Below are 72,089 nucleotides of genomic sequence, written 5' to 3' on the forward strand. Positions count from 1 at the left end.
TGACTGCTAATAGATATGTGGTTGCAGGGGGAGTGGCAATGGAAAGTTCTAGAATTAGATAGGGGTGATGGTTATACAACATAGTGACTATACTACAAAGCGCAGAATTGTACATGTTCAAAGAGGTAAATTTAATGATATATGAACTCTATCTCAAAAATTAAAAATATTTAAAAAAGCAACAGAGTCCACTTCTTGATTCTGGTCCTCTGACCTCCAACATCAGAGGCCAAGCTAAGATCTCTGCTCACTACACACTGAGGGAGGAGGCAGAAAGGAGACAGCATTTAGTCAGATTAAGAGAAATAAAATTCAATCACAACATGAAGTGGGGCGATGAAATTCCTTCTCATTCAGAGGGAATGTATCAACTGTAAAAATGAAACTCTTTTCTCTTCTAGGGATAGAAGCAAATGCTGCTTTTCTCAGTCAGAGTGTCAGCTGGTCCCTTCCTAAGGAAAGGAATTCAATCATCTTGTTGTTTGGTCTCCAAGCCAGTCGACAGGATTTTTTTTTTCCTCTCCCCACTGAATGGACTGTTTTCAAACTTCTGTTGGTGATGAATTAGTTCACTGCCATCTGCGAAAAGCCTAGAAGCTGGTGGGGTCAATGAAATGTACTCTGAGACACTCTCGATCGGGTGTTCTGCCAAAGAAGCTGTAATGGGAGAAGGACTGATTTTCTTTTCCTTTTTTGCAAATATGGTAAGTCTCAGTGTTTTTGAAAAGCATTTTGTGATGTCTCAAGTGAGGATGAGGCTTCTCACTTCCTAACACATTTATATTCCTCTTTACCTAGATAACTGCTTCTCATCGTATGTCTCAGCTTCGACATCACCACTTTAATGCAGCTACAGCAGAACACCTGCATCCGGCGAGGGGCCAAGGGGGAGTTTGGTATTTTAGCCTGCTCCAAACAAGAGAAGAAACTTGCATTCATTTTCTATTTTTGCATAACAAATTACTGCACACTTAGCAGCTTAAAACAACACATCTTTATCACCTCACGGTTTTGGGCAGTCAGCAGTCTGAACTGGATCTTCTGCTCAGGGTCCTATAAGGCTGCAGTCACATGTGTCAGCTAGGCTATGTGCTAATCTGGAGTTTGGGGTCCTCTTCCAAACTCATCTAGGTTGTTGAAAGAATTCAAATTCAGTTTCTTGCTGCAGAAGGACAGAGGACCTTGGCTCCTAATGGTTTCCCCTTTACATAGGCAGTTCACAACCTACTAGTTGATTTCTTCAAAGCCAGCAAGACAGCATGTCTGCTGTTTTGAGACTTTGACTTTCAGGAAGGCCTAAGCCCTTTTAAAAAAAAAAACCTGATTAGGTCAGGCCCACCTAGTATGCTCTCTCTTTTTGACCTGTGAAAATCAACAGATTGGGGATTGTACTTACATCTGAAAAGTTCTTTCACATTTTCCATATAATGTAACATAATCACAAGAGTGATATCACATCATATTCACACGCCTTGCCCACACTCAGGGAGAAAGGATTATGCAGAGTATGTACACCAGGGGTAGGAACTTGGGGACCATTTTCGAATTCAGTGTATTACAGATCCCTTGGTCTTACTTTGGGGACCACTCTTCCTCAGTCCATGAGACTTGGGTGAGGGTGACCCCAATGACCACAATTCTCTAACTGATTTTTATAGAGAATCCATTCATGAGCTATTTTTTGTTGAGTACAAGGTAGATCGTGTCTGGGTGCCCTATAGGGAACCCAAGAGACCACCTGGTACAGGCAAAAGTACACTGATCTTTATGTCAGACAAACCTGGATTGGAGAGCCCTGCTTTACCATTTCTTCTCTGTGTGACCTTAGGTAAGTCTTATAATCTCTTTGACCCCAGCTCCCTGTGTGTGCAAGTGTTGTTGTGAGGCATTAAAACAATGATTGAGAAAATAAATATTGAGCAGCAGAATCCCAGCCCTTGTTATGTTTGCAATACAACTAAAATTAAAGAATTGTAATAAATGTATGTATCTTACTAGAGCTTTGTTTTTACAAATTTTCTGGTGGACTTCTGAAACAGAGCCACAGTGCATTATGCTGGCCAACATGTTTATGAGTGACTTTCATAAGAGCCAGAGGGCCCATGGAAAAAGTACCTCTAAATGCATAAACCTTTGAAGAAGAAAAGCCCATTTGCTCTGGAATTCTAACACCTCCAGAATTCCAGGCCTCCAGACCATACAAAGTGGTTGTGTTTTTGCCTGAGGTCCTAAGTTAGCTGCTGCCTGGATTTAGCTCACTGGACCAAAGACTCAGGCACCCTCTGTTATTAGACCTACAGATCTCAATGATCAGTGTCTGATACAGAAATCTCCTAACTTTCCAGAAGCATCACTTGCATACTTGCCTGGGCAAAGGCCACATCTAATGATTGTGTACTGCACGTGCACAGGCGCGCACACACACACATACACACGCAGCAGCAACACTCTTACTTCAACAAAATAGATGCTACTATCATTAATTTTACTAATAGTATAAGTTAACTGCTATTAACATGACCACAAAAGATTCCTCCTCTCAAAGACCGAGAAACAGAGAGAGATAATGAGGCAAAACCTCTTTTTCTTCTAACCTTCCTTATCTTAGTAAATGGCACCACTTAGTTACCTAATTTGCACAAGCCCAGTACTTGAGAGCTACTTCATCCTCGCCTCCATACCCCATGCACTAGCAAGTCTTGTTGGCTCTGCCACTAATACACATATTCCACATCACTTCTCTCCATCTGCACTGCTACCAGTCTAGCCCAAGCCACCATCGTCTCTTGTCTAAGTAATTATAATAGTCACCTAACTGGTCCTTTGACTTTTACTCTAGCTGGTTGCACTACAGCCCAATTTCCATGTAGCAGTCAAAATTATTTTTTTAAGGTTTAACCATATCATGCCACCCCTCCCTGCTTAAAATCTTAAACTGTCTTACATCTTAGTCCAAAATACTTGATGTGACCAGAAAATCTCAGCATCATCTGGCTCCCGGCTCAGTCTCCAACCTCATCGAATCCTACATTCACCAACCAGTCTAGCTACATTGGCCTGTTTGTTAACATGCTGAATATTATTATCTCCTCAGAGCCTATGCCCTGGTTGTTCCCTCTACCCGGGGCATTCTTCTCCTTGAACTTGGCACCTACATCTGGTTTCCTTATGCCATCCGGGTCTTAGTTCAAATGCCACCTGCTCAGTAATAACTTTTCAAGTCACCCAATCTAAATGAGACCTAATTCTCAGACCGTCACTATCAAGTCACCTTGATTACATTCTTCAGAACAATTTGCATTATTTTCTTCTTTATAATATTCACCTTTATGTTTATAACTTCACTCCCCACTAGAATGTAAGCACCATGAAAGCAAGGACCTTATGGATCTTATTCAATTTTATATCTTCTGAACTTAGATGACTCTTTGGTATATATCAGCGGTATTTGTATCCAAATATATATGTATTTGACATAAATTAGGGGAAATTTGTTAAATGGGTTTCATGCATTTTCAGATGAGGAAAGAAGCTTGAAGAAATTATAGAATTGTCCTGGAGTTATACAGCTAGTAAACATCTTTGCAGCTTGGACTACCTCTGCAAAACAAAGAATAATAATAGTAACCACTTCTGTAACATTGTGCCAGGCACTGGCCTCACTGAATCTTCCTAACCTCTCTAAGGCGTAGAGTATTTAGTGGGGTGGTGGGGGGAGGGTCAGCAAATAATGATCGATTTATGCACATTTCACAATTCAATGCAGTCAGTCAGACATGTCTCCTCTATCAAATGGCTCGGCCAGCTTCTTGGGCCTTAGAATCTGGGTTCTTTGCAACTGGATTGCAAAGGGAGAGAAAATGTTAAATAACACCTCCTGATGTGTAAGGGCCAGATGGTCCCCTTCATGTTTACCAACATGAAAAAACAGGTAGAACATGTTCCCTAAATTTGAAACAAAGTATGCCCAGTCGCCCAGATCGCAAACGTGGTGGGAGGGGGGAAGAGGCGCTGCGCACGGAAGTGGTTCCTATTCCTCCACATTTCATTGGCCAGGACTCCGCCACGTGACCCACCCTACGCCAGAAGAGGGCGGGGCCATGTAGAGCTTCCTGCAAGCGCCGGAGCGAGAGAACACGGTCGCTCCGCTGGACGGTGGGTGCGCCTGAGGAGACCGTTACTCCTCCTGACGAGACCGTTGGTTCTGGAAAGTCCCGGCCACGAAGGGGAAGAAGTTTGTCGCGGGTAAGTCAAAAAACTGAGGAGGAAGGAGGCTTTTTTCTTCACAAGCATAACTATTTTACAAGTAAATGTTCTTCTTTTTGTCTTTACCTTTTTTGTTTGTTTGTTTGTTTTTTGAACTCCTTCTTGCCCTTCGGAATAGAGCTCTGCAGCCTTCTGGAACTCAGCACCTGATTTCTCCAGCAACTGTGGTGATTCTCTTTTTCCCTATTTGCTTTAGTCCCGTTTCTTTCCATCTCTCAAAATTCAGCTTTTCAAGGACGCGCGCGGGCTTTGTTGTTAGAAATGTGAACCATGTAATTTCTAAATCACAAAGGTTTTCTTAAAATATATTGTATTAAAATGTGTATTCTTATTGTGGATTATTAGCTTAAATAACAAAAATTCGATCTCATAGAAAATGGAGAATTTGAAAGTAATGGAATAGAATTCTTTATAAATACTTAGACAAAGTCTAAAAACAGGCATTTTCACCATGTATGCGACACTGTAAGGGAAAAGAAAACGCAGCCGGGGAAGATTCAAGTAGATTGAACCATATAGAGGTAAATTGAAAAACTGAAAATCTTGAGATATTTTTCTCTAATATCACAGGTAATTAATTTTAAAGGAGGAAATATCTTGCTATAGACGTAACTTTTTATTTTTCACTCTTAAACTTTTTCTTTGGGAATTATTTCAGACTTTAAAAACTCTGCGGGGGTGGGGAAGGGGTATAGCTCAGTGGTGGAGCGTGTGCGTAGCATGCACGAGGTCCTGGGTTCAATCCGCAGTACCTCCATTAAAAAATAAAATAAGTAAATAAATCTAACCCCCCCATTTTTTAGAAGAACATTGAAAGATGTGGATAGTATGAGCAAACCATAGTCCGTTTACCCAGATTTCACTTTTTGTATTTTCTAGTTTACTCTGTTTGCTTCATCATTTACTCTCAAGCTTTCTGAACCTCTTGAGAGGTAGTTGTGTGCACCATGGCTCCTTTCTGTTAAATATAAACTGTGTATTTCTGCAAAATAGAGGGATTTTGGGAGGTATATATGGAGATTGTATTTACATAGTACCATGGCATCGTGAAAAGCAACGAGCCTCAGCATTTAACACCTGTTGTCGCAAGCCTCGTATTTTATGGTGATTGTTTCTCTTTCTTTTCTTTCTGCTAGACTTACTGCTATTGAGGGCAAGTACCATAGCTGATTACCTCCGAATCCCTGTGCCTGGCGCATGGTAAGTGCCTGTGATTTTTTTTTATCATATTGGCTAATGGTGGAAGGATTGCAAATATCAATTTACTTTGCATGACAAAAATGAAGAAATTTTGTTTTTCTTAGTAATTTCTAGTTGAACTGCTTTGATCAGAGAGGATTGTAATATTTCTCCTTTGTGAAATTCATCAGTGTTTTCTTGTAATTTAATATATGGTCAGTTTTTGTGAGTATGTTATGGGCTATTGAAAAGGAGGTATGTTCTCTATGGTCAGGGTAAAAAGTTGTACATATATTCATAAATTCTGCCTTGTTAATTATGCTGTTTAGGTCTCCTCTCTCCTTATTGATTTTTTTTTACTTGATCTGTCTTCTCCTGAGAGTGGATTACTAAATCTGCTGTTCTTACGGTATTGCTGTTTCTGTCTCTTTGTAGTTTCCATAGTTTTTACTTCATTAGAATTATGGCTTATTATTTGGTAATATTCTTAAATGTTTTATCATTTTCTGCATTGTGGCCTTTAATATAAAAATCGTCTCTCTTTTGTCATGTCTTTTTGCTTTGGGACTTGAATTTTACCTTGCCTCTTCCTGGATAGCTTGCTCTTTTTCTGTTTCTATTTCCATACTTCCTATTTTCATTTGTCTTGTATACCTTTGTACCTCTCTTCATATATAGCCTTTTTTTGGTGGGGGACGTGATTAGGTTTATTTTATTTATTTGTTTCATTTTAATGGAGGTATTGAACCCAGGACCTCATGCATGCTAAGGTAATACACTCTACCGCTGAGCTACACCCTCCCCCTGTGTATAGCCTTTTTGAATCAGTTTGAGGTGTCTCTTGTGTACAAGAGAGGTGGGTTTTGCTCTGTGAGTGCAATTGAAAATTGTTTTCCTTTACTGATTAGGTTAAGCCCATTTCCTTTTAATCTTAACGAATTATCTGTTTATTCTCAGTTTTCTCACCATCTTTTATAATTATGTGTATTTTATTATATTTGCTATGTTTCTTTATAAGATATGTATCTTTTGCTCTTTAATTTAACACACACATATTTTAGGTATTTAGAAAAGTTTGCATTTTTGTTCTGGTGGTTATCTTTGTATTTATACCTTTTTAAATATACATAGTTTCTTGTTTTCTTGTATAACCTATTGATGTCTGGTTTATCATTTTTGTTGGTATCGTATCTTCTGCCTATTGCTTATTCTGCTTTCCTTTATCCCATTTATTGGTTGCATTGTTTTTACTTTGTCAAAGCATATAAAATTTATATGAGTCTTTCACTCTCATTTCTTCCAGTTTTATTTTGTTCTTTAGATCTGTATCATCCATCCATCCCTCAGTGCACTTACCTGCCGACCTACCAAAATGCTTTACTGTCAGTCTTTTGTTGAAGTTTTCCATGTATCTTTTGGTTGAGAAAAGCTTATCTTCTAGTGCAGAAGTTGACAACCTTTTTCTCTAACAGGCCAGATAGTAAATGTGTTAGGCTTTGCAAGCCATGCAGTCTCCGTCACAACCGCTTAGCTCTGCTATTGTAGCACAAAAGCTGCTATAGACAGTAAGCAAATGAGTGTAGCTGTATTCCCATAAACGTTTATCTTTGCACACTGAAATTTAACTTGCACAGCATTTTCACAAGTCACAAAATGTTATTTTAAAATTTTTCTTTCAGCCATTTAAAAATGTAAAAAACATTCTCAGCTCAGTCCCCATACGAAAACAGAACAGGCTAGATGTAATCGATGGATGTAGTTTGCCAATATTTATTCTAGTAGATTTCTCAAAAAGGACTTTAGGTATAGAATTCCCTAAGCTTTTGTATGTTGAGAAACTGTGTGTGTGTGTTTAAAAGCCTTGGTACTTGTTGGGCAATTTTGTTGGATATAAAATCCCTGGTTTCTACTTAATTTCATTGGGTATTTTTAAAATGCTGGTCCATTTTTGCTTTGCTTTATATTTTGTTTTGAATGCCTGATGCCAGTCCAATTCTTTTGCCTTGATCTTTTCACCTAGAGGCCTTGAAGATTATATCTTTATCTTTGAAATCTTGTAGTTGAAGTAGACTATATCTTGAAGTTGACTTGGGCATTTTCAATGTGTAGGTAGACATAGGTTATTTTTTTATTTCTGGAAAGTTTTCTTGGATTATAATTTTAAGTAATAGTTTGTCCTATTGATTGTATTTTTATTCAGACTGCAATAATGTTATTCCTTTGTTTATCTTCTATTTACTTTACTTCCTGTGCTGCCCTTTTTACTTTCTTAATCTCGCTTTCATTCTATTGGTTTGTCTTCCTGCTCCTTACTATTCTTCGATACCCTCTGTTGTTAAATTTGATGAAGGTGTATTCTCCCTTGAGAACCTTGTATTTTATTCTTCATTTATAACTATTTTAGTCTTTTTCTTCCATTTTTCGTCCTGAGTTCAATCAACTCTTAATTTCTCCCTGTATTTTGTGTTTGTTTTTAGCTTTTAAATTTCTGATTCAAGGTAACTTTTTTAATCACCAATTTTCATTTGTGTCTAATTCCATTTGGATTATTAGACTACATTAATATTTTTTCGTTCATGATTGTTTTTCTGGGGTTGGATTACCTCAGTTGATGTATATTAAATTTAATTTTCTAGTTTTTTCCAGAACTCTGTAAGAACAAGTTAATTTTCTTCTTGTTCACTTTTGTAGTATCACGTGTTTTACAGGATTCCTAGTTTAATGACACACCCTTCTGTCGGTATGGCAAAGTCCAGATACTTGAGTGGATTTGTTTGTTTTGGTTGGTGGGGAGAGATTGTGTGTCCTCTGATTTTATGGCTCTCTAGTCTGGCATGGCCCCTAAAATTTTCCTTTGCCCCTTTTCTGCTTTACCAACTAGTTGCTAGTGGATGCTTTTCCCTTCTTACACTTTTCTCTCTGAGAAGCTGTGAGTTTTGGACTGTACCTTCAAATTGCATCTGCTTTTAAAGTCCTCTATCATCTTTATTCAGGTACTTACTTACTTACTTATTTATTTATTAATTAGTATTTTTAGACCGATGATGGATTTATGGTTTCTCACAGTGTTTTTAGATCCACTTTTCACTCTTTTGCTATTTCCTCTCTTTTGTCTTTGCTTGGTTTTTGTGTAGGCTTATTTTTTCCTTCTTGTCTTTCTTTCTTTCTTTTGTTTTCAGAGGAAACATTGGGAGGTGGAGACCTAAGTGGCCTTAGTTATCTTCAGATACCTTAGAAGTCCCTAAAAATGGATACACTTTGAAAAGAAGGCTTCTTTTATGCTATTAAGAGAAGGAAAATTGTTAAAACACAATTTGTATTTTTTGCAAAGACCACCACTAAAATATAGTCAAGGTCAAAGAGACCTTAATTATTTCAATTTATGGTAAGTCACACCACTCTATCTGAGAAACCTTGAGAAGCTCATAATAGATATTTGATGACTTCATGGAATCTTTTGAAACTCAAGCTATTTGTCCACATTTGCTTCAGTCTTTTGGATACTGCCAGAAACTTTACTTTGGGGTAATGACAGTATGAGTAATTCATGCTGTTGAGTCATGTTCAATTAATGTAATTATAAAAGTTAGACTGAGGTTTTTTTTAAACTTCTGGTAATGTCAAATGATAAACAACTCACCTGAATTGTCAATCATTTGAGAAAAGTTCCTTCAACCATTTTAGTCATACTGGGAATGTTAAAGATAAAAATGCCTGTGCTTTATATAGGTGGAATAAAATATTATCAATTAAAATGTTTACTATTCTTATATGTAGCAAATGACGTTACTATCATCAAATACCAAACCAAATAAATAATAATGCCCTACTGACTGTGACTTTAATGGTTCAGTGATGATGTTTATTAAATGATCTTAAACTCTTATGGCTCATTGGGAGCAGATTAAACCTTCACTAAATCTATTAGATTAGAAATTCCAAGAAAGCAATACAGTTAATGTGCAATCTGTAATTTATATTCCATTATATTTTAAAGGAATATTCTGAGCTACCATTTGCAAAAGTAAAACATAGCTGAGTTATATGTCTTTGAAAGTTCTATATTTGATAAATCCCTAAAATAGGAATAAAGAAATTAAGTCAAAATTTGCTGCTGCACAAATTATTTAGTAAGAGTTTGCCCTTTGGGAAATTATTCACTCTTTCTCATCCTATTGATGATTTATGCAACACTTTTGTCTCTTATTATTTGTTTCTTCCAGTTTTATTGAGATATGATTGGCATAGAGCAGTGTATAAGTTTGACGTGTACAGCATAATGATTTGACTTATGTGCATAATGAAATGATTACCACAATAAGTTAGTGAACACCCATCGTCTCATATAGATACAAAATTTTAAAGAAGAAAATTATTTTTCCTTGTGATGAGAACTCTTAGGTTTTTCTTAACAATTTTCATATGTAACATACAGCAATGTTAATTACATTAATTATGTTGTACATTATATCCCTAGTACTTATTTATTTTATAATTAGAATTATGTACCTTTTGACCACCTTCATGCAATTCCCTCTCCCACCACTCCCCTTCTCTGATGACTACAAAACTGATCTTTTTTTCTATGAGTTTCTTTGTTTGAAGTATAATTGATCTATAACACTATGTTAGTTCCTGATGCAAATGTAGTGGCTCTGTATTTCCATGCATATATTTCATTTTATAATAAATGTTCACTGTGATAATTAAGGCTAGTTATCATCTGTCACCATACAAAGACATTACAGCATCATTGACTATATTCCCCATGCTGTACATTTCATCCCAGTGACTCATTTATTTTTTAACTGGAAGTTTGTACCTCTTAATCTCCCACACCTCCTTCATTTATCCCCTCACTCCCCTCCCCTCTGGCAACCACCTGTTTTCTTTGTGATACCATACAGTATTTCTCTTTTGTCTTTCTCTGACTTATTTCACCTGGCGTAATACTCTCTAGGTCCATCCATGTTGTTGCAAATAGCAAGACTTAATTCTTTTCTATGGTGAGCAATACTGCATTTTATATATATATATATATATATATATATATATATATATATATATATATATATATATTTTTTTTTTTTTACACACACACACACACAGCACATCTTTTTTATCTATTCTTCTATCAGTGGGCACTTAGGTTGCTTCTCTATTTTGGCTATTATAAATAATGCTGCAATGAATATAAGGGTGCATATATCTTTTCAAATTAGTGTCTTTGTTTTCTTTGGGAAAATACTCAGAAGTGGAATTGCTTGATTGTATGATAGTTTTATTTTTAAATTTTTGAGGAACTGTTCTCCATAGTGACTGGACCAGTTTACATTCCCACCAACAATGCATGAGGGTTCCCTTATCTCTACATCCTTGCCCACACTTTTTATTTGTTCTCTTTTTGATAAATAGCCATTCTGACACATGTGAGGTGATAGCTCATTGTGGATTTGATTTGCATTTCCCTGATGACTAGTGATGTTGAGTACCTTTACATATGCCTGTGGGCCATCTGTATGTCTTCTTTGGAAAAATGTCTATTCAGCTGTCCACAGGTGGGCAGGGCCATGTCCCAGGTTGGCTGGCTGTAGGATCTGAGGGTCCTGGGACTGGCATGGGCCCACTGGGGAGCAGGGCCAGTGAGCAGGGCCAGTGACCAGGGCCACTGATTGTGGGGCCGGGGCTGGGTCCCAGGTTGGCTGGCTGTAGGGCCTGGGAGTCCTGGGGGTGGTGACTGCCTGCTGTTGAGTGGGGCCGGTTCCCAGGGCAGATGGGTGCAGGGTCTGTGGGATCCCAGGGCTGCCCCCAGCCCACTGGTGGGCAGTGCCATGTCCCGGGGCACCTTGGATGAGCTGGGGGCTGGTGTTGGCCTTTTGGTGGGTGGGACTGGGTCCCTGTGCAGCTGGGTGCTCTGCCTGGGAGGAGTCCTGGGGCTGGTGCAGATTGGCTGGTGGGTCGTTAAGCTCCCAACACTAACAGGCTAGAGAGAGGACTCTAAAATGGTCCTTGCCAGCACTAGTGTCATGGTCAAATGAGTTCTCCGAAAACAGCTTGGTCCAGTGTCTGTGTCCCCAGGGGGAGTCGCAGTTGCCTCCTGCCTCTGGGGAGGCTCTCCAAGTAGGTCTGACCCAGTATTCTTTCAAATTACAGCCTCCGTGCTGGATCTCAGAGGGTGTGAGATTCTGCGTGCACCCTTTAAGAGCAAAGTCTCTCTTCAGCCCTCCTGTATGCATGTCTCACTGGCCTTCAAAGCCAGACATTCAGGGATCTTGTATTCCTGGTGCAGCACCTCCAGGCTGGGGGGCCTGATGTGGCTCACTCCTTGGGGAGAACCTCTGCAGGTGTGATTATTCTCCCCTTTGAGAGTCATCTGCCTGGCGGTGTGGGTCTTGACTACACCACATCTCCACCCCTCCTACCCGCCTCATTGTGGTTCCTTCTTTATAGCTTTCGTTGTGAAAAATCTTTTCTGCTAGTCTTCAGGTTGTTCTCAGCGATGGTTGCTCTGTAAATAGTTGTAATGTTGGTGTGCCCGCGTGAGAAGGTGAGTTCAGGGTCCTCCTACTCCACCATCTTAAACACTCTTGTCTTTTAAAAATTTGTCCAATGTAGTCAAATTACAACACCTTCAACTTCAAGAAGTTTGATCTCTATCTACTACACTTAAGTTATGCATAGCAATCCTACACCTGAAATATCCTTATCACTTAGAGATGCTCCATTTTCCAGTTCTTGAACTCTGAAATCCAGAGAGTCTGTTTCCTCAGATCCCCTGCTGTCTCACTTTCACTGAATATCTGCAAGGCCTTCTCAGTGATAGCCACTCTCTTTCCTGTTCTCTCAAACCACTATTTATTTCAGATTCATTTGCCACCTAAAGTAGCCTGGACCCCCGCGTAGACCCTTTCAGTAGTGTCCCTGCTATGATTTCAGGAACCCTCGCCTCTTTGACCTGTAATTCTAGCCATACCATTTTCCACTGTGGTTAACCCCAGAGAGAGTCCAGCCTGACACCCAGAGCCCTGCACTGGCTTCTCTCTTGACTCAATTGTCTAACATCAACTGAGCTCTCTTTTGTGTCTTTATCTGTTGGCTCCCTCTCTTGTTCCACCATTTTCTCTTCTACACCTCCACTCTTTTCAAGCCCACTAACCTCCTTTTACAGCCTCGCATCTCACTATTCTTTTGTTATACTCTGCTTCTGTCAAACCGTGCTGTTCGCCAGTTCTGAGTCAGTCCACTGGCTTTCCCATCTCCATGCTTTTCCTCTTGCTCTTCCCTCATTCTGTGTGTCACCCTTATCATCGCTGTCAAAAGACTATAAATCCTTCAATGTCCAGCTGAAGTGTTTCCTTATTCATAATGCCTTCCTGGACTCCTCACTCAAAAAAACTTTGCATTTCTATGAGACTTTGTTTATATTTCTCTTGTGGTATTTCTGTTAATTGGGCCTCATAGCCGATAATTTTGTTTGCCAGAGGTACAGTATCTTTCAACACCACAATGAGCCTCTTGAGGGCAAGGATAATAATCTGGTTTTTCCTTGTATCCTTAGCACATAATTTAAGGCATGACACATGCCAGATATTTATTAATAAAGAGAAAAAACAGCAAATCGTGATCATTTTAAAGGCTAGTGCATTAGTCCAGCTAGCAAATAATTGTGACGTGGACAAGGGAAGTGGTGGTGGGTACCTACTCCATTTTGATAATTCTGAAAATGTATCTATATGTTGATAAGCACATATTTCCAGCAAAATTAAAGAACAGTACCACTTAACATGACCTACAAAGCCCCACGTGTGCTAAACCTTTCATATCTCATCCTCTATCATGCTTTCCCTTGTTGTCTTTCATATGGTGATACTGGCTTGCTTGTAGGCCTTCATTCATGCATGCACTCATTCATTTATTCATTCAGTATTTATTGAACACCTACTCTACCCCAAGCATTTTAAGTATTGGGGCTATATTTGTCAAATAGGACATAGAAAGAACTTTGCTCTAATGGCATCTTCTGTTTAGTTGGGAGAGACAGAAAATAAAATAAAATAGTAATAAATTATTAATAAGTAAATAAATCAATAAATAATTTCCAGGTATTAGTAATACGATGAAAATGAAGCTGTGGCATGTATTAGAAAGTGGTGGTATGGGAAGTCCACGTTAGATAGGGTTGTCAGGAAAGATACCTTTGTGGAGATGACATTGCACCTGAGACCTGAGTGACAGAAAGGAACCAACTCGGAGGAGATGAGAGGAAATATTTTTCAGACAAAGGAATGAATATGTGCAAAGGTCCTGAGGCTAAAACAAGCTTGAAGTGGTCAGGTGACTTCTTTGTGCTAAATACTGTTCTAGAACGTAAGGACATTGTGATAAAGAAGGCAGGCCTGGGCTCTGCTCTCAGAAGGTGTGAAGATTGGGCAGTGGGCAGATAGTGGGAGCACATATAAGTGAACAAGTTTATTTCAGGTAATGGCAAATGCCACAAATAAAACGAGAAGAGGTGAAATAAATAGGATGCAGATGATGGATATTAGTATGCACTTTCCACAAATGAAAAACCTGAGTCTCAGAAAGGTTAAAATTGCATGGGTCATGTTTTAGAGGTGACAGAATCTTTAGAGCTGGTCTGTTTGACCTAATGCTCTATGCACTTGCCATGGCTGCCCTGGCCTCTTTGATCTTTCAGTCTTCTCTTGAGAACTCCCGTCACATTGATTTATATTCCTCCTGTAGCTCTTTCCATTTTTTTCCAATTATCTTTTAATTCCATAAGTAATACAATCTCCTTGTTAAAAAAAAATATGTATATATATATCCACTACTATCAATCCCCTTCCAAAGAAGGAGTAGTCATTATTAAAAGTTCAGTGTTAATCTTTCTAGAATATTTTCTGTGTACTGAGATACTCAGAAGATGTGGTATTGTTTTGTGTGCATTATTTTCACATAAATGGTATCTTATTCATCATATGTTATGAAACCTGTTTTTTCACTCAGTATGTTTGGGGGATATATGCATATTTATCCAGTCTTCACTTGGTGAGTATTTAAGTTATTGACAATTTTTAGCTAATATACAGATGTTACATATTTCTTTCATGCAGATGTGGTAGAATTTCTCTAGGTTAGAAACAAAGAAGCACAGTTGATGGGGCCCTTATTCTTACTATATATTAGGGCTTGGCTTACCTCTTTATCCTGGGCTATAAGCTGCATGGTAATAGCAGCTGTCTTTGTATACCCAGGACCTAGCACAGAGCCTGGGACAAGTTCCTATGAGACTGAGATGAATGAAAGTGCAGACAAAAAATGTTGCCTGCCATTCCCATGAACAGGGAACATTACCAGCCATCAAGCCATCAGCCACTACAACTTCCCCAGATGGTGCACCCTGAGGGGATTCAGAATGGAGGAGAACAGGATACTGGCCCTACATAGTTAAGATGCGTATCTAAGGAATAATTTCAGTGATCCCAGACTCTTGCATTTTCCCATACAAAGAAAAGCACTAAAATCATTAACTTGAGATGTCTTTTTTTTTTGTGATTAGCAATAATCTTTTGATGTTCAACTACATTCTGTTTTCAGCAAAAAACTTCTATATCCTGGCTCCTCCCTTACCTATTTGGAACAGTTCCTCAGAGCTATCTGACAGGCTGTCTCCTAGGCTCTACTAAGGTCCCCAAATAGAACATAACTTTCAACTTTTAGGTTGTGAAATTTTCTGAAGAAAAATTCTAGAATCGTATGTATTCAGATCAGTCCCTTTGAAAGCTTTCTTTTATGAGCAAGCTTTCCTTCTGTGTACATGGATCTGCTCACAGCTTTGAGTAAAGCTAGAAACGAGCCCTCCTTTCTCTCTCTCTCTCTCTCTTCCACTAGTCTCTCTTCCTTTTATCCCCTTTATCTTCCTTTCTTCCTTATTCTCTCTCTTCCTGTTTTTTATCCTACACCTAATCCTTAGCTCTTCTAACCTATCTCTGCATTCCCCACTTGCTTTTTCCCTGAACTGGGAGTTGCTGAAACTGAACAACTGAACATTAGTCAAAATATCCATGCATTTGACAGATACTCCTTTAGAAATTTGCCTGATGTCACAGTAATACAGGTGGCCCTATTTTTGTATTGCCCTAAGATTCTTCAAGATAGACTTGGATAATTTCCATCACACATGCCAAGTTGTCCCCCCTCTATTATGCTCACATTCTGTGAAGATCATTCATTCCATTTATTGCCTCCATCACAGGGACATGAATCATAAAAATAATGAGACAGATGACTCCTGAACAATACATTAGCAATAATAATGGCAGTAATTCCACTCCAGAGAAGAACAATCCAAGAAAGAATTTTCCCTTCCTACATATGTTGTTTATAGTCTGAGGAGTTTAACTGTCTAAGTAGACAGGAAAACAGGCAACTAGAATTATGTAGTAGTGCTTTTCATCCAAGTTGTCCAACAGCTTCTTAAACCTGGAGTTACCAAATGTCCTGGAGCAGGTGTGAGCAGACTATGGCCCACAAACCAAATCTACCCCACTGCCTAATACTGTAAATAAAATTCTATTGGAAGACCAAACACCCATTTGATTTTGGTATTAACTGTGGCTGCTTTCTTGCTACAATGGCAGGGTCAAATCATTGGAACAGAGATTGCTATATGGCTCCCCAAAACATAATATATACTCTTTAGGCTTATATAAACTGTATATGAACTTATATGAACTATATATAAACTATCTGGCCCTTTACAGATGCAGTTTGCTGACCCCTGTCTGCCCTATAGAAAGAGCAGAATGCAATGATAACTCAGTAACTATTCCAAGAAGGCATGGATCAGCAGACTCCTTTCTGTCTAGTGTAATTGAGCCACACAGCTCTTCATCTGGCTAGTCCCCCTTTCTTTTCCCTATCTCTTGCCTCTTAACCTTCATCCATATCACATTGCCAGAATAATCTCTGGAAAATACTGGTTTTGTTATTTCATTTTTACCAGAACTTCTCTGTATAGCTTTAAGACCCTCTGTTACCGCATTTATATTCAAACTGACTCACTCTGATTCTCCAACACAGTCTCCTTGTTCAGGTAGGTTATTAAACTGAAGGTACCCTACAGAGACTGTGATGAGGTCCTGCTTCTAAGCATCTGCCCAAGCTGCTTTCCCTCTTGGAATGTCCTTCTTACTCTCTAGATGATACATCTAAATCTTACCCATTCTCTAAGATCCAACTCCAGAATCCCACTTCTGTATGACTCTTAGCAACCCACCCTATAGAGATTGATCAGTTCAGAGGACCATTCTTGCAACATATGGCTTCTTGTAGCCTTATAGATGGCAATCAGTAGTGTTAGTTGTTAGAGTCTTTTCCGTTCTCCTTTACATCTATGTGTTTTAACTTGATTTAAAAAAAAAACCATCATCCTGTCTACTTGGTCATCATTGCTCTTAACAAATTATAGTTAAATTCTGTTTTCACTGGGAGATATTTTAGTGACAATAACTAGGTAGTACTTTTCTAGAAAAGCAGAACATATTGTGAGAAAAAAAGTCTTTCTTGTCAGCCTAGCAACTTCCTTCTGCCTCTATAAAAATTCATTTCCCCGGTCCATACTTAAGTCAGAATTGCTAAGAAGAAAAATGCCACTTTAATGAGAAGGAAATTGAATGAACCATGAAGATTAACATTTTCAGAATTAGATGGATAGTAAAGAACATCAATCCAATTGAGCGCATTTTTAGGAAATCATGATTTCCTAGGTCTAAATATGACCACAATATCTTGAAAAACAAATTGGTACATAAATGTGCTGTCAGTAAGATTCTATTTTTTCCTCACTTCCACAGTACTGTTTCTTAAGCCCAAGTTGAGTATTTCACTATGGCAACATGAAGTAAATTACCCAGCATCAGACTGAAATGGAAAATTCTAACATATATATGGTACAGTAAGCGAAGATATCACTGTAAGTGCTCAATAGCAAGATCTTTTGTTGAATGTTTGCTGTTTCTGGTTCCTGTGAAAAAATAATCTCTCAGCCCAAGGCTTGATCTGCCTTTTCATCTTCTTTGCTGTCATTAACTACAGGCCACCTCTACTCCGACATTTCTTTAGTTTAAATATATCCCACATATTGACTACTAAAATTTTATTTATTGTTTATCTGAAATTCAGATTTAACTGAGGGTCTCATATTTTATTCAGCAACACTACCCTAAACTGTTCACTTCACCAGGTTCCTGTGGCTGGGAGTGGGTAACACAGTGCACAGCTCCTCCCTCCAGCCAGGCACCCACGTCAGAAACCTGGAAGACATACTAAATATTAGACTCTTCCCTCTCGGCATCCTCCCCATCACTCAGTCACATCCGTACTATGATATCACTAAATACTAGTCCCTCTCCATTCTTAATGCCAATGCACTAGATTCAGCCCTCATCATCTTCTGCCTCGATCTTTGTAGTAACTTCCTGAGTGGTCTTCACACTTCTCTTTTTGTCTTCTTTATATTCATCTCCATCTGTTCCCTGCCTGCTTCACTAACCTTTTCTCTTACCATACTTCTCCCACCTCCCTTGCATGTTGTTTTCCATCCATGCTTGTTGTTTGAACATGTCATCTTATTTCTCATCTCTGCCTTGAGTCCAGTGATCGAAAATTAATGCCCTCCCCCATGCCCACCTGAAACTGCGTTCCCACTCTGCTCCACTCGCTGAGCACTTATCTTTTAAGACACAGCTTAAAGATCCCTACAACTAAAAGCTGTTTCTTATCACTGTGCACTTCTTCAGTTAATGGATCAGGCTTCACCCCACGCATCTTCTCGCCTACACTGAGCCTTTTCTAAGAACACAGTGAAGTGCGTTAGTGTTAATTTGTCAGGGGAAACCACAGTGGTAGAGGGCTTTATAGGGCACATGCTGCTTTCGTCCGTGTAACAAAGTCATCATTGCCGAAGGCAGAGAGCCTTCTTGCCAGGGCTTAGTTCAGGAGCCAGGAAATCAGCTTAGGGTCCAAGGGCCAGACTAGGCTAATTCAGCTGGAAGGATGGGATGGAAGATTGGGGGAAAATCTCTTTCGTTCACATTTACTTTGGTTTTTGTCATGTCTTGTTTTATATTGAGTAGTTAATTCATTAATTATGGCATTTATTTATTTACTTGCTTGAAACTGGGAGTCTAGACGACTGTTTGAGGAAAGCTGAAAAATCATGACAAATTGAGGTAGATACCCAATCCTGTGTTAACAAAATAACTGCCAGTGTGAATAGCATGGAAGAGAAATCCATCGTTTTTTTAGGGTGTATGGTAACAAAATTCTATAGACAGTTATATAAGGAAGAAGTAGGACAATTTACAGAGGTCAAAGGAAAGTCACCCCTAAGATTTTAAAAGCAACTTCCTTTAGTTGGAAACATGGCTTACTTCAGAAAAAGACAACCGTTAAAAAAAACTTACTGCTTTTTTGTATGTCCTCTACTAAGCACCTTTAAATGTTGGTATCCCCAGACAAACTTTTAAGAATTAGATCATAGGTGTATGCTCTATTCGCCTAATAAGACTTTTGGATAACACTTATTTCTTTATTTTTTTGTAATTGAAGTACAGTTACAATGTGTCAATTTCTGGTGTACAGCACAATGTCCCAGTCTTGCATATACATACATATATTCGTTTTCATATTTGCTTTTGGATAATATTTTAAACAGTGGTTCTCAATCTTGGCTGCACATTAGAATCACAAGGGGAACATTTAAAAACTGCTGTACTTTGGACCCACCCCTAGAAATTCTAATTTAATTGGTCTGGGGTGAAGCCCCAGGCAATGGCATTTTTTTCAAAGACTGCTCCCCCTCCTTGTGATGTATGTGCAACAAGGTGGAGAAGCACTGATGAAATTTAATAATTGACCTCTCTTACTGAGGTTTCACCTTTTACTCCTAATAAAGTGTACCCATCCCAGGAACAATCAGAGCTGGACACAGGGCTGCAGGCTGGTGGCATGTAGGAGCAGCGCATGCTTCTCCTTTGGCTGCGCCTCTTCAGTCCAGTCTCCAGGTAATCAGAGTCTATAGCCCACAGCCCAGATCGCTGGAAGCTCTGTGTTACACACATGGAACACACTGCTGATAGATCTTCAACCTCATAAGGGGCTGGAAGTCTTGACCTTATACGTGGTACTAAAAGGTATTTGCTCTTTTTAATCCTGAGAAGGATGCTTTTAGGTACAAATAGACTTGGAATTCAACCATGGTGCTCTTATTCAGGGAAGTAATACATTTCCAAAGGATGAATGAATTCCAGAGTTATTCAGTAATTACACGTGTATAAAGCCACAGTCTATAGAATTCTCAGTAACATTCATTGTCGCCAACTAAATCATTTCCATGTATATACATTTTTCCCTTCACCTTTTGTGTAAATGGTAAGAATGAGTCAGAGTGAATGTTTCTTTCAGCCTATAATTTAACATTAAATAGTGCCAGTCTGAAACAGGAATCAGATCTCTTGGGATTTTACGCCCAGTTACTTCAAGCCCCAGGGCATCCTGCATAGGAGTCCTGTGGAAAGAATGTCTTCATCTTTAGTAAAAATTATGAAGGAATTATGGGAGTTACTACTGATATTAAACATTGTATGTAGGAGGTAGTACATTTTATGATTTATAAATTGACCTATAAATAGCAGTAGGAAAAACAGTCTAACAGCAAACATAAAACTGGTGAGATAAATAAAAGCATCAGCATTTCCGAAACACAGGAGCTTCTTTTTATAGCTACAGGAGATGATTGCTTTCATTATTATCACAATTATTATCTGTTTTTTCTATAGTTTAGCAGATCCAGGCCCCACATCCTATTGTGTTGTCCTGAAAATATGCTTCCTGAGAGGGGGAAAGAGTGAACAGGCATTCAGTGGGCTACTTCCCTAACTCTTGAGGCAATAGATAAACAATATAAATCTACCCCCAAAATGTACACTGTGGGCACTTGTCTGAATTCTGAAGCTCTCATCTCTTCCCATAATGACTCCTTCATTGCCATGGGTGTGTACAGGACTTTCTGGTGTTTAGAGCATTGTGTTCATCAGAAATTCCCTGTTCCTACCCTTCTTATTGGTAAATGGACTTGCCTCTGTGGACAGCAAGTCATGGCTTTGACTTCCATATGGAATGGACATGCTATAGGAAGCTACTCTGGAGTAGGGAGGGGGAGTTGGAAGACTGGGCAGAGAGAACTTTTGCAGGGGGAACTCTTTAGTTAAATGGCCCTAGTAGTCATTTGAAGTTACTTTATCACCAGTAACAAAAGAAGATAAATAGCTAGCTAGCTAGACAGAGGATGTAGGGAGGGAGGGTAGAAGGGTCCCTCACATCACAAAATTAGACAGGGCTTTGCATGTAATATGTTGCTTTGATTGCAGAGAAGAAATAACTGTTAAACTCAACCAGCATAATCTTTGGCTAGGGGGTCTCTGGTTGACAGGGAGCAGAATCAAGGGACTGGGAGTGAAGCCTCTCTTTTTTAGTGTCCTAAGCATGATTACCATATTTAGAAGGGCAGTATTTGGCACTACCAAGAGAGGAAAATTAGGATTCATCAGCTTCTCTTAACAGCTAGTGAGAGAATGTTGAATTTGGTATTTGCTTGATTAGATTTGTTAATATAATTCTGTGTCTGCAGTACTTGGAAGACATGCGCTGAGGGTAAAATCACCATCTGGGATAGTGTGATAGGTATTCTCAAATATCACACCTACTAAACAGAGCACGATGCTCTGTGAATTTTTAATCCAGTCCGAGCCAGAACCAGAAACAGGAATTTCTGATGAGATAATGGTTGCTATTTCTATATGATTTCTCAAAAATGATCTGACAATGAAACACCACACATACACACCCACAAAACAGTCATAGGTTTATACGTGCTTCCAGCGTGGGCCCATGGGATTACTACTGGGTTCATCAGGGATCTGTGGATTCTTCCTTCAAGATATCTTGGGTCTTCTTTTCTTCCTTTCATGCTCTGTACTATTGCAATAGACTATTTTTTAAAATTTCATTGATATACAGTTTACATGTAAATTTAATTTTACTGGGCAAGTTGTTGGGATTGATTGCAGAAAGATCAAAGGTGAATTTTTTAAATGTGACATTGCTTGGTTTATTTTGGATAGACATAAAAAAATTCATCTCCTGATTTTGCTGAATTTTCTATAAAATCTCCTCTTCTATTTCCATTGGCATACCTCAGTGAGACTTGTTTCTGTACTGTTTTTGTATATTTTAAATTTTTTTAAATTGTGGCTTTCCAGCATTACATGGACTCCGGGTCTTGTATGCAGTGCTTCCAGAGCAAAACTTTTTGCTACCCTGGAGGATCTGAGAAGGTGATGCAAAGGTGGCAGAAGGGTCTCAGTGCTCCGGTTGTTCTGGAAATGTCTGAGTATAATAACAGTGGAACAAACCCTGAAAGAGTTGTGGGCCGGGAAACTCCACTGAATTTCCCCTGGGGACAAATATGTGGAGAAGAGTTCTGAGTTGTTGCTTCCTGTGCAAATCAGCTGTTATGGACCACATAACAAGTAAAAAAACTGAAGCAGAAATTGTTCTTACTATGAAATGATGTGTGTTAATAGGACGGGTAACAGAACTACTTTGAGGACAAAAATCGTATAAGAAAAACCTTTAAAAAAAACTTCCAGAAGATATAACAATGAGTAAACGTAAGCATCCTTCATTCTGATAGTAACTTTATTGTAAATTACACACACAACAAAAAATAATTTTACCGAAAGGGCAAAAAAAAGCACACAGAGGTGCCTTATGAATAAATTATTATCCATTTGTCCATGTCTTTCACAGCGGTACTATTTATTTTGCACAGATCCTACGAAATGGACCTTTTTTCACTCCAGAATGAGTTTTATTTTATTTTCTTGAATTATTAATGATACACTTTATTAGCCATATGTCAACATCACGAACACATTTTTCACCAAAAGGACGGTGGGTTTGGCCCGAAAGAGAAAGCAGCCTGACCTCTCCTGGCAGCGACTCTGCCTCCTCTCCCTTCTGGCCCCAGGAGGGTACTCCATTTTCCTGCCGTGACTTCTCACGAGGGGAATGTGAATTTCTCCCACTTCCTTTTCACCAGAACTTGAGAAGACTCCTGCACTCAACGAAATGGGGCTGGGCATCTGGGGATTTGCAATACTGACTTTCCGGCAGGTCCTCATTTACCAGCCACTGCTGGGCTTTGGCCTCTGAGCCAGAGCCTTCCTGCTTTTGTATTCACTGGCATTGCTGTGTTAGCACCTCCAGGGAAAATCTCCTTCTGAAAATATCTTTTTGTATAATATGGAAGACTTCCAGAAAAGCAAAATGTGTAAAGTTTTGTTGTTTTATTCCCCCCAAAATGTTTTTCTTTCCCTATGTTTTCCATCTTTTTTTTTAATGAGTACATCTTGTTTGCTCTTTAATGAAAGGATTATGCCATCATCATGGTTGAGAGTTTAATTTCACATTATCCTGAGGGATGTACTCTTCCAAATTATCCTCATGTCAGTGCAGTCATGGGAATTACATCTGCATTTTTGAATTTCAATATTTGGCAAATGTCCCTTCAGGGTTTTAGTTCTATAAGAAAAAGCAAGAAAAAATACTGAAAATCGCTGTCAGAGCACCATGTTCAGTGCTCCAGAAAAGATCTTTTATCATCCTACTAAATTCTTCAAACTAAAGTATGGAAGAGATACAGTAGCAGGTAGAAACTTCTCTCCTAAAGACCAAGTAAAGCTAGACCTTTTAGAGAAAAAATGATAATATGGCCTGAATTCTAAATGAAGCTGTCCTTTTCAGATCCTTTTGGCTCAGAGGTGCTAATTACAGTTTGTCCTTTGGCCATCTTGAAATCACAAATGGTGTTTCATGTTAGTCACCAGGACAGTCACCTTATTCTGGGAGCCGAAATGGGTAGGTTACTGTGCAGATCCATTAAGAACTCATCAAACAGCCTTGAAGCACATAGACTCAAGTGTTGACAGTGATTGTTTCTGGGTGGTAGGTAGGATTATGGATTTTTTGCCTTTCACTTTTCCATGTTTCCTGAATTGTTCACACTGAGGTATAGTGTTATTTTCATAGTTCTTGTAATCTGGGTACCCCCAGAATCCAGAGCCTGAAATGAGAGCTCACATGAAGTGTTTTTTTTTTTTGGGGGGGTGGTCTCTGAGAAGGAAGTGGAGGAAATAGAAGGAAGAGAAGGAGTAGAAGACTGGGGAGGAGTATAACAAGGAAGGAATTACCGTTGTGGTCGACAGAGACTCTGTGCCTGTGGACCTCCTGAGGAGATGTGAAGAATGCATTGCACAGTGATTTTCTAGATAAGCATGGATGAAGGGAGCATTTATCCACCAGTTCCCATGGCTTCATTGGTCATTGGTTGCCTTACATGGTGCTAACTTCATAGAAATTCTGTTGGAGCATGTGCAAGTGCCAGGCAGGTTTCCAAAGATGCCCCTACTGTGACAGTCTAAAAGCCCTGGGGCAGAGAGCCAGGGATAGAAAAAGGTGGCCTAAAAGACTGCTTGCCCACAGCAAGGACTAGAGTAAAATGTAGGCCTACAGGATGTGAGGCACATGAAGTTCCAATATAATGATGCAAAGATAATAGACATTTTCATTTTGCAAAAAATAAAAATAATAAAACTCTTGGAGCTTTGCTTGCTGCTTCAAGGGAAAATAAAATTTTTGTCTAAGAAATAGGTATTTGCATTACTTTTCTATTATTGCTGTAGAAAGTAACCAGTAATATTTTGGATTGTTTGAGTGGCTTAAAAGAACACCCATTTAACCTTGAAGACATTATGCTAAGTTTGAAATATGCCAGGTGCAAGAGGACAAATACCATTTGGTTATACTGATATGAGGGATCTAGAGTTGTCAAATACACAGACAGAAAGTAGAACAGAGGTTGCTAGGGGCTGGGGGTGCAGAGAAATGAGGAGGAGTTGTTTAATAAAATGTTCTGGAGATGGATAGTGGTTACAGTTGAACAGCAATGTGAATGTACTTACTGCCACTGAACTGTACACTTAAAATGCTTAAAATGCTAAATGTTATGTATATTGTACCACACACAAAGCCCCAACATATTTATGATCTCACAGTTCTGTCCGTCAGAAGTTAGAGTACAGCATGGCTCAGCTAGGTCCTCTGATTAGGATCTCATTAAGGTCAAAATCAAGGCGTCAGCAGGGTTGTGTTCCTTTCAGGGAACTCCAGGGATGAATCTCCTTCCAAGGTCATTTAATTTGTTGGCCAGAATCAGTTCCTTGTGTTTGTAGGACTGTAGCTCCATTTCCTACGTGACTGTCAGCCAGGTGCTGGTCTGTGCTTGTAGAGGTTGCATTACTCCAATCACATGAGCGTCTTCTCTCTGTGTGTCTTCACACAATCTTTTCTCTGTGTCTGTGTACAAATTTCCCTTTTTTATTAGGATACTGGTCATCTTAGACTAGGGCCCACCTCATTTAACTTCATTATCTCAAAAAGACCCTATTTCCAAATAAGGTCACAATCCGAGATACTGGGATTAGGACCTCAACATACCTTTTGGAAGTACACAATTCAGCTTGTAACACCAGGTTGTGTTACCAGGTTGAAGTAACATATTTCCAAGATTTAGGGATTAGGATGTGGGCATCTTTTTGGGGGAGGGGCACATTTTGCCCATTCACACCTTCAAACTTTCCTTTATGACTGTCTGTTAGAATAATCCTCAGAGTGGTCACACACTTCTTGTTTTGTTAGTGCCTTGTGAAAGAAATTAACTTTATCTGAAAATAGATGTTCACAATTGCATACAATTATCCAGGAAAATTTCTGGAGATGAGAGTTTACATTTTCTGATTATGGTTATCAGTGATTATCCTGCAGGACCCCTTGGTGTGGGCTATATTACAGATACACACACACACACACACACACACACATACACACGTATTGTAAAGACTCCACTTAAATGGCCTTATATAATGCTATATTTTAAAGACATAGAGGAATAAATGGTAACTTATTTCCTCACTTTCAAATTCTTTTCTTTTCTCATAAAGATCTCTTTGAATTAAGAATCAGTCTTTCTGGAAGGCTTCCAGTATTCATTTATTCCTGTTTCTTTTCCTTTCTTTCTTTTGAAGTATTTCTCTTTCCCTTATCTTTTCATGTATTCATTTCACATATATACTCATTCAACAAACATGTACTGGCCTTCTCGGTGCCAGGTATATTCTAGATACTATGGAATATAGAGATGAATCCAGCCTAGTCCCTGGCCTCAGGTGCTCACAGTATAGTGATTGGAAGAGTTATTCTCTTATAGTCCATTCTCAAGACTGTCTCCCCAGCTAGACCATCATCACTGAAACCCCTTGTCTCCATCTTTTACCTTTTACAACCCTCAGCATAGTGCTTCACTTAGTGTGACTTTGGATTTTTCCATTTTATTAAATTTAATCTTTTCGGTTGCTTAATCTTTAGGATTTTCACCTACAAATGGCACAGATACCATTGTGTCCTTCCTCACTTTCTCTTGGTCCACCTTTTCAACTCTGGTTGTTGCTGTGGCAACCAGCTGCAGGCCTCAGAGCAGCTCACCTCAGCTGCACCACATACCTCTGCCTTTTGCTGTTGCTGCTGAGTAGTAAACCTTCAGAAACTTGCTTACTCGTTTGTTTGATTTTATCATAAATAGGCTTACCAGCTAAAAAACAGGACACACAATTAAATACGTATTTCTGATGAGAAACTTTTTCTTTGTTTTTAGTATAAGTGTGCCTCACATATTGTATGGAACAAACTTATACTAAAAGAAATTTATAGTTTATCTGAAATACAAATTTAACTGGCATTTCAAATTTTTATTTTCTAAATCTGGCAACCTTAATTGTAAAGTTGTAGTTGTGAATGAGTTAATACCTGCTAGGCACAACCTTTGACCAGTGGAGGAAGGGCTACAGTAGATACACTCCCCTCTCTTGTCGCTCAGGTGGACAATTCTGAGAAACATTCTAAGTGACTTCTCAGAGGATCCTCCACAGGACTGAGCCATGGTTGACCACAGCTATGAATAGCTGATTAACAAAGCTTTGGTTTGTTTCCTTCACATTACCCTGGTTCACTCTTTCCAGGCCCCTTCTCCAATTCTTTGGGGTCACTAGTTGCATGCCAATTCTTCCCTCTACCTCTTCTTTTGGAGGAAATCCAAGCAAAGCACTTTCTTTTCCATTATTATACTCAGACTCCAGGTACAATGCCTAGTCTGATTGTGAATGAGATATGAATGCTTGTTGTTATAAATATATAATATATGCAGGCTTTTTTAACCATAGCAAAAGTTAACACAATTCCTATTTAGAAAGGAGGAGAATAGGAGACACAGAACAGTCAATAGGCTGTGATAGTTTTCAGATTCCCCTGGGAAGATGCTGTGAAGCCATCCTTCCTCTTGGGCTGGGAACGTTCCTTGATTGGACTCTGATTCTGCACTCTGAGAGAACTCCGTTGTTCATTGGTCTCCATGGTTCATGGGTCTACCTTCTGGGAGGCCGTTCCTTGTTTATTCTCCTTGGCCACATCTGAAATGTGTTTTGGGAAGAAAGCTCTCTTTAAGGGCTGCAGAGCCTTTGAAGTCAGCTCCTAATCATGGAAGATTAAAGGACCCAGGTTTGTTGTTTTTGTATAGAGTAATCCAAGGAACTTCAGTCTAGGCTTATGGTTTCTTTAACAGTACACAGTTACCTCTGAATTTAGTAATCTATTTGTATTTAGTTCTATGTGTCAGTAACTACATTCAAAGTTTTTTTCTGGACATAATTCTCAAATATCCTTTATTTCTTTGCTTCTTTACCCTCAGACCTCTCTCGACTATGGTTAAAAATATTTAGAACAGCATATAGAAAGGCTACCTCCTTAATTTGGTCTCTATCTAGAGTTACTTTGAGAGGTTTTACTGGGCATTTGAGTCTTTAAGTCTGCATTATACTGTCTGCTATCATTTGCATTATGCAAGCAAATGGCTTTTCCAATTCAACAAGGCTCCAGTTTTCTGGACCTTCCTTTATCCTTTGATTTCTTTTCAGAAACCAACCACTTCTCTTTTAGGTCATCTTATGTAATATCTTGCCAGAACAGAGTCAATAGAACCTAACACATGCTGCTAACATTTTGTTTTTAATCCTCTTCCATTATAAACACCAACTATGTAACCTCACCATCTGTAATTAAGTTAATGTACTGATAGTACCAAATGTTTTGCTGTTAAGTTAAATAGATCTCTAGTCATCCAGGTTGTTTGTGTCTCCTTGCCACCAAGCTGCCTGACCACTAAGGCAATGATACATACTTTTGTTATTTTTAAAGTTTCATGCCACTTCTGGTACCAGTTTTTGTAATAGGTGAAGTTCGGTTTAAAAAGAACACCTTGGTAGCTATGAGTAGAAAAGTGTCTGGAGTGTCCAGAGTGAGAAGAATCATTTAGGAGGATACCGCTCTTATGTAGCTGAAAGTTACCTAGACCCCTACCTATGGATAGTATGGTAAAAAAAAATAAACAAAACAGATTTCTTAATCAATTGTTTTCAGTTATTGCTATCAGTAAAATAGTGAGGTCTTGATCTCATCTGATAACTAAGATAAACAAAAAACTGGATGATGAATCACACTGTTTAGACAGCCTATTATTTCTGTCATCATAACAAACTAAATAGGTTGTTTATGATTGACTCGAATAACAACTGAAAATTTCATGAATCTGCTGCAGTCTTGTCACTTCAGTCAAACAGTATAAAGACAGTCAGTGGAAGTATCTTCCTTGCTTTATTTACCCTGATATAAGGAATTCAGCAGTTAGCATGAGCTCCTCTGGTTAGAAATGTAGACATAAGACCCTGGGGGGCAAAGGCTTGCTCACTTGCTGTTAGAATCCCCCCTCAGGGCCAATTTCAAGCCCAGTGAAATATATGATTTTGAAATTAATAGAAAATATGTATTACCAAACACTCAGGTCAAGGAGACCAATGAAATGCTACTTAATTTTGAGAACAGAAAGTTACAGGATAAATGCATTATGAAAAATGAATGTTTTCAATGACAAGGACTTTTTTCCAGGATCCATAAAGAGCTTAAGAAGGGAACCACTCTTCCATATGGTAAAATATAGGCTCTCGGGGACTGGGACTCCAATTTAGGGCATTCAGTTGCAAATGAGGGATTCATATAGCCAAAGAGAAAAATCACTCCAGATTTGTGTCACATGGCTTTAATTCCAGGCGGTGCTATTTAGAACAAGTTAATCCTACTAAAATAATTTAGGGAACATCATTATTTCTTTAGCACAAAGAAATATGTTCAACTGTGTGTGTTTACTACGTGCTAATTTACTTTAAAATGTTATCTATATAAGTATGTGTGACCAAAAATAAAATAAAGGAAGCAGAAGAGAAAAAAAAAAAGAAATGCCCTCAGCTTCCACAAAAAGGTCTCTAGTTATTGACTCAATTTAGGTTCCCTGGAAAGCAAACTCTGAGGTGGGGAATTGTATGCAAGAAGTTTATTGGTGAGTGTTCTCAGGATTAACACCTCTGGGGATGTGAAGGAAGGAAGATTAAGCAGAAGAAATTATACTTGGTATAATCGAAACAAAGGCCTCAACCCAGCACCTCAGATAATTCTGGAGCTGAAATATCCCTGTAAGTTTGTCTCAAATTGGGGTAAGGGCCTGGACCATTATTACTCCTCCCATAACTCCCGTCCTGCCACCTTCCACACCCTACCTCCAATGCACCCCACCTCCAGTCAGTCATTGGACACAGGCTGTCCAAAAGAAGGAGATGTGATTTTGGGGGAGCTGACTCAGCTGAGAAAAACCAGTCACTAACATTCCCAACAGCTGAGGAAATGAGTGCTTCAGTCCTGGCAGTGGGTAAACTAGAAGGCACATCACAGTGTCCACTCGTTTTCTGTCAGGCAAATATACTACTAATAGCTATATGATTTATTGTGAATGTATGTGTTGGTGGTGGAGGAGTAGAAAGGGGTGGTAATGGAGAGGGAGGTTGATTGAGAAGGATCAGAGCCAGATACATGACTTTTTCCTCCTGTGAAATCAAATAATGTCAGTCTCCTTATAGTTCAGCTTCTTTAACAGCAGATGAATCCATAAAAGTTATTTGATTTAAAAGTATCTAACAAGATTCTCTGAACTTCAAAGCTAGGAGAACCCTTGAAGATCTTCCAGTTAAAAGCTCCAGAGATGTTAAATGCCCAAAGGCAGAAGCTAGACTAGAGCTTTGTATTCATGCTTGAGGGCTAATACATGATGGAAGTCAAGTGGCTGATACTGAAACATCGATTGTCATCCCAATAGCGGTTTTCCCCTTTTTTACTCTAAAATGACTCCTGACTTTGTTCAAGTATTGGAAGGAGGCAGTATGGTGAGGAGGGCTGGCGCTAGGTAAAGCAGTTTATGCACCTAAGGCACAAAACCTAAGGAGACCCTCATTTTCAAGATCATAAAAGGTGCACACAATGTAAGAAGGAACTCAAAGGGTTGTTGCAAGTGCATGGCCCTGAGAGTGAATGCCTCCTTAAATTTTGTACCCTAGACACCTCACATGCTTCACTCTATTTCTGGCTCTGGGATTAGAGGATGGGCCTTCCTCCTTCTGAAGGAAGGAATCCTATTCTCCTTCCACAGAAATTGCTTTAGGACAAAGCATGTAGCCCAGTACTGGTCAGTGAGATGTAAGAGGACATCAGTTGGGGGACTCCCAAGAAAGGTTTTCCTTCCTGATAAAAAGGAGATCCTGAAGGAGAGATTTCACTTTTTGTCTATGGACAGAGGCATAAGAAGACGTGATGCCTTGACCTGTTGCAGTCATCTTGCAGCCATTGGGGGGATAAACCAACTGTGAATACCAGACGGTGCAGGGGAGAGCTTCGTTCCTTGAGGGAGTGCTGCTGAGTGAACCAGCCCTGGAAATGCCTGCCTCAGGACTTCTGGAGAGGTGAGATGATAAATTTCCACTGTTTCAGTCATTTGCAATTGAGTATTCTGTCACTTACTGGCCAAGTTAATCCAACTTCTATAGGTCTTCTGCTAGCCCTTAAACATGGAGCTTTGTCCCACCTCCTCGTAAGGACTTTGATCCCCTTGAGCATGATTCTCTTTCTCAGAACGTCTCCCTAATATTAACAAATACATTTACCTGGAAGGTGTTACAGTTTAGCAGTATCCTAAGTTGATATCCCTGTTCCCCTACTTACTAGCTATGAGACCTTGGGTTAGTGACTTCACTGCTCTGGGCCCTCAGTTTTCTCATTTGTAATATTTGGATTATACTAGGACTTAACCTCAGAGGGTGGTTGTGAGGCATATGAGAATATATGTAAGTGCTTAATTAACACAGTGCCTAGTAAATAGTAAGAATTCATAGATGGTATGGATTATTAGCCTTTAATAGCTATTAATCCCCTCTCTGGGACATTTACTTATTAGAGATATACAGAGGACCTTTGTTATCTTTTGGCCACAGGCGTTCATTTATTTTATCAGGAAATAGTCTTTTGAGACTCTACCCTTCCCCCATTTATTTGGCTATTTGGTTCAGGTGACACCCCACCCCACAATTCAGTTGGCAGAGCATGTGACCCAGGACTAAACCATCAACCATATTCCATTTGATCCATATGACCATGGCCATGGTGATTATTCAGATTTGGGCCCATAGTGAAATAAAAACCAGTGAGATATAATGTCTGGGACATTTTAGAAATATACTCTTTCTAGTTGGTCTTGAACCTAAGAAGATGAAGAATTAGGAGCTGTTGCCACCATCTTGCTAACATGTTGCTCCAGAGACTGAAACTAATAAAGCAGAAGGCAGAACCAAAATACCTGTTCCTGATGATATCATTTTAACCTTGAATCTAGCCATACTCTGAGCCTTTCCTACCTCTGGACTCTGCAGGTATGTGAACCAATGAATTCTGCTTTTATTTAACCCAGTTTGGGTTAGTTTTATTTCATCTATGACAAAAGGTATCCAAACTCATACCAAAAAAAAGCTTTGTAACACGATGTATCTTGTAACTTCTGAGAGGATTGTGTTAGAAAGACCATCTTGCATATGTGTAATAGGTATCCTACCCTCTACTTTCTGTTCCCTCCTCCCTGCAGTGGCCAGTACACACTTGTACTAAGAAGCACTGTAGAAATTGTAAGGACTAATCAGTCTTCCTTGAGGAACTTCATCAAGTTTCTGCACCTGTGACTTCCTTGGCTTCGTTTGTAGCATGTGTATAACCAGCTTCATAGAGATGTTACCTGGATTAAATGAGCTCAGATATGTCAAGTACTTCTTATACTCTTGTTATCTTTACTACTGTATCTCAGGATGCTCAAAGACTTTCCAGGCCAAGCAGCACAGATTTTCTCCCTTGGAACAACCCCATTTCAAGGGACCAGGTCCTCATTTATTTGAGGCTCTTGCTGTTGAGCACACCTGGCAGGAGTGGGAACATAGTGTCTCTTCCAGGCAGCTCTTCCAGAGCATAAAGAGCCAAGGAGCAGGGGCACCAGCATGGGTAAATAAAGAGGAGCCTGGTTTTAACGTGGGAAAGTAGGGAGAAGGTCTGGTGGAGACATAGGGAGAGGAGGCAGTGGGTTGTCAGGGGAAATTGAGAGTGTGTGGAATGGCAGAGGGAAGTAAGCAAGGCATCCAGCCTAAGAGGCAGAAGGTCAGGAGGACTGGAATGTGAAAGGAAGGAGGAATATAAAGTGTCTGAAGGAGAGAGGGAGCACGGAGTGGAGGGTACCCACTCCCTCAGCCCATTATAGCAATGCAGTGATTCCATGCGATCACCACTGACTTGACTTGAGGCTGGCAGAAGAGAGAAGGGACTGACTGCCAGAGGGTACAGAACTGGGCCTGACAAGCAGTTCATATAAGCTCTTTTAATATCATGATCTGGTACTAGTTCATTTCTGTAACATTTTTCTGTTGATTACACACTTTTACCTCCATTGGATCACTGAATCCTTACCACATCCCTGTGAAGGATGCAGGGCAGGGATTAAGATCTCCATTTTGTAAGTAAGGGAATAGAGGTTAAGCACCTTTCCCAGGGTCACCTAGGTATGCAGTGCTTTCAGTTGTAGTTCATCAACCCTTCAGGTTTGTGGCACTGCCCTACATAAACATTGCCTTAGTTTCTGCTATTTCATAAATGGTGTACATCAGTGTCACTCTCTCTGCGGTGCATCCTCTTTCCTGTGGCCCAAGCTGTCTTTCTAATCATGCCATTCCTCTACTCAGAAACATCAGTGGGTTTCCCACTGTTTACAGAGTAAAGTTTAAGCTGCAACACAGCTCTCAAGGTGTTTGCCTTTCGCAGCCTATCGACCTTTCCAAGTTATTTCTCACAGACCTTGAAAGCTGGGTTGCCCCAACTCGCCACCACTCTTGTGCTCCAGCCATGAAGGAGTATTAGCCAGTTCTCGAATACACCATGCCCTTTGGAAAGTCTGTACCTTGGATATACTTTTCTTATTGTCAGAAGCGTTACTCATCCTCCTTGCCTGGCAAAAAAAAAAAAAATCCTACTTACCCAGGAGCGTCTTCAAAGTTTGCCTCAATTGGAAACTTCCAAAATGTCACAGGCTGGTCACACAGGGTCGTCTTGAAGAAGCCCATGTCAAAGAGACTCCAGTACCTAAGGTTTGTAAAACCAAGCAGCTTCTCCATTGAAAGCAATGAAGAAATATGACTCCCCCCACACACACCTATACCACCAGACAAATTATCTGGGGGGAAATCTGCAAAAGTGGTGTGTCTGGATAGAGGACATGTATTGCGGACCAGGTCCCCAATACACCTTAAGAGTCCTTTTCTCAGGAATTACTGAAAGAGGAAAGAACCCAGAAGGACAGAAGTTTGGTGTTTCCTTCAAGGCTGTGAAGTGGAAGGTTGATATGATCTAAGAGACCAAAAAAATAGGTCTAGGAAAACAAGAAGGAGAAGAATGGCATTGCAATCTGATAGCCAGTAATATAATTTTACCTAGTAACTTTGGCAGCAATAAATGCAATGCACTAGGAGCTTTAATATGAAGACTGGCATGCTAGGCAGAAAGCCAGCTCCTCCCTGCCTTATTTGCCCTGCCAAGAGAGTTGACGACTTAGGTGAGCTGCTACCCAAGATGGCAGAAGGAGGAAAGCAGTCAGGCCATCTCACTAAGAATGGCAGTCACAGGACCTGGTCCAACTGGGAGAAGATTTGTACCTAAACTAGTCTAGCTCTAAGCAGGACCCGAATCCCAGGTGAAGGGGCGCCAGGGAGACCATGCCAGACATCAAGTCTGAAGTATAGTCAAAAGAGAGAGTGACAGCAAAAGAAGTTTGGAAATCCTGTGGATTAAAGGAGAGCAGAGTAGTTCAGAACCAAGGCTGTGGACAGCGAGGGAGTGCTGCGTTCCGTTTTTTATATTGCCTAGCGTAGTTATGAAGACCGTGACCAAACATCCCCGTGTGTCATTTACCAGTTTGGATTATGCGGCTTTTTGTCAGGAAATGACCCTTGGCCCCAAGACAAAGGGTCTGAAATTTCATTGCTTTGACAGTTCTTCCATTTGAAGGATGTCAGTCTTCCAGTTACTGTTGGGTCAAACTGAACATGATTTTGACCAATTTGTAGTTTAATTCAGAGATCACTGGTAGTTACTTTGAACTCAGAGGATCCTATCTGGTGGGCTGCACTAGTCTTTGTGGTTGGTCAGTCAGAAGGCAGAAGCATCTACAATGCTAGGCCACATAGCAATGTTCACTTTAATGTAATCAGTGAAACTGATAACAGGAGATTAGAGTTTCATTACAATGTTTTTCAGAATAACTGACAATCCACAGGAGCTTTACACTTGTTTCATAACATGCAGACTTTGTCAGAAGAAGCAGGTGGCATGCAGTTTAATACAAGCACGTTCCTTCTTAGCAAACACTTTCCCCTCTGCTGGGAGTAATTCAGAGTTCAATTTAGCCTGACCATACCTGACCCAAGCTGGCAAGATGGTTTTTGATCAGAACATTTTTTTCTGCCCCCAGCACATGAGAAATAGGAGTTACATGCATTTTACTCTGCAGTCTTAAGTTATCTTTCTCTGCCTTTTTTTTTTTTTTTACCAGTGTTCCCACTGCTTTGTTCAGGTCTCAGAAAATCACAATGTAGCAAGTTAAGAAAAATAAGAAGCCTTCAAATACATCATAAAATATAAGGATCTGCAGTACCGTCAGGATGATATTAACACATTTAAAATGACTTGTTTATCTCTGCTTTTACATTGAGGACTAGATCAGCTGCATTTAAAACTTTTTTGTTTCTTTTTTGTGCTATTTTTGAATTTTCTTATTCTTTTTCCACTTAGAGAAATTCACAAGAGTTGAAGCATCAATCTTATTTTCTGTCATTTTTGTGTCATCTTCAGAAAGAATGCTTCTCTCTACAGCCTGATGGTCTGAGGGGCTTGCTCTGGGAGTCTTTGCATTGGGAGATTTTACATTTCAGTGTTTACCCATGGTCTTGACAGCGGAAGCTCTCCCTCTTCCTATTACTCACAGATTTCTGCCATCCAGAACAATCCTTTAAAGGGGGCATGGCATAATTGAACCTTTCTGAATCTTAGTTTTTTTACCTGAAAATAAGAAGTTTAGTTGGAAAATCTCCAAGTTCCTGGGTCAGAGATACCAGTTCTGATCTCTTTTAGCCAGATAGCAGCTTGCACTCCCTTTATGCATAACTGCTATTTACTTGAAGAAGTAATGGATCTGTATTACTTACTCACTGTATTTGTCAGAGTGTTATGGCAGGTTTCTTCCGAAAACACCTGGACCCCTTTGAAAAGTTCTGGCTCTAGACTTGGATATGTGTGCACCAACTGGCACAGCTGCCCTCTGTAGCCACTCCAGGGAAACACGTTTTCTCCTCGGTGATTGTTCTCTGTCCCTTCGTGTTTTCACAAGCTGCATTTTGCTTCTTACTTTGGCTTTTACTGAGCTGACTCCTTGCATCTATCGCTGTGTCTATGTTTTCTTCCGTGGGGATTTGCCTGGCTTCCGCTTTGGGTTGTTTTCCCCTTTGATGGCCAGTGCCTTGGAGGGGGAGGGGCTTTGTTGCTATTAAGAGCTGGGAGGGAAAAGTAGGCGAGTTGCTGAGTGATAACAGCTGCTGACTGTTGTTACTCCCAGGACAGTTTGTCTTTAATATTCTCCATTTATGACCAGTTCGTGAGGTTGGCTCAGGTACTGGGAAGTGGCCTGGGAGGCACTACCAGTTTCTCTTTATCTCTTTTATGTGGTTTTTAAGTCATTTTCTTGCTTTCTGTTTATACGACCATGGATTTCTATGTCCAGTACTCTACTGTACTGCATGTTCCACCAAGAAATATTTTCCATTTACATTTTGTTTCCACTTTCAACCATTCTGTGAGCTTCTCCTAGAGCCCTGGATTCGAGACCTGACTTTCTTTCTCTTGGTATTAGGCAAGTTTTTTTACCTCTGTGAGCCTGTTTCTCTCCGTGTAAAATGTAGATGATGCCTTTGTTGCATTGCTAATGTGAGGACTCAATGAGATGATACCTGTGAAAATGCCTAGCACTGCGCCTGACGGTGGGCTCAGTACATGTACATTTCTTCTCTCCCCTTCCCTTCTCCCCCTTTTTCCCTTCCTTCTTTTGTGCTACATAAATAAGCACAGTGGGCTATTTTCACAGTTCCACGAAACATGTCTCTCTGTTGGGTTAGGAAACTTTGCTTCCACAGGTTTTTCCAGCATATTTAGAAAGGTTTCTAAAGTCACCCAAGTAAAACTAGATTCCATTCCCAGAATTCACTTTGTGTTGCTGCTCGCTCTGGATACCCATGGGTCGTACTGTATTACTTGGTTCTCAGTGGCTTCCCTAAACATGATAAATTTCCATGAAATATTTACCTCCAATTCTTCTCAGATACTTTTAAGTCCTTTTCTCTACCCCTTGTATCCTGAAGTAAACAGTCATTGTTTCTCCTTCCTCTCACGCTTCCTCAAGCAAACACCATCTGTTTCAGTGCTTACCCTACCACTCCAAATTTGGACTTCAGCACCTGGGCCATTCATCAACTTTGGTTCACAGTGTTGCAAAGATGTTGCAGACTCGTTTATTCATTTCTCTAGTCCCATTTCTTCCAGAGTCAGCTTTGGCTTCTGAGGAATCCCCTTTGCCTTCATCAGCTAGCCTTCCAAATTCTTGGCTCCAGTCTTCACTCACTGGCTAAACTTTGCAGCCATAACCACTTCTGCCAGGCATGTAGAATTGTCTACATGTCTTGCTATCCTTGTGCATTCATGGTGTCTCTTTCTACCTAGGAAAAGCCAAACCTTATGCACTGCTCTGTGCTCTAATATGAGAAGTGCAACGCTGTTATTTTCTAGTTATCTCACCCATTGCTAGTTCAAGAGGCTGTGTGCTTCTAAAGACACGCTGCGAAAATGATTCCAGCCCTATGTCTATGTCACCTGCTCTTTTTTGGTGTTTTGTTTTCCATGCAGTTATGGAAAATTTTACCTTATGAGAGAAAGTTACCCCATACATAGAAGATAACATACCCAGGCACCTACTGGGCAGGTCTGATAGGAACGCTGACACTCAGAGCCAGAAATTCCCTTTGAAATTTTCCAAGCTTGATCCTCTCTCTAAAGAACAATTTCATTTTTGATAAGTAGCTGTTTGACCTCTAGAGATTTTGAAGTCATTATCTTCTGAGGATACTTTCAGCCTATTCTAACTGGTGTAGAGCTTATTTGGCTATTGAGGGAAAATTGACTTTATTATCATTTTCAAGTGACCTAGGGTTCTTGTTTGCCTCTCTTGAACCACACAGTTCTCTTCTGCGTGGTAGTCCTTCAAATAATTAAAAACATTAATATCATCCCTGCTAGTTAATTTTTTCCGAACAACCTCAGTTCTTCCATTGCCAAAGCTTCCAGACTCTTTACTATCTTGACCATTCACCTCTGGATGTAATCTAGCAAGTGAACATTATCTCAAAATGTGGAATTAACACTAAATCAGAACATTAGGGTAAAGCCTGGTCCTCAGAATAGGGACTACGTTCTGTTATAGTGTGTTTCTTCTGATGTAATGGGAAATCATAATCACTACTCAGCAACTTCGTCACACTGTGGATTCATGCTGAGCTTGCAGAGAATCATAAACCCATTTTTAAAAGTTATTGGTTAGTCAGAGCTCTTTGATCCAGTACTTAGGCAGTGTTTTTGCTTGTTTTATTTCATTTTGGTTCAGATCCTGGGTTCACATTTACCTACATTAGCTTCCACCTTGCTAAATTTACTCTTCTGTCATCAGCCCATTGAGATAATTTTGGATATTGTCCCTATCATCTGCTTTTATGTGAATTTAAAAAGAGTAACCTTTAAGACTGGTTTTCATTTTGTGAAACAAACATCATTTTTAAATTTTTAAATTTACATCATTACTATATTCTGCTCACAGTTTGTTGCCATCTGTCATACTTTATTTAACTTGAGAAAGTTGTTTAAAGACTGCCTACAGTCCAGTGGGGATCTGACTCTCTTTTGAAAGCCCAGTGATTGTGTCTGAAAGTAAAGTCAGTTCTCCACTTATAAACAACATGCCACTATAGCCAAAACATACAAAAGGAGAGGGGGGAGGTAATATTCATAAAGTCAGAATCACTTTCTTTTCACAAAGCAGATAAACATGTCACCCAAACAGCTGATGTGCAAAGGAAGGATTTCAGATTTGGTTGCCAGACCTGATTAGTTTGAATCCCAGCTTCCTCGCTTGGGTGGCTCACACTGAGCCTTTTGATTATCTTCTCTGTGTTACCTCATCTAAAGCATATAGCCTTACAGGGATTGTGGAGGGGATTATGTGAGATAATATGTGGAAAAGTCTGGCTCCAAAATACCTAGCATATAGTTGGTACTCATTGTATACTGTAGTAAAATGAACAGACTCTGTCTTTTCAAATTCATGATTTCTTCATCACTTCCATCAAGTCTTGAGATTCTTCTCTCTGTTGTTGATATTTAAATTCCATAACCACATTGCAGTTTTTTCTTAAACATGATGATTAACACGTTCCCTGACAGCTTCTCTCATTTACCCCCAATGTCCTGGACTGTACATTCAGTTCCATTTGAATTAAATAGAACAGTACTCAACAAGACCAGATGCTGGTGTAGAGTGCATTTCCAACCTACAGAGTTCTAGCATATGGAAAGCCTATGTGAAACTGAAGGCTGATCTGATCTGAAGGAAAGGCTGTTTGTTACAGAGAATCCTGGTGGGCTTTGGCTTGAGAATCTCCTAATCCATTTCCTGTCTCACCAGCACACTTTAGAAAGGTGCCTTTGGAAAGGAAGTGAGCAGAGGGTTTGCTCAGGTCAATGTCATTTGAAAAATGTCTTGTTTCCATCCCTTGTGACTCACTTGTGTGTTCATCTGCTTTCAGCTGGTAGTGGCTGCTGTAAACCTGGGCAATTACCCATCAAGATCACAGCATTGTGACCTCGTCTTGACCTCCCAGTTGAGTGTACAGCCATCAAGCTGTGTGACCTCTGTACTTCTTAACCATAGCACTTCAACAGAAAATCAATGTAGCATGTGGGTAAGCCTTAGGCCCTGGGATCAAACAAAGTGATCTAGATTTAAATTAGATTGTCTTACCTCTGAGCCTCCCTTTCTTAAATGTGGATTATCTTACCTCTGAGCCTCCATTTGTTCATCTGTAAAATGGGGGTCATCATTGTGCCCACTTTTAAAGGTTACTGTGATAAAGTGATAATACAATATCTGTTACAGAATACATACTCTATAAATGTTGGCTGTTATCACTGTTGTTATTTTGCATAATTATCTTGTCTTCTGCACCTTAGAGTTTTACTCCTCAAATAAAATACATGAGCCACATTGGGAGATTGGTTAGTATGTTCTTCAGTTATCTTTTTTTAAAATTACTAATTCTTGCTCACCCTCTGAGAAAATGAGGTCCAAAAGTAAATTAATGAATGTATTTGATTAAGAAAGACTTAAATTGGCAGCAGTGTGTGGACAGGACTGGAGAAAGGGTGAAGACAGGGAGAACTATTAGGACACTCTGGTTTTTATGTTGAAAGAGGCAGTGGGGGTGGAAAGAGAGGTGAGAATGAATACAAGAGTTGCTGGGCAGGTAGGACTGGGATAACTGATGAAACTGGGAAGGATCCAGAATGAATGCAAGTTTGAGCTCCAGTTATGGGGAAGGTGAACATTCCATTAAGATATATGGTAAGCACTAGAAAAGGAGCAGTTTCACAGTTGATGCATTTTATATATTGACATTGATGACCAGTGCATATACACTACTTAAAGCCTGGGGCTGAGCTGAGGCTGAGTGCAAAGATGTTGTCTAGGAGAAGTGTGAAGAAAGGAATGCAGAGAACCTAGAGCTAAGGACACAGATCTGGGTTGAGATAGTACATTTACCAAAGAAGTGAGACTTCAGTGAATTCTGTGTAATGGTATCTAAGAGACACTTACACAAAAGGAAGAAGTCAGATAATTGTGGAGATATCAAGGGATTTGTGGACCAGGAAAGGAAAAGGTGGTTAGACTCAGTTACTCTGACGTCATTGGTGATGGACAGGGAGAGGAGAAACTGGCGGTTGTAAAACTGTGCAGTGAGTGTTAAGTGTGCACATTTTGCAGTCAGGGAGAAATGGGCTCAGAATCTGGTTCTACGACTTAGGAGGGTGCCAGTACCTTTTTAGCCTTAACTGCCACATCTGTGAGAAGTGGATGATAAAATAGTATGGTGTAGACTGAAGGAGATAGCAAACAAAGCACGTAGAAAGGTCCTTGGTTTTCTGTAGACTCTGTAAATTGTTGGCATTATTTTTCTTGAAGAGATGAGGTGTATATTTGGCTCAGCTGGCTTTCAGATGTCATGCTGCAAATAGACATTGGTGATCCAGGAAAAGATCATTTGTGGCATGGGGCATGGGCGTCCCCTTCTACACCAGGTGCATGTGATAGAGTGAGAAAGAATCCAAGTAAGGGACACTGAGAAACACGTACCTGCAGGGTAAGATTCTGTCTGACCCAGGCCAGTCACTTCTCCTTTTGGTGACTGAAAAACTTCAAATATCAGACCAAAATGATAAATTCTCCTTGTTCAGGCTGTTCAAGTGAATTTTCTCTATTGGGGTTATTACAGAGAGAGATTACAAATTTTTAATAAAATGTTTATAATTCACATTCATTTCAGTTCCACTCTTCCCTCTAGAATAAACGTTCCACTAGTGAAAAAAAGATTCAGAAAATGAGATGTAACTTTTGAGAAAGTTATTAAGTTTTGACTTGGTATTTGATTGTTGATGCAGTAAACCATTAAAACCAAGGTAACATGCTGTATCTTACTCAGGAAATATATCAGCAGTAATATGTTTACAATTTATAAAAAAAATTTAAACACATTGCCTCATTTGTTCATCACAGCAAGTCCTTAAGATAGTTCCATAATAAGCCTTTCATGAGCCAGATCACATGCCTTGCAGTGTTCCCAGTGGTTTGCATATATCAATCTACTTAATCCTCACAACAGTGCTATGAGATGTAGGTACTATTACTGTATTTGCTTCACCACCAAGAAGCTAAGGCATAGAGACTTCAGGCATCTTGCTTAATGTCACTCAGTTAATGAGTGGTGGAGTGAAAATTTGGGCCCTGGCCACTTGGCTTTAAAGTCTATGCTGCACCATTGTGCTATATGGCCTTCCTGAAGTAATGACACTATATCTTCATAAGATTGCTGTCAGAGTGAATGACAGAATGGCACTGGGGACAGTGTCTGCCTCATGAACATCCACTTGGCATTTCGTGCCATTACTTGTAAAAGCAGGTAGGATCTCCTTTTTGCAGATTCAAGAAATTGAGGCTTGGAGAGGTTCATGCCTTGTTTGAGTGGCCAACATTATCATTAAAAAAAAATATTTATGGAGTTTAGCATATGCTAACTGCAGATGGTAAAAACCATGCAAAGATGCATAAGGAAAATATAATAATCTCCTAACCCACCCTACTTCCATTCCTACTCACCTGAAGTGAGCAGTTTTAATACCAGGCACATATCTTTCCATACACTTCTTGTTCAAGCAAAATACTGACACATAAGTGAATGTGCAGACATCTGCAGGGCTGAAAGGAGGTTTGATGTCATTGGCTGTAACAGCAAAGAGACCATTATATGTGGATTCCTCTTCAACTTCCTGGTCTAGTTTAATAGTAGGTCATGAAAAAAGTTTTAGGTCAATAGATGATTGTGGTTACATATTTTGAAATGTAATTATTTAATTCATTTTGAATGCATTTGGGGTCTGTGTGAAGAGAGGCTCCCGCATGCTCTTGTTCCCAAAATACCTCTATTACTCACCTTAATTATTCCTGCTTCATTGCCTAAGCTCTGGGCCAATATCACAATGAGTTAATGAAAATTGAATATAATTCCATTTGGAACTCTTAAAATGTATTCCTTCATTATTCATCTTTTTTACCTTAGCTACTTGTCTTGCAGAAGGATTTAACATCTCCTTGTCATATTCCTCAGAGAGGTACCTTTGTGATTTCTGAACACATTACCTTGAAACTAATTAATTTAAGAGCAATCAACATCTTTCCAGTTTTTGTTTTCCCATTTAAGAAAATTCCTGAAATAAAGATACACTTAAGTCTTTTCTGACATTTTACAGTAAATTTTAGATTGTTAAAATACCATTCCTGAACAAATATCATTGAAGAGCTTATTTTAGGCATTTTATATTTTATTACTGTCAGAAATAATCTTTTTTCCACACTATATTTTCTGAAGGATTTTTTCTGGTCTATAAATAAAATAACTGATTTTCTACATCAATTTTATATTTATTACACTTAACAAATACTTATTTAACATTTTCTTTGTGCCAGACATGTTCTGGGTTTTTGTAAATATTAAACTTTTTTCTGTTCACTGCTGTATCTTCAGGGACTAAGACGGATAATGCCATCTATACTTCTGATGTAGTGCAACATTAGAACACACTGTAATCGTTAGTACTAGACATTGTCAGGTAGAACAAGCAGCCCCTTGCTTTGGGGACCTTTCCTCCTTGAACACTGACCTGGGTTATTGAGCTCTGCTGTGGCATCTGGACCTTAAGGTACACAGTTTGATATGATTTAGTTGCTATCTGGCCCAGGTTTGCCTTGGTGGCTGTCTGGCAGCCCAACTCCTAGGAACACCATGGTAGATGGTTTGGCAATGTAACCACAGGGTTTAAACCAGCTAGTTACCAGGTTTATTCATAGCACTCATCCCGACACTTCTGGAGTTTCCAAATAGGAAGTCTAGATACCATCATTGAATGTGTTTTGTGAGACACGGCATTAAAGTGGAAACCGCTGTCAACTGTGTGTGCTGACTCGCGGCTTCCTCACTTGATCCTTGCTATAATTCACGGGACTAGAAGTAACCGTTGCATCTACATCAAGGGATGACCCCCACCATGACAATTAACTGAGGAAGTCCAGGTATGATCAATCACCTGGCATTGGAGTGATATTTTTAATTGAAAAAGTCGTTACTTTTATGAGAAACAAAAAATGCTTCTCAAGGTAGTGGCCACATGTCATCGTATAGATGTCGGTTTCATACAGTGTACTTCTCCCTTCAGGTATACTCCAGTGGGAAGAGGAATACCTCCTTGGCTCTAGGGAGTAGAATCATTTGATGGACTATGTAAGCTGGGGTTCTTGTACGCAAACCATGCATCTCCTCCCCAAAGTGTCATATTCAGAAAGCCAAAGATCACAGATACATTTGGGATCCCATACTAGACACAGAGCCAGGATGATACATCACTCCTTGATGATTACGAGGCAGAAGTTCCTGGACAATATTGCGATCCTCCAGGAAGCAGGGATCACTCTACCCACTCACCTCCACCTCATCGAGGTTTGTTGCAACTTTTGCTTAAAACACTCCTGTCAAAATTTTAATGGTTTAGCGGTTCTAAAAGTTTAAAAATCATCAGATTGTATCATTTGGTTGTATGGGGTTGGAAACTTTTCCCTTCCTTCTAGGCTCTTTGGCTGGTCTGATAATTAAGTTGACATAAGATAGATTAACAGGAGAAAAACAAATTTAATTTTGAACATAGGGGACCCCCATAAAATATGATTCAGTGACCAGAGTAGGCAGCTTTTATACCTTTTAGACAAAGAAAGAATAAATTAGAGTAGGCAGCTTTTATACCTTTTAGACAAAGAAAGAATAAATTTGTGAGGAATCCACAAGACAAAAGTTTGGGCTTGGGGTAGTAAATTAGCGAGGAAGTAACAAGCTTTGTACAGCCTTCTTGGTCCTAAATTCTCTGTTTCGATGATACAGCCTTCTTGGCCTGAAATGCCCTACTTCTGGCCAAAAGGATGCCTTCTACCCTCTGAATACAGGGAAGATACCTTTCACACGGGAGGTTTATTTCTTGCTTTCAAGTAGACAAAGGAGGGTCAGAGTGTCCTTGCACTGGCTTGCTTCTGGAGTAACTGTAATTCAAAATAATCAGTATACCAAGGTGGCATTCTTTGGGGTGGCATATTCTGCTCCCGTTCAGTTGCATGGCATATAGTGGCCCTTTGCACACTTTATCACTGTGTCTTTCTATTTCTCCAGCATTTCTTTCATTAATGTGGTTCCACCAACCTGTCAGTGCTTTGAACCCATCCTCCCCACCCTGGGCCAATTATTCCAACTTTAAAATGCCCGCGAGTGCCTGGTGTGGGAAACAGCCTTCATTAGTCTCACCCCTGGAGATTTTATCAGGATATGTATGTAGCCATGTATGTTTCTGGATGAACTGAACACCAGAAGTTTGTCAAATCTGAGGAAATTTGTGCATGAGGTTTTTTTTTTCAGTGCAGTTACTGTAAAATGTACACTGAATTTAGGGGGAAAAAACTCATTGCAAATATCAGACGTTCCCTTTCAGTAACTGTTGGTTCCAAACCTCTGGAGATCATCCTCTGGGTGAAATCTGAAACTGGCCCTTGTACCAGTTTGTACCAAAAAGAGGCTGCCCACTTCAGACTGGTCGGTGGCAGGTTTAATAAGCCAGGGAACTACATACAAGGCTTGTCTTGGGGGGCCGCCAGATGGCAGACCTGCCTGCCCCTGCCCAGCAGAACACTGAAAGTTTGTACAGAGGCCTTAATGGGGTTCAGTCCTGTATTCAGTCCAGATGGTCTCAGTAACACCTTCCTCTCTCAAAGCTGCTCCCTTGAAAACAGCTCCCACTGTGGGAACGGTGGGCAGAGTGTACACTCCAAGGGCAGGGGAAGGGCAGGGCGCCTCAGAATGCGCGGGGCCAGCTCTCCAGCCAGCAGTCAGATCCTCTCAGTGACCTCCTCCCACAGTAACAGGAGTAGAAATCTGTTCGTTCAGGTCTCCTTTCTTGTGACTTAGAAATGTCTGTGGTTTTTCCTTACAAGTTTAGAACGATTCTTGATGTGATTATTCCTGTGAATTTGGCTTTTTTCCTTTCATGGATGACTTTACATATATATATGTAACTATATATAATTTACATATATAATGTACACATGTGTAAATTGTGTGTATTATTATATATTATTACATACTAATATATATTATATGTAAGTTGCTTCTACCTACTTGATTCTGCTGTCTTAGTTTTTATAGTTTTCAGTTTATTATCCTGGGATTTCTAAGTAGATAATATCCTTTAGGAGTTTGCATGGCACTATTACAATCAAGTGAATACTGTGCACTTAATAATAGAAAAGACTTCAGGAACGCCACCGCATCCTCTCATACATGACCACATAGGACAAGTCAGTACGAGACGTGGCCACCCAGGAGAAGTCAGGCAGCATCTCTGATTTGGGTGCTCCCTCCCCAAAGGCAACCCCAAGTGCCCCGGGGGAAGCATTTGGTCACAGTGAACACCAGCTCTACCTACAGAGACTCAGACCACAGGTTTTAGACTCTCACAGGCCAGAAGTGAGTGACTTTCCACAGCAAAGCAGTAGGGTTGGAATCCTGTCTTGGTAATGTTGATTTTCAGTTGAACCAAGTTTCAAGTAGGTTCACCTCTGAGTTGGGAGACCGCTCCTCCCGGGAGGGGGTGTCACGATGGCATCTGCTGCCTGGGCTGTGGTGCACATTCCAGGGCAGAATCCTCAGAAAGTCAGGACCCAGTTCTTGACATGGAGAAAGCACTCAGTAAACCCTCACTGGCACTGCCTGTCCCTGTCTCTGTAGCAGACACCATTTTCTCCCTGAATATGTGAAAAGTTAAAGTTGGAGATGTTACGGATAGGAAATAAAAGACATTCATTTTCCTGCAATTTTAGAATTAAATTGTTTTGCTTAGAGGAGTTACGTGGGTTCAGAACCTAGAGAAAGAGTGCGGAGATGGAAGAAGTGGTCGAGGATCTCCGGAGCCTCAGCTCCCCTCAGCCCACGCTGAAGGCAGCGGCTGTGAAAGCAGGTCAGATAAGCAGACAGAGTCACTTACATACGTGCATAGGTGCGCCCACCCCCCTAACACCCTCTCCAAATCTGCCCGCCCGAGCGAGCGCTGACCGCGCTTCCACTCAGACCCTGCCTATAGGCCTCGACTGTCTAGAGCAGAGCACAGGTCATCTTAAAGAATTATTTTGATTTAGAATCAGGGATAGTGCTATGTGCTTTAATGTTTCTAATTTGTTCTTACTTAAAATACGCCATCAAAGCCCTTCCAGATCAATAGCTGTATCTTGTATTACATTTTAAAATTCAACGTTCTAACCTGTATAAATGTTTTGAGTGTAAATCGGAAAGTGCTGATTTAATAGTTTAATTTTTTCCACGACTGTATAATTTTCTCAACAGTGTTTACTCTTAATACTGTTTTTCAGTTCTGTCAACACTTGATCCAAAACCATACGGTTTTAATGTGGTAGTTACATAAGTCCATTTCTCATTGCTCTTTACTTTCATTTTGTGAATGAATTCCCCAAAGTTGACAACAGGTGACTAAGTTTGAATTTATTTCAAACCAAATAGAATGTAGTTCCATCTCCAGTGCTTAAAAGCCTCCCGTGGCTGGTGGCTGCCATCTTGGGCAGCGCAGAGGTAGAACGTCTCTAAGGCAAAGCAAGTAAAAGCCAGCGTCTTCCAGGCACGATCCTGCCATCCGGAAATGGGGAGACACCCAGTGATTCAAGGCTTCGCTAAATCCCTCAGCAACGCTGTACAGCTTTATTTATATAGCGTCTCCGTACTTTGTTGTTGTTCAAAGAGCACGTGTTACCTGATTTTCAGGTGGGAGAATCTGAGATCCAGAGAAGTTGAGGGACTGGAGAAGAACACACAAGTGCCTCCACGTTTATTTTGCTGTGCATTTTCACTGATGTTTTACTTACCTAAGTGTCACTTGCTCATCCTAACGGCCGAAATGCTGCAAAGATGCAGGAGCAGAAGTGCGGGGGTCTCCCTGACCCCAGGGGTCCTCCAGAGCCGCCCCCTCCACCCCGTGGGAGGTGCTGCTCCGGCCGGGCCTTGCCCGCTGGGCAGCTCGGGCTGTCCTGCCCACAGCGGCTGGGAACCTGGGAGCGGGGACCGACGGGGAGGCCTGATTCCGCCCCCACCCGGGTCCTGGTCTGCACACTGCGCTACAACTTGCTGTGATCGCAGAGGACCCCGTGCAGGACGTTTCTGTGCTTCATGGTGTGAAGTCCGACTCCTGATCCTGTGCTGAATCTTTTCAGACTTCTCAGAAAACGTTTGTTTTTGAGAATTTTGGTGAGATGTGGGGCTTAACTTGCCCCTCCCCCGGGAGCCTCACCCGCAATATCCGATATGTATGCCTGGTGTCTGCGCGCTGATTCTGATCCGCCGTCTGTCAGCGCCCACACCTCCCTGACGGCGGTTTAAACACCGTCACTTACAGACAGCACAGGCCACTGCGGCAAGTGGCCCTCTTTCCTCTGCTCTTGGGGGCCGTTTCATGAATTCTCTCACCCATGACTGCTGCAGGTGGGGTGTAGTAGTATTTGGCGCAGTAATTGTTTGCAAGGTCCCGCCTCCAACAGGAGAATTCCAGTGCAGAGCCGTGGACACGGCCGCCTGGACCCAAGCCAGGCCGGCCACCTGCCTTCCCTCTTCAAGCCCTCGAGCACGTTCCAGGGTGTCTTCGTGCTTGTCCTGGACAAGCCCGGGCTGCTCTCTGACTGGGGTTTTACAGCCTTGCTTCCTGTCGTGAAGGGCTGCCTTCCACACTCTGATGCTGAGTCCTCTCCTGCCGGCCCACCGTGCTGGACCATCTTCTGAGTTCTCAGGGTTTCACCTGATGTTCTTGAGCTTTTAGGGAGGTGATTTTATCCTTTCTGTGGGATGCATCATGGGACTTCAACCTGGAGAAAAGTTGTTCCTTCACAAACAAGAGGGGCTGGACGTGGCCACGCCAGTAAGTCAGGCAGCAGCTGTGCTGGTGGTCCCCCTGCCCCCAGCACTGCCCCCGCTCTGGACCTGGGTTCGCAGCCCCGCAGTTGACAAGACAGGGACCTCCTTTCCCCAGGGGATCGGCACTGGGAGGGGCCCTGCCGCAGGTTCCCCGGGTCCTCGGGGGAGCAGCTTGAGACCCCAGTGCACTAGGGACCTGTTGGTAAAAGGAACTGTCTTTAAACCCTAGGGGTGAAACAGCCTGTAAGGGGCTTATCTCTGATGCTCACAGCCTGGCTGGGAGGTTCTCAGTAAGAAAACGTGGAAGTAAAGTGTTTACTTAGACCCAGAAACAACACTATAATCTTCTGTCATTTTTTTATGCCAGTTTCCAGTTCACAGAACCATTTTCACATCTGATGGCTCACTCTGTCCTCACAATGAAAATTAAAGTTAGAGGTAATAATAGACTAGTTACATGTGTGACGTTTACTCAACGCCGGTGTACACAGTACGCAGATGTACACAGTAAGCAGCGTGAGATCATGCTCGTTGGAGCACTTAGTGCAAAGTCTGATAGTGCAGCAGACGTTGAATGATGCCTGATACTATGGTTATTTCTCTGTGTCCCCTCCAGACCCCTCTCCTCCTCTCCTAACTCCTCCTCCTCCCTCTTCCTCCATCCTCTCTCCTCTCCTCTCCTTTCTCTCTTCTCTAACCTCCCTTCCCTTCCCCGCCCCTCTCTCCCCTCTCCTCCTTTCCTCCCCCTCTTTCTCTTTTCCTTTCCTTCCTCACCTCTTCTCTTCCCTCCCCTTACCTCCTCTCCAGTCTCTTCTCCAGTTCCCTCCTCCCTTCCCCTCCCTTCTCCCCTCTCCCATCCTTTCCAGACGTCTCCCTTCCTCCACTCCTGCTCTTTCCTCTTGCCTGCCTCCTCCCTCCCTCTCTCCTTTCCCTTATCCTCTTCTCTCTCCTTCCCTTCCTTGTTCCTCCTCTTCTCCCTCCTTTCCTCCCCTTCCCTTTGCCTCCCTTTCCATTCCCTCCTTTTCTCCTTCTTTTCCTTTCCGTCTTTCCTCTCCCTTCTCTCTTCTCTCCTCTTTCCTTCCCTCTTCCCTTCTCCCCTGTCCTCTCCTCTTCCTTCCTTCTTTTCTTTCCTTCCTTTCCTCTCCTTCCCTCCCCTTCTCCCCTTTCTCTCTCCTCCCTTCTCTCTTCTATCTTTCCTTTACCCGTTTCCTCTTTCCCTTCCTTCGTTCTAAGTAAACTAAGCTTGGTGTGTGCCAAGTTAACTTGCATTAAAATATTCGCCAATATTTGAAAATATTTATGTAGCCCTAGTTTATCCTAAGTATAAGACATGCAAAGATATATGGAAGGAAATTAATACTTCCAGCTTCCCTCCATCAACCCCCCTCTGTTGCGTACTCAGTATTCATAGCCCGGTGCTTCTGCACAATTTTCCAGTCAGATCTATACTATCAAATATACACTAGGCATGTTTTGAGGTTGTTTTTATAGAAGTCATTTTATTCTTTACTTGAGTTCAAGTTTTAGCTTATGTAGGATGTCATTGTTTGAAGCAGAGTGAGAATCTTGGTCTACTTTTCCCCTCCAAATATATAACTTGTCCATTATCATCTGAAACCTCCATTTTCTTCCCCTGAACTCTAAACTCTTGAGCCCTTAACCACTTCACTCTATTCTTGATTGTAGTTTACAGTGCCATTTCACATGACATCTCTTCTTGCTCTTTTATTTTTATGATTTCAAAAAACACTTTAAGTGCTCCATAGTTAAACTTTTTCACTTACTCCATCTCCCTCTCAAATCATGTTGAGATTTTTAGTGCAATAACTGTAAATCATGAATTAATTGGAGAAAACTTGATTATTTACAATATTGACTCTCTCCATCCAGATTCAGGTGTATGTATCAATTAATCCACCTTTTAGAACCTTTGTAAAATTGTTCTAGTTGTGTTTAAATGGGTCCTCAACAGTCCTTGTTAAGATTCTAACCAAAGAATTCATGTTACACGTTTTTTCCTTACCCTAATGTTTGGTTCTGTTATCACGTTGTTTCTTCTAATTATCTTTGCTATGTAGAGAAGTCACTATTAATTCTTAAACGTTTGTGTGTATGTGTGTGTGTGTGTTTTGTCTGACGACTTTCTAAACTTTGCAGTTTATTCTCTTGGTATTTGTGGCTTGCTGGTAGTACCGTTTCAGAGTCTGATATACAGCAAAATTAAAACCAAGCCAAACCAAATGGTGTCTCTTAATATTGGTAAGAACTGCAGAGTGGTGTGCTGGCAAAGCCAGGCAGAGTGCTTGCTTTCTGGACTAGGATACCCTGTAGGTCCTCTGCAGAGACGGAGGACCTGGACCTTCAGGGGAACTATTCATGGGGCTTTGATGCTGCAGATAAGGATTGCTCTGGTTGCCACACGAAACACAAATTCACTAAGCATCTTTAGGTAAAAAGAATAGCAATTTAACATTTGAGGTTGAACTCAGCTAGTAAGCATAAAGGTTATTTCCTGCCAAAAAGGAATGTAGGCTTTAACTAGGAAAGATCTATATATATAGATGTTTACTGTTACATAAAAAATCAAATGTTATGATGATTAGCCTGAAAGTTTATGTATTGTATTGAAGTTGACAAGATTATTTTCACATATTGTACCTTTTTTGTTCCTCATTTCAAATCTGTGTGATAGGAGATATATAAAGTTTATATATGACAGTGTTTGTTGGGGGGGTGTAAGGATTTAATAAAATAACCCATATCAAACACTCGGCACTCTGTCTGACATCTCCATCCGCATTCCCTAAGTGGTAATTGCTGTAATTGCTAATTAGAGTGTGCATTAAGAAATGGGGAATCTGGAAGCTTGGAGAGAGAGGTGTGTTTAAGGTAATGTAATTAGTTGCATTAGTTTGCTTCCAACTTTTTCTTGTTTTTTTTCCCTACAAATTATAAATTTATATTTGCTTATCAAGTGTAAGATGCAAAACACATCCAGGAAAAAAGTTGCTGTCTCACTCCTATTCCTGTTCCTGAATTCTACCACTTCTGACTTAAACAAGGTGAACACTCAGGAACATTTCCACAACTTCTCCCTAGCTGAAGCAAATACATTGCTCCCCATACATGTACATGCATCACTCTTCCTCTGTATCTAGTTATGTTTCTATATCTATTGTCCATTTTTTCCTACATAAATAGGATTATGTTACATTATTCTGCAATAATGTTGTCTTGCTAATAATATATCATTGACAAGAGTTTTAATCAGTAACTTCTGATGCAATTATATTTTAAAGCTCAACTTTTGAACTCACTTGAGTGAATTTTGGTGTATGGGATAAAATACGGATTTATAGATTCATAATCTATAATAAAAATCCAATTTATCCAACCTCACTGGAATTATTAAATCTCGTGAGCTGTCATTTAACACCCTGTAATGGTAGGACATTGTTACCTTTTGTTGGTTTAATCAACAAATATTTTTAAGTGTCTACTGTCTACCAGGCCCTGTTTTAGTTATCATAGACACGGAAGTGAAGAAAACAGCCGATTATGCTTTTATTCTAGTACCAAGGGCAGATAATAAGCAAACCAATGACAACCCAAAAAGTAAGTATTGGGAAGGAAAAAGCAGTGTCAGGGTGTTGAGAGAGATGGGGAGGGGTCACGGAAGGCCCCCGTGGTGAGGTGGCATTTTAGCAGAGACTTGGAGGCAGTGAGGGAGCAAAGCCCTGTGGCTAATCCGGAGGCAGAACCTTGGAGGCACAGGGGAGGGGAGCATGCTCAGGGAGGGAGCTTGGCAAGTGATAGGGTGAAAAAGACAGTTTAGGGGGCTGGGAAGATCACAGAAAGGCCTCTTCTAAGGCAAGGCTTTTGCTTGGATTTTATCCTAAGTGGTGAGAGGGTGTGAAGTACTGAAGGATTTTGAGCCAAGGACTAGCATGTTCTGACTAATGTTTAAAAAAGATGACTCTGATAATTATATGGAAAATAGACTTGAAATTGGTCATTAGTGGAAGCAAATGCCATCCGTGCAGAGCACCTTTGAACCTGGGCTCTTCTTTAATTCTATACTTCTTTCTTAACTACTGTTAACTTCTTGGTCTCTTAAATTAAGAAAAATACTTTTCTTAGCCGAACAAATTTATGTTGTGTTTACTAAAGGAAACTAAATAATTTTGTATGGTTTACACATATGGAAATTTGTTCCTCCTAACAATTTATGATATATTATTTTTCTCTTGAATATGTTCTCATTTTCCTTATTTTGCTTTATACTTATTGCTGGAAAAAAAGGAACAATAATTGATTTTTGTATCTTTCCATCTTGACTCATTTCCTTAGCTATCAAATAGTTCTCTTGTTTTTCAGACAATTCTAGCAAGATAATAACCTCCCCCTCTGTGTAATGAGTTGCAGTACTCAATAAATCCGTATCCCACATCAGCAGAGTTGCTAAACCATCAAGGGTCATGTCTCTTCTTAGAACTAGCCCCTCAAGTCCTGAGTTTGGCTGAACTGTCAGCTCCTCCTGAGTTGTCCAGTCACCTACTTCATTTGACATGTTGTATCAGTTACCAGTTTTTTTCTAAGACTCTCTCTTTGACTTTATAAGCCGTGATTTCTTTGTTTTGATTATTGTAACCATTAATAATATCATTTAGGGTCTCATGTGGAAGATTCCACACATTTCTCCTCTCTGCAGAACTCTTCATTAATATTTTACATTTACATTATGAGGTAGACATTAGAAAAACTTTGCCAAAATTCTTTTAGGAATAGTGCAAAGAGTGTTAATTATGGACAAGCAATGATGAGTAAATTTGAGAGAAATGAACAAAATGGGACTTGCTCATAACTAATGCAGTTAAATCCCCAGTTAAATAATCCCTTCAATTCTAGCTTTATCTACCGATTGTAACATTTTACATATATCTGGGTGGAGAAAGATAGTCTATATTTTGAGAATTGATTTTAGTAAATACAGCCCCATTCTACATCATAATCAATGATTTGCAAGGGTCTGTTCAATTCTGAGAAGACCATATTCACATAATAGATTGATAGAGCTTCACTGCCAGTACCTTTAAGGTTTTGTAGTCCTCCAACTGAGGAACCAATAACTAGAGGCCTTTTGCTTTAAAGAATAGCAATTTAATAGTGACAATGAATTGTCATTAATAGAACTGGAAAAGAAATATAGTTCGTCTTTGGACAGTAGGTAAGTTTTTCTTTTTGATAGGTAGATTGTGAATATGAAATTACTATGTCATAATTTATTTTAGATATGGAATGTTGCATAGTTATAATTGCATTGTTTCTCTGTTGATTTGCAGGTTCCAGAAGTATCTACCCATGTTACCTCATCAATCCTCACAATTAACCTATGTCAGTGAGGTAGTGAAAGGTTCAGAGTTGCAAGTTTGATGTGAGGGTCAAATGAGATAATTTACCTAAAAGCGTCATGGACATTGCATGTCAGCTAAGTCACCAGGTGGGACATAGAGCCACTCCCTCTCTTCTTTGTAATAATATTCATAGTAGTAGTGGTAGGAGGAGGAGGGGGACTAGAAAATGGATTAGTACTATTACTTTGGTAAAAAATAAGATCATGTTTAGTAATCACTTTTCATTGGGTCAAGGACATAGGGACAGGTAGAGGTGAAAGGAGTTGGTCCTTGTTTTTCTCGTTTTCTGAGGTTAATATGGATGAGTTCCATGAAGCTGACACTGCATGCAGCTCTTAACTTAGTGTTTTACAGGCAGCAACAAACCGTTGATTGTCAGCAAGTGCACTACTTCACTTCCAGGTGATACAGAGGGCCTTACCAGCCAGCCTCCTGGACCACGGACAAACCAGAGATATGAAGCACTAAACATGGGAGGTAGAAGAGTGGGAGTTAATCTTCACTGATAAGAAGTTTTCAAAGACTAACACGTGTGTTGGTAAGTAATTTCTGAAGAGGACATCACTCTTACTAATGCATTTGAGTTGATGAGTGTACAAATGGTTGTGACAATAAACACCTGTATGTCTTTGTCAGCATTTTAGATCACAAATGTGTTTTAAATATATCACTTTTTTCAAACAGGAAACAACCCTGTTACAAAAATGCTTAATAATTTTACATAACAAGTGTCTATGAGTATTTAATGAAACAATCCACAAATCTGTATGAAGTTCCCTGCCTAATAAGATCTTGCTGACCATAGATAGATAAAAAGACTGTCTAGATTTTCTGTGCTTTTGGAAAACCATGCTGCCTTTAAATACGTGTCTGGAAGGGATAAGATAAAGTTATAGGTATCAATTGTCTATTTTTAAAATTCAGAGTATCTTTTAATTTTCATCATAAATACTGATTTTTGAGTCTGGACAAGGTACATACTCATTTTTAAGAATAATTTATTTATTGTATAGTCAGTTTACGATGTCTCAATTTCTGGTGTACAGCATAACGTTTGACATACATATGCATACATGTGTTTGTTTTCATATTCTTTCTCACTATAGGTTACTCCAAGATACTGAATATAGTTCCCTGTGCTGTACAGAAGAAACTTGTTGTTCATTGATTTTATTTATAGTAGTTAGTATCTGCAAATCTTAAACTTCCGATTTATCCCTTCCTACCCTCTTTCCACCCTGGTAACCATGTTTGTGTTCTATGTCTGTGAGTCTGTTTCTGTTTTGTAGATGAGTTCACAGTGTCCTTTTTTCTTTTCTTTCTTTTCTTTTCTTTTTTTTTTTTTAGATTTCCCATATGAGTGATATCATATGATATGTTTCCTTCCCACTGGCTTACTTCACTAGAATGACAATCTCCAGGTCCATCCATGTTGCTGCAAATGGCATTATTCTTTTTATGGCTGAGTAGTATTCCATTATATAAATATACTACAACTTCTTTATCCAGTTCTCTGTTGATGCACATTTAGGTTGTTTCCATGTCTTGGCTATTGTAAATAGTTCTGCTGTGAACATTGGGATGCATGTATCTTTTTAAATTAGAGATTCCTCTGGACATATGCCCAGGAGTGGGATTACTGGGTCATATGATAAGTCTATTTTTAGTTTTTGAGGAATCTCCATACTATTTTCCATAACGGCTGCACCAAACTACATTCCCACCAACAGTGTGGGAGGGTTCACTTTTCTCCACAGCCTCTCCAGCATTTATGGTTTGTGGACTTTTGAATGATGGCCATTCTGACTGGTGTGAGGTGATACCTCATTATAGTTTTGATTTGCATTTCTCTGATAATTAGCGGCACTGAGCATTTTTTTCATGTGCCTATTGGCCATTTGTATGTCTTCATTGGAGAATTGCTTGTTTAGGTCTTCTGCCCACTTTTGGATTGGGTTGTATTTTGTTGTTGTTGTTGTTATTAAGTTATATGAGCTGTTTGTATATTCTGGAAATTAAGTCCTTGTCAGTCTCATCATTTACACATATTTTCCCATTCTGTAGGTTGTCTTTATGTTTTGCTTGTGGTTTCCTTTGCTGTGCAAAAACTTAAAAGTTTAATTAGGCCCCATTTGTTTATTTTTGCTTTTATTTCTGTTGCCTGGGTAGACTGTCATAGAAGAACATTGCTAAATTTATGTCAGAAAATGTTTTGCCTATGTTTTCTTGTAAGAGGTTAATAGTGTCTTGTCTTATGTTTAAGTCTTTAAGCCATTTTGAGTTTATTTTTGTGTATGGTATGAGGGGATGTTCTAACCAGTGATTTACGTGCAGCTGTCCAGTTTTCCCAACACCACTTGCTGAAGAGACTGTCTTTACTTCATTGTATATTCTTGCCTCCTTTGTCAAAGATTAATTGACCATAAGTCTGCGGGTTTATTTCTGAGCTCTCTGGTTCTGTTCCATTGATCCATATATCTGTTTTTGTGCCAATACCACACTGTTTTGATTACTGTAGCTTTGAAGTATTGTCTGAAGTCTGGGAGGGGTATGCCTCCAACTTCATTCTTTTTCTTCAGTAGTGCTTTGACAACTCTGGGTCTTCAGTGATCCCATATAAATTTTAAGATTATTTGTTCTAGGTCTGTGAAGAATACCCTCGTTAATTTGATGGGGATTGCATTAAATCTGTAGATTGCTATGGGTAGTATGGCCATTTTCACAATATTAATTCTTCAAATCCAAAAGCATGGGATATCTTTCCATTTCTTTAAGCAATCTTTAATTTCCTTTTGCGTCACCACCTTACTTCTTCATAACATTTCAGATGAACTATTTAGATGAGAAAACTTACAGAATTTCTGAAATGAATTTTTAAAAATCATCTTACATAATCCCACTGGTAAATGCTTTGAATTATAATAACAAAAGGCAAAACAACACCTTCCTTTTTGGGCTGTGCCTTTCTTGGCATCCTCAATTCTTGCTTTGCAAGAGTTCCTTTTATTCTGAGGCTGAGCTCTAGAATCTCGGTTTTGGAGGACTTTGTATCCTTCTTAATAGATTTCTCATGGGGTCTACCTGAAGCACTACTACCTAAAGAGCTTTAGGTATAAGCAAAAGAAATTTTAGAATTTCTGAATGAATTTACTTCTTGACAGTTAAGTATGTAGTCTGCAAATAGGAATTCTATGTCATATATTTAAATGGTATTTAATAGATACAGAATTTGTTACTGTAGTACAATGATGACTTTTGCATTTCTGTGGCTTTTCAGGTTCCACATTTATATTCTATACATTTCCTCAATCCCCATGAAAAATCAAGACTTTAAAATTATTAACTGTTTATTTGGTATAGATTTGTTGTGGATGTCAAACGTATGAATACATGATTAAAAGTCAGAAATTAATATCTGCCAGGTAATCATTATTTAGCAAATTTTAAGGTTTTTTTTAATTATCATTATTACAACTGTTATAATAACGTTATCACTATTACTTTTATTAATTGTAAGAAGAGTGTCTTCAGTTATCATTCACAAAGTGTGATAGGTGGTTTGTTTTTCATACACATATTGGAATATATTCTGATTACTATTCATTTTATATACTTTCTGGAACTATATGATAATTAATGCTGATAGAGATCCTTTGTTTACAGTATAAACACATATGAAGGGAAGTTAATAATTGCAGATGACAAACTTTCTTGATTTTTTATAAGATTTCAAATTATAAAGCAGTTTTATCACCTTAATGCATTACATTGAAGTCAACATCATTTTTGGCTAGAAATAGTAAATGCAGACATCTTTGCCTAATTCCTGATCTCAGGAGTCAAGCATTAAATCTTACACAGTTAATTCTTCTGTTAGCTGTGGGTTTTTCTAGATACTCCTCAACAGACTGAGGATATACTCTGCTATACCTAATTTGCTGATACTATTTTTCAGCTATGGATGAAATATTTGGTCAAATATTTGTGCACATCTATTGAGATGATCATTTTTTCCATTTCAGTCTGTTAATAGGGGATGTCAGCTGACTTTGCCGGTGTTCCGCCTCCCAGCAATGAAGCCAAAGAGTGCACTGCTTATGTTTTTTCCCTAGGAGTTTTATGGTTTCAGATCTTACATTTAAGTCTTTAATCCATTTTGAGTTTATTTTAGTATATGATGTGAGAAAGCAGTCCAGTTTGATTATTTTGCATATCACTGTCCTGTTTTTGTAACACTATTTATTGAAGAGGCTATCTTTCCCACATTGTGCATTCTTGCATCCTTTGTTGTAGATTAATTGACCATATAAATGTGGATTTATTTCTGGCTCTGTATTCTGTTCCACAGATCTATGTGTCTGTTTTTGTGCAAATACCATGCTGTTTTGATGACTGTAGCTTTATAGTAAAGTATGAAATCAGGGAGTGTGATGCATCCAGCTTTGTTCTTCTTTCTCAGGATTGCTTTAGCTATTTGGGATCTTTTGTGTTGCTATACAAATTTTAACATTTTTTGTTCCAGTTCTGTGGAAAATGTCATTGGTAATTTGATAGGGATTTCATTGAATCTGTATAGTGCCTTCAATAGTATGGCCATTTTATCACTATTAATTCTTTCAATTTATGAGCCCAATATATTTTTTTATTTGTTTGTGTCATTTTCAGTTTCTTTCATCAATGTGTTTGGATGACAGGTCTTTCACCTTCTTGGTTAGATTTATTCCTAAGTATTTTATTCTTTTTGATGAAATTGTAAGTAAGGTTGATTTCTGTTTCTGTTTCTGATAGCTTGTTATGAGTGTATAGAAATACAAGATTTCTATATGTTAATTTTGTATACTGCAGCTTTACTGAATTCTTTACTAGTTCTAATAGGTTTTGGTGATGTTTTAGAATTTTTTATAAATAGTATGTTTTCATCTGTAAACAGTGACTGTTTTACTTCTTCCTTTTCAATTTGGATGTCTTTTTTTTCTTGTCTGATACTTTGACCAAGACTTCAATACTGTGTTGAATAAAGTGGCAATAGTGAGCATCCTTGTCTTGTTTCTGATCTTAGAGGAAATTCTTTCAATTTTCATTGTTGAGTATGATGTAGGCTGTGGGTTTGTCATGTATGACCTTTTTTCTGTTGAGGAATATTCCCTCTATACCCACTTTGTTGAGAGTTTTTTGTCATAAATGGATACTGAATTTTGTCAAAAGGTTTTTCTACATCTATTGATAATGATACTATGATTTTTATTCTTCAGTTGTTAATATGGTGTATCACATTGATTGATTTGCAGATATTGAACTATCCCTGCATCCCTGGGATAAATTCTACTTGATCATGGTGTATCATCCTTTGAATGTATTGTTGAGTTCACTTTGCCAAAATTTTGTTGAGGACTTTTGTATTTATGTTCATCAGTGGTATTATCCTGTGATTTTTCTTTTTTCCTTTTTCCTTTTTTTTTTTTTTTTTTTGGTTATGTCTTTGGTTTTGGTATGAGGGTGATGCTGGCCTTGTGGGATGAATTTAGAAGTGTTCCCTCTTCTTAAATTTTTTTTGGAGTATTTAAGTAAGACAGATGTAAACTCATGTTTAAATCTTTGGTCTAGAATTAATCTGTGTTGGAAGATGGAATGTTCCTAGGAATTAATCTTTTTCTTTTAGGATGTTTAAATTATTGGCATGTAATCATTTGTAGTAATCTCTTAATGATCCTTTGTATTTCTGTGGTGTTGATTGTAACTTCTCTTTATTTCTGATTTTACTCATTTGGACCGACTCTTTTTTTCTTGATGAGTTTGGCTAAAAGTTTATTGAATTTGTGTAATCTTTTCAAGGAACCAGCTCTTAGTTTGATCTTGTTTGTTCTGTTAGTATTGTTCTATTTTTTGTCTCTGTTTTATTTATTTCTGTTCTGATCTTTGTTTCCTTCCATCTACTAACTTTGCATTTTGTTTGTTCTTCTTCTGTACTGATTATTAATAAAATTAGTAGTTACTCATTTAACTTGTGAAATAAGCAATGATTTATAATGAGATATTTAATAATCTCTCACTGTATAAGAACTGGTATCTTCTTGGTTGCATTTTAAATATATACACATTTAGCATATTATTTGATATGCCTAGAAACATGTAGACCTTTGCTCAGGTACTAGTCATTGCAGTTTTTGTACTTTTTTGGACATTAATATTGGAATTCATTCTGCTTGTTATTATACTACTTGTATATTCTCTAGAATATTCCATGGATATCCATGCTTAGGGGTGTGTGTGTGTGTCTGTGTGTCTGTGTATCCAGATCCATATACCCATGTACAGGCAATGCATAGAGGCTTCCTGGTTGCAAACAGTAACCTCTCCAGAATTTATACCCAATTTTGAGATTTACACACAAGATTATTTTTATCCCTTGTTATCTTTCCCTTGAACTTTTCATTACTATCTTAAAATCATACTGTGTCACTGATTATATTATAGGATGATAATACATTTAATGTGATGCTAATTTCTTTATTAGTCACCATGTCTGAGGATAAACTAGGTTGATCCCTGTAGGTTAGAACTGCATGAATGTATTGATCCAAGACATCAGGTAGAAAAACATTGGTTTGCAGTGACTGTAGACACTTTGCTTCCAGTTGATGGAGTTGAGCCTTGGTAGTCACCTGCACACAGTAAAACTGGAGAATGTCAATCTTCTACACATAGACAACATCATCACAATCAGTAAGTGGCATGGGAACAATTTTATTCTGAGAAGAGTGTCATCCTACCATGAATTTGGAAGTATCATATCTGGTAGAATGTAAATAGGAAATAAAATACGCTGTAAATAATATTTTTTCTTCAGATGTGCCCTTTTATGTCGTGATAACCTAATATCTTTGCTTCTCTGTTGCTTTCCAGAATCCAGAGGTAGCTTCACGTGTTTTGCCACTTATTCTCATAACAAATCTATGCTGGTAAGTTAACAAAAAGTTCAGTGTCATGGGTTTGTCATGAGAGTAAATGAGAAAATCTACATGGAAGCCCCAAGGAAATTGCCAGTTATGTAAGTAAGGAGGCAATATAGGAGTGCCATGTCATATTTAAATGATACTTGTTATGTATGGGACCTTTTTTGATATAGGGATCCCTAGGATCACACTGAGGCACAATGGTTCACTAAAAGGATTCACAAGACTCAAAAGCTGTTATACTTATGGTTATAGTTTACTGTGAAAGGATACAGATTAAAATCAGTAAAGGGAAAAGGACATGGGGTGAATTCTAGGGGATTCTAAGTTGTTTATTCTATTAGTAATATTAATTGTGATTTGCCCTGTGTACTCTCATACATGGGGAAATGACTAAGGCATGTGGCTTTATCCTGCAGGTGCTTACAGGGAAACAATCAAAGACATAGACACATGCTGATGATACAAGCTGGAATGCATTCAGGGCTATACTAGACCTCCAAACAAATCCTAGTGGGAGAACAAGAGGTGGATTCTGAGTGTATTCATCTGAGAAAGTTTCTTGGGGGAGGTAAGATTTCAACTTGGACTTGGTGAATGGAAAGGACCTTGTAAGGAAGACATAGCATATGTTCTGCTTCCCTGCAGGTGTGCCTTGCTGGCTAGACTGGGCTAAAAGTACCTCTGAATTTGCAGGCCATGGAAGCATCCATATAGTAGGGAGCATTGTGCTGGGGACTTAGACGTGGTTCGTTCAGAGAGATTGGAAAAGATTTTGTTAGGTTTCCCTGGAGGTTTTCCAGCTCACTTGTCCTTGGGATTTAATGGGACCTGGGAATTTGGGGAGAGACATTTTCAAGAATAAATATTGCCTAGGTGGGCAGCCATTTCATATGTCGGGAGGTTCTTAGAGTCTGACCCTAACAGGCAGGGTGCTAGAGGGTGAGGGACTTCTCAAGAGTTTACATATATGTCTTTGTGATGAAAAATACTGAAACTTAGGTTTTTATTTTAAAAAGTTCTTTTTCAACAATGAATCAAATGATGGTAGTGGAATAAAATACTGAAAATATGCTCCCGCATGGTCATGGATCATGAAAGCTTTGGAATGTCTGAAGATAAGTCTGTGAGTAGATTACACTTTGTGTCAAATAACTATAACTCTAACATTCCAACTCTATATAAATATAACTTTATACCTAACGACGCCTATAACTAATAATACCTAAAAGTATATTTACAACTAACCATAACTACACATAAATGCATTTGGCCAAAATTACAAGCAGTCACAATTACAAACAAATATAATTAACAATCACGGATAGTAGTCACAACCACTAACAGTAAATAGTCAACCACTGCCAGGAACTGACTGTTTAATAGTTGTGGCTACTTAGCACAGCTAGCTAGTAGCCACAGCTAGTAACCAAAGTTGGTTGTCAACTATAAAATCAGTATGAGACTAACCATAAACACAACTAGTACCTATAATTGATATTACTAACAAAATTACCACAACTAATGAATTAAACATAGCTAGAAACAACTATCTAACCATAGCTCTACCAATAACTCTGGCAACTATAGCTATATTTGAAGCATGAACACTGTGACAGAAGTTTGTTGTGAGGGTAAATGATAAGATTTATATGGAAGCCTCAAGTCCATTACCTGTTGTGTATGTGAGCATTTTGAAAATATAAATTCTTATTGCTCTTATCCTTATTTCTGCTTACTTTCTTTTCCACATAACATGATACAAAGTAATGAAATACTTAGCCGTATCTTGACACATGTCAGCTGGAATCTTTAGGACTTATTAGCTGCATGGTAAAATAGCCTGTCCTCTTCTCTGTGAGCTAAATAAGCAACCCGAGGACCAATGGCAGATATAAGTAATGGGAGAAATGAGTCAGAGAGCATTTGTTTTCCAGATGTTTGCCCTCACAGCTTTTTTAGACCTGCAGTGATACAGAGAATAGGCATAATTCTTCCTGCTCTGAATTAAGTATTATTTTTGTTTTGGTAAACAAAGGAAATGATTCCAGCCATGACAAGGAGAACTGGTTTAGGGTCAGGTATATCCTCACATATTGTCACAACTTTCCTCAGGTTCACATGGGTTACAGGAAAATGAGAGCACAAGAGGCCTGTATCTCAGAATGTAAAGATAGAAAAATATATTTGCAATAATCAGCACTCAGAGGAAAGGCAGAGGAAATCCAGACCTGAGAGGAGGAAAAGGACAACCTCAGATCTAAAATCATTTCTTTCTTGGAGTTCAACAGAGAACCTAAAAATTTAGTTTCCTCTCAAAAGATGGGGAAGGAAATTATATTTCTGTCCTCTCATCTCTTCAGTTCTTCTCAGTATAAAATTTGGGGTATCTTGTCACTTTTCCTGTGTGTGGGTATTGAAGGCATTTGTGGGGAAAAGAAAGATGCAGTGGATGTGTTAAAGTGTTCTTTTTTAACTTTAGGGAGAAGCACATTATATTCAAAGTTCAGATCTACCACATGAATATCTAAACATTAAAGAAGATAAAGATACTTCCCAATAGAAGAAAGAACATGAACAATCTTGGTCTCTCTTGATCCTCATAATCAATAAGGTAAGCACAGAGCAGATCTGGGGCTCTGCAATGAGAAGGAAACTTGTCAAGGTCAGGGAAAATGTTGAGTACATGGTGGGGAGAGAGACAAAGCTACATTTCAAGAGGGGAATGGAAACAGAGTAGGACCTCCATCAGTAAGCCGGTCTGTGTGCAGGGCCTGCCTAGACAGGGGCTGAACACTTAGACTTTATATGGTGCCTACCTGGGTAGGGAAATGCTCAACAAGAGCATCGTTTGTGGACATTATTGGACCAGTGATGGGTTAGAGCTGCACGTGTACTGGAGCTCTCTGCCTTGTGATGAGGTCTTTGGAAGCCTCCATGATCTCTGGCATCCACAGAACAATTCAATGGTCCATTTCTAACAATGTGAATACTTAAAGATTAGAGAAGATGAAGATAATTTCAAACAGAATGGACAAAATGAACAATTAAGGTATACAAAGAGAGGTAAGGATATCCCCATCGAGAGAGGAATTCAAGATTGAGGCAATCACTGTGACATTGCCTATAGTTATGGAAAAATCTTCGGGAGAATCATCTAGATGTAGTCGGGAGAGATGAAAGCTATATTCGAGAGTGTGAGAGGTACTGGGTGGGTCCTCGAACATGAAGCCATGCTGTGTGCAGTGCCTTGCCCAGAGATGTGTGGATCACTTGGACTCTATATAATTACTGCCTTTCTTGTTAGAGTAAGGCTCAACAAGCACAACGTTCATGCTGGCCTTTGGACTAGTCATAGGAGTGTAGCTGCAGATATCCTTGAGCTGCTTGCTATGGGGTGATGGCAGATCTGGCAGGCACCTGGATCTCAGGCATCCTGAAGATGATTTCCTTAAAAAGTGAAAAATTACAGGAAGGAGAAGACAAAGGAAATTCCTAAGAGAAGAAGAGAACAGGAAGAAGCTTGTTATCTCTGGGTATTCATTTTATGTCAGGGATATAGTGCCTGCTGACAAGATCCTGAATGGGGTAAGGATCAAAGTTATAGGGCAAACTGGCAACTTTATGTAGTTACAGAAAATCTTGAAAGACGGATCATGATTTGGAGGCAGACAAATGGTATAAATATCTGAGAGTGACAAGGGAACACGGAAATTCCTCGAATTACAGCAATTGTGTGAGATACACTACGCTGGCAGTTACTGATTACTTAGGCAATATGTAAAAAATGCCCCTATGGGTAGACTATGGCTCACAAGAACATAGTCATGGTGGCATCTGGACCATTAATGTGGGGAGAGCTACAAGTGTACTTGAGTTGCCTGCCTTGATATCATACTGATAACAGGAGTCATATGTGAATCAGCAATCCTAAGGATGGTTTCCAAGGACTTTCCCACACTATGTGAACATGTACAGGTTAGCAAATGTACGATAATTTCTAGGCAAAAAAGAGCAAATGAAAATATGCATTTTGACTCTAAGTCTTCATACATTTCAAAGTATATGTATCTGCAGGTGAGGGGATCTCCACGGAGGGAGGAGTACAGGTTGGAGGGCAGTGGTGGGGTGGCATTCTCTAGGGCCGTGGCTATATCTGAGGTGCGACCATCAGGATGTGTGTGTGTGCGCGTGGTGGGGGTGGGTTAGCGTGCAGATCCTCCCCTTACAGCCCTGCTGTGTGCGGCGTCCCAGCCAGACAGGTGCTGACCACTTGGATTTCGTGTGCGTGGTGCCTGTCCAGGTAGAAGAACGCTCAACGAAACGCGTTGTTCGGTGGTCTTTGGGCGATTGATGGTGGAAGTACGTGGGACCCGAATAGCGTGAAATCGTGAGCGTGCAGGGAGCCGCCTGGTGTCCCTGGCAGCTTAAGTTTGATGTCAGTGGTTTACTGCTCCGTAAACACCTACGGGGTGAGATAAGGGAAACGTAGTTCCTATGAGAAAAAGAGAGAGTGGGGACAGACTTTTCTCGCAGGGTCCTCACGTTCTCCAGCTGTACGGAGCGGTTGGGAGATTCCTGCAAGCTGAGGGATGCAAGTTGGGGGAGAGCACGTTGGCGTTTTCTGCGGGGATGGACGAGTCTTGTGTGCGGTCTTCAGGATGCGATGCGGAGACAGGTGAGAGCTACATGTGAGATTGTGAGTGGAGCTGGGATAGCCTCCACGTACAGCCCTACTGTGCGCATTGCCCTACCCAGACAGGGGCTCATCACTTGAACTTCACTTAACGAGGCTGTGCCTGCTTGGAGTAGTAGGTAACAGCAACATGACGTGTGGTGGCCTTTGGACCAGTAATGGGGCTGGGGCTGCAAGTGTCCATGAGCTGCCTGGCGTGAACTCCGGAGGGCTCTCGCACCCACCTTGATCTCAGGTTGCTCCAGGAACCTGAGCTGACTGCTTTATTCTTGACACTGAGCACCGACAGTGTAGAGAAGGGAATGTAATTCCTACAAGGAGCAGAGCGATGAGGAACACACTGTCTCTCTCTAGGTCCTCATCCTGCTGTGGGTCCACGTAGAACCGGTAAGAGACATCAGTTGCGGGAGGGATGCAAGTTGGACGGCCGTGGGTCCACATTTTCTGGCTCTAGGGATGAATCTTGGGTGCAGTCACGAGGATGTAGTGGGTAGAGGTTTGAAGGCTGTATGTGAGAGGAGGGACACCGGTCTGGTGCTCCACACGGAAGCCATGCTGCGTGCGGTGCCCTACCCAGTCGGGTGCTGATTACTTAGACTGCGTGTTACGTAGTGCTTGTCTGGGTAGAGTAAGGCTCACCAGAGCGTCGGCTGTGGTGGCCTCTGGACCGGTGATACGGGTGGAGCGGCGGGTGTCCTTGAGCTGCCTTCCTTGAACTGTGGAGGGCCCTCGGAACCAGGTTGATCTCAGGTTTCTTCAAGTGGATTTCCGTGGTTTCCTGTTAACCAAGTGGCCGCTTACTGCTTAGCGAGGGCAAGATAATTTGCCCTGGAAGAAGAAAGATCTGGAACGAATCTCTCCTCTCTAGGTCGTCCTTCTTCTGCGGGCGTACGGAGAACTGGCAGGTGAGCCCGTGTTCAGGAGAGATGCAAGGTGGGGGGCGGTGAGTCAACATTTTCTAAGGACATGGATGAATCTTGGGCGCGTTCATCAGAATGCGGTGGGAATAGGGGTGAAACCCTCGCTAGAGTTGGGGAAGGGGGGACTAAGGAGGGCCTCCGCCTTGAGGCCATGCTGTGTGCAGTGCCCAATCCAGAGGGGCGCCGTTCGTTCATATCCGTACGACATGTGAACGGGGCCCTTCTGGTAGGGCGATGCTCAACAAAGCGTCATTCTTGGTGGCCTTGGAAGCAGTGGCGGGGTGTGCCTGCAGGAGCGTGAGCTTTCATCCATGAGAGTACGAGGGTTCTTGGTGCGCCTGGATGGCTCACACACTCATGAGATTTTTCAGTTGTCCACTCCTAACGGAGGGAAACGTCCAGGTTAGACAAGAGAGGAAAGAAATTGCGAACAGAAGAGGAGAGAAGAGGAACCAGCTTGTTCTCCCTGGGTTCTGATACTTCTCCAGGTACACGTGGAGCCGGTAAGGAGATGTGCGGCGGGGGAGGGGTGCTGTTGGAGGGCAGTAGGTTACCACTTGCGAAGGGTACGGGAACGTGTTGTGTGTGGGCATCAGGATGTAGTGGGTAGAGATTTGAAGGCTGTATGCGAGAGGAGGGACACCGGTCTGGTTCTCGGCATTGAAGCCATGCTGTGTGCGGTGCCCTACCCAGTCAGGTACTTTCTACGTAGTCCACGGGTATGTAGTGCTTGTCTGGGTAGCGTAAGGCTCCCGAGAGCGTCAGCCGTGGAGGCCTCTGGACCGGTGACGTTGGGTCGCCTGCAGCTGCAGGTGACGTTGGGTCGCCTGCCTTGATGTTATAATGACCCTGGGAGTCTTCTGTGTCTCTGGCGTCCCGAGGATGCTTTCAGTGGTCCTTTCTACACAGCGGGAGCACGTACAGGTTAGAGACTGGGAAGCTAATTTGTAGGCGTAGTCGAGAGAACTGCAGTACGCATTTTCTCTCTAGGTCCTCACGTTTTCCCTGGTCCTCTGAGCGTCGAGCAAGGATTTTGCCGCTGAGAGAGTGATAACGGATCTGGAGGGCAGTGGACTGAGAGTCTCTACGGGAATGGAAAAACCTTTGATGGCGCCATCAGGAGGTGGTGGCATGAGACAGGAAAGGTACTCGTGAGAGTAAGGAGTCTGGGCAGGTCCTAGACGTTCAAGCTGTGCTGTGTGCAGTGCCCTACCCAGACAGGTGCTGATCACTCAGACAGCGTGTAGACAGTGCCTGGCTGGGTAGAGTAGCGGTCAACACGAACGACGTCAGTGCTGGTCTCTTGGGCAGAGTTGAGGGTGGAGCCGTAGGGGTCCCTGAGGCGCCTGCCGTGAGGCTCCGAGGTCCTTGGTCGCAGTGGGTCTGTGGCATGCTAAGGATGACATGAGTGTCCGATTTTGAACAAGTGTGTGTGTGTGTGTGTGTGTGTGTGTGTGTGTGTGTGTGTACCGGTTGGGAAGGGAAAGACTATTCCTGTGGGAAGCAGAGAGATCTGAAACAAGGTTTTGCTCTCTGGGTCCTGACCCTTCTGAGTTTGTACATAGAACAGGCGAGGACTTCCTAGTGAGGGAGGGATGCAAGTTTGAGGGAAGTGGGTGAACATTTTGTAGGTCTGTGGAAAGCCCAGGATGTGCAGTCGTCAGGACGTGGTGGGAAGAAAGATAGAGCTATGCTGTAGAGTGGGAAGGCGGCTAAGCGTGTCCCAGACTTCACGGCCATGCTGTGTGCGGTGCCCAACCCGGAGAGGGACTGTTCGCTTGGACTTCGGGTGAACAGGGCTTCTCTGGGTAGGGCAAGGCTCACGAGAACATCAGTCGTGGTGGTCTCTGGACCACTGATGTGGGTAGGGCCGCGGGTGTCCTTGAGTTGCCTGCCTTGATATCATAATGACCCCGGGAGTGATCTGTGTCTCTGGCGTCCTGAGGATGGTTACAGTGGTCCCTCGCTGACCGTGTGGCCACCTACGGGTTTGAGAATGGAAGGTAATTTCCAGGCGGAGGAAAGAAAACTACCGTATGCTTTCTGTCTCTGAGTGCTCGTACACCTCGAGGTACACGTATCTGCAGGTGAGGGGATCTCCACGGAGGGAGGAGTACAGGTTGGAGGGCAGTGGTGGGGTGGCATTCTCTAGGGCCGTGGCTATATCTGAGGTGCGACCATCAGGATGTGTGTGTGTGCGCGTGGTGGGGGTGGGTTAGCGTGCAGATCCTCCCCTTACAGCCCTGCTGTGTGCGGCGTCCCAGCCAGACAGGTGCTGACCACTTGGATTTCGTGTGCGTGGTGCCTGTCCAGGTAGAAGAACGCTCAACGAAACGCGTTGTTCGGTGGTCTTTGGGCGATTGATGGTGGAAGTACGTGGGACCCGAATAGCGTGAAATCGTGAGCGTGCAGGGAGCCGCCTGGTGTCCCTGGCAGCTTAAGTTTGATGTCAGTGGTTTACTGCTCCGTAAACACCTACGGGGTGAGATTAGGGAAACGTAGTTCCTATGAGAAAAAGAGAGAGTGGGGACAGACTTTTCTCGCAGGGTCCTCACGTTCTCCAGCTGTACGGAGCGGTTGGGAGATTCCTGCAAGCTGAGGGATGCAAGTTGGGGGAGAGCACGTTGGCGTTTTCTGCGGGGATGGACGAGTCTTGTGTGCGGTCTTCAGGATGCGATGCGGAGACAGGTGAGAGCTACATGTGAGATTGTGAGTGGAGCTGGGATAGCCTCCACGTACAGCCCTACTGTGCGCATTGCCCTACCCAGACAGGGGCTCATCACTTGAACTTCACTTAACGAGGCTGTGCCTGCTTGGAGTAGTAGGTAACAGCAACATCACGTGTGGTGGCCTTTGGACCAGTAATGGGGCTGGGGCTGCAAGTGTCCATGAGCTGCCTGGCGTGAACTCCGGAGGGCTCTCGCACCCACCTTGATCTCAGGTTGCTCCAGGAACCTGAGCTGACTGCTTTATTCTTGACACTGAGCACCGACAGTGTAGAGAAGGGAATGTAATTCCTACAAGGAGCAGAGCGATGAGGAACACACTGTCTCTCTCTAGGTCCTCATCCTGCTGTGGGTCCATGTAGAACCGGTAAGAGACATCAGTTGCGGGAGGGATGCAAGTTGGACGGCCGTGGGTCCACATTTTCTGGCTCTAGGGATGAATCTTGGGTGCAGTCACGAGGATGTAGTGGGTAGAGGTTTGAAGGCTGTATGTGAGAGGAGGGACACCGGTCTGGTGCTCCACACGGAAGCCATGCTGCGTGCGGTGCCCTACCCAGTCGGGTGCTGATTACTTAGACTGCGTGTTACGTAGTGCTTGTCTGGGTAGAGTAAGGCTCACCAGAGCGTCGGCTGTGGTGGCCTCTGGACCGGTGATACGGGTGGAGCGGCGGGTGTCCTTGAGCTGCCTTCCTTGAACTGTGGAGGGCCCTCGGAACCAGGCTGATCTCAGGTTTCTTCAAGTGGATTTCCGTGGTTTCCTGTTAACCAAGTGGCCGCTTACTGCTTAGCGAGGGCAAGATAATTTGCCCTGGAAGAAGAAAGATCTGGAACGAATCTCTCCTCTCTAGGTCGTCCTTCTTCTGCGGGCGTACGGAGAACTGGCAGGTGAGCCCGTGTTCAGGAGAGATGCAAGGTGGGGGGCGGTGAGTCAACATTTTCTAAGGACATGGATGAATCTTGGGCGCGTTCATCAGAATGCGGTGGGAATAGGGGTGAAACCCTCGCTAGAGTTGGGGAAGGGGGGACTAAGGAGGGCCTCCGCCTTGAGGCCATGCTGTGTGCAGTGCCCAATCCAGAGGGGCGCCGTTCGTTCATATCCGTACGACATGTGAACGGAGCCCTTCTGGTAGGGCGATGCTCAACAAAGCGTCATTCTTGGTGGCCTTGGAAGCAGTGGCGGGGTGTGCCTGCAGGAGCGTGAGCTTTCATCCATGAGAGTACGAGGGTTCTTGGTGCGCCTGGATGGCTCACACACTCATGAGATTTTTCAGTTGTCCACTCCTAACGGAGGGAAACGTCCAGGTTAGACAAGAGAGGAAAGAAATTGCGAACAGAAGAGGAGAGAAGAGGAACCAGCTTGTTCTCCCTGGGTTCTGATACTTCTCCAGGTACACGTGGAGCCGGTAAGGAGATGTGCGGCGGGGGAGGGGTGCTGTTGGAGGGCAGTAGGTTACCACTTGCGAAGGGTACGGGAACGTGTTGTGTGTGGGCATCAGGATGTAGTGGGTAGAGATTTGAAGGCTGTATGCGAGAGGAGGGACACCGGTCTGGTTCTCGGCATTGAAGCCATGCTGTGTGCGGTGCCCTACCCAGTCAGGTACTTTCTACGTAGTCCACGGGTATGTAGTGCTTGTCTGGGTAGCGTAAGGCTCCCGAGAGCGTCAGCCGTGGAGGCCTCTGGACCGGTGACGTTGGGTCGCCTGCAGCTGCAGGTGACGTTGGGTCGCCTGCCTTGATGTTATAATGACCCTGGGAGTCTTCTGTGTCTCTGGCGTCCCGAGGATGCTTTCAGTGGTCCTTTCTACACAGCGGGAGCACGTACAGGTTAGAGACTGGGAAGCTAATTTGTAGGCGTAGTCGAGAGAACTGCAGTACGCATTTTCTCTCTAGGTCCTCACGTTTTCCCTGGTCCTCTGAGCGTCGAGCAAGGATTTTGCCGCTGAGAGAGTGATAACGGATCTGGAGGGCAGTGGACTGAGAGTCTCTACGGGAATGGAAAAACCTTTGATGGCGCAATCAGGAGGTGGTGGCATGAGACAGGAAAGGTACTCGTGAGAGTAAGGAGTCTGGGCAGGTCCTAGACGTTCAAGCTGTGCTGTGTGCAGTGCCCTACCCAGACAGGTGCTGATCACTCAGACAGCGTGTAGACAGTGCCTGGCTGGGTAGAGTAGCGGTCAACACGAACGACGTCAGTGCTGGTCTCTTGGGCAGAGTTGAGGGTGGAGCCGTAGGGGTCCCTGAGGCGCCTGCCGTGAGGCTCCGAGGTCCTTGGTCGCAGTGGGTCTGTGGCATGCTAAGGATGACATGAGTGTCCGATTTTGAACAAGTGTGTGTGTGTGTGTGTGTGTGTGTGTGTGTGTGTGTGTGTGTGTGTACCGGTTGGGAAGGGAAAGACTATTCCTGTGGGAAGCAGAGAGATCTGAAACAAGGTTTTGCTCTCTGGGTCCTGACCCTTCTGAGTTTGTACATAGAACAGGCGAGGACTTCCTAGTGAGGGAGGGATGCAAGTTTGAGGGAAGTGGGTGAACATTTTGTAGGTCTGTGGAAAGCCCAGGATGTGCAGTCGTCAGGACGTGGTGGGAAGAAAGATAGAGCTATGCTGTAGAGTGGGAAGGCGGCTAAGCGTGTCCCAGACTTCACGGCCATGCTGTGTGCGGTGCCCAACCCGGAGAGGGACTGTTCGCTTGGACTTCGGGTGAACAGGGCTTCTCTGGGTAGGGCAAGGCTCACGAGAACATCAGTCGTGGTGGTCTCTGGACCACTGATGTGGGTAGGGCCGCGGGTGTCCTTGAGTTGCCTGCCTTGATATCATAATGACCCCGGGAGTGATCTGTGTCTCTGGCGTCCTGAGGATGGTTACAGTGGTCCCTCGCTGACCGTGTGGCCACCTACGGGTTTGAGAATGGAAGGTAATTTCCAGGCGGAGGAAAGAAAACTACCGTATGCTTTCTGTCTCTGAGTGCTCGTACACCTCGAGGTACACGTATCTGCAGGTGAGGGGATCTCCACGGAGGGAGGAGTACAGGTTGGAGGGCAGTGGTGGGGTGGCATTCTCTAGGGCCGTGGCTATATCTGAGGTGCGACCATCAGGATGTGTGTGTGTGCGCGTGGTGGGGGTGGGTTAGCGTGCAGATCCTCCCCTTACAGCCCTGCTGTGTGCGGCGTCCCAGCCAGACAGGTGCTGACCACTTGGATTTCGTGTGCGTGGTGCCTGTCCAGGTAGAAGAACGCTCAACGAAACGCGTTGTTCGGTGGTCTTTGGGCGATTGATGGTGGAAGTACGTGGGACCCGAATAGCGTGAAATCGTGAGC

At 41.2% G+C, this 72,089-nt stretch overlaps 1 long non-coding RNA gene across 1 annotated transcript; it reads left to right on the plus strand.

Annotated features, from left to right (window-relative positions):
• The first annotated feature begins 5,408 nt into the window (after positions 1-5,408).
• Positions 5,409-39,124, plus strand: LOC105088022 (uncharacterized). The gene is made up of 3 exons (XR_837060.3): positions 5,409-5,466; positions 30,356-30,521; positions 39,042-39,124. It is a non-coding gene; the product is annotated as an uncharacterized LOC105088022 (long non-coding RNA).
• Positions 39,125-72,089: the final 32,965 nt, after the last annotated feature.

The sequence above is a fragment of the Camelus dromedarius genome, chromosome X (genome assembly GCF_036321535.1).
Source record: "Camelus dromedarius isolate mCamDro1 chromosome X, mCamDro1.pat, whole genome shotgun sequence".
NCBI classification, from domain to species: domain Eukaryota; kingdom Metazoa; phylum Chordata; class Mammalia; order Artiodactyla; family Camelidae; genus Camelus; species Camelus dromedarius.